Source organism: Ostrinia furnacalis, unplaced genomic scaffold (genome assembly GCF_004193835.3).
Source record: "Ostrinia furnacalis isolate ACB-3 unplaced genomic scaffold, ASM419383v2 OfSCF6535, whole genome shotgun sequence".
NCBI classification, from domain to species: Eukaryota; Metazoa; Arthropoda; class Insecta; order Lepidoptera; family Crambidae; genus Ostrinia; species Ostrinia furnacalis.
In genome coordinates, this window is record NW_021136774.1 from 278,487 (window position 1) to 339,434 (window position 60,948).

The 60,948-nt window shown below is 35.9% G+C and overlaps 7 protein-coding genes across 8 annotated transcripts; 4 read left to right on the forward strand and 3 right to left on the reverse strand.

The window, feature by feature from the left end:
- Positions 1-11,801: 11,801 nt before the first annotated feature.
- Positions 11,802-41,377, forward strand: bmm (brummer). Its single transcript, XM_028317928.1, has 20 exons — positions 11,802-12,282; positions 13,067-13,299; positions 13,700-13,888; positions 15,468-15,731; positions 16,245-16,420; positions 20,605-20,787; positions 26,499-26,631; positions 29,755-29,884; positions 30,316-30,480; positions 33,927-34,114; positions 34,423-34,599; positions 34,667-34,841; positions 35,076-35,254; positions 35,333-35,400; positions 35,484-35,573; positions 35,657-35,805; positions 36,006-36,162; positions 36,307-36,553; positions 36,634-36,768; positions 41,151-41,377. The coding sequence occupies exons 1-20, from the start codon at positions 12,123-12,125 to the stop codon at positions 41,310-41,312; spliced, it is 3,360 nt and encodes a 1,119-aa protein (XP_028173729.1). The 5' UTR covers positions 11,802-12,122; the 3' UTR covers positions 41,313-41,377.
- A 982-nt stretch (positions 41,378-42,359) lies between these two features.
- Positions 42,360-43,607, reverse strand: CRIF (growth arrest and DNA damage-inducible proteins-interacting protein CRIF). Its single transcript, XM_028317925.1, has 3 exons — positions 43,209-43,607; positions 42,778-43,013; positions 42,360-42,609 (listed from the first exon to the last, which is right to left on the reverse strand). The coding sequence occupies exons 1-3, from the start codon at positions 43,516-43,518 to the stop codon at positions 42,412-42,414; spliced, it is 744 nt and encodes a 247-aa protein (XP_028173726.1). The 5' UTR covers positions 43,519-43,607; the 3' UTR covers positions 42,360-42,411.
- A 261-nt stretch (positions 43,608-43,868) lies between these two features.
- Positions 43,869-47,229, forward strand: Clc (clathrin light chain). Of its 2 annotated transcripts, XM_028317926.1 has the most exons (6): positions 43,869-44,122; positions 44,237-44,380; positions 44,930-45,041; positions 45,222-45,233; positions 46,165-46,353; positions 46,919-47,229. In XM_028317926.1, exons 1-6 carry the CDS (start codon positions 43,954-43,956, stop codon positions 46,923-46,925), a joined length of 633 nt encoding a protein of 210 aa, XP_028173727.1. In that variant the 5' UTR covers positions 43,869-43,953; the 3' UTR covers positions 46,926-47,229. The 2 variants fall into 2 exon arrangements, with proteins under 2 accessions (XP_028173727.1, XP_028173728.1); XM_028317927.1 differs by lacking the exon at positions 45,222-45,233 and having other exon boundaries at positions 43,870-44,122.
- PIG-A (phosphatidylinositol glycan anchor biosynthesis class A) lies at positions 46,781-48,792 on the reverse strand. The gene is made up of 2 exons (XM_028317924.1): positions 48,657-48,792; positions 46,781-48,549 (listed from the first exon to the last, which is right to left on the reverse strand). The coding sequence occupies exons 1-2, from the start codon at positions 48,663-48,665 to the stop codon at positions 47,251-47,253; spliced, it is 1,308 nt and encodes a 435-aa protein (XP_028173725.1). The 5' UTR covers positions 48,666-48,792; the 3' UTR covers positions 46,781-47,250.
- A 2,569-nt stretch (positions 48,793-51,361) lies between these two features.
- LOC114362489 (alkylated DNA repair protein alkB homolog 8) lies at positions 51,362-54,560 on the forward strand. Its single transcript, XM_028317921.1, has 8 exons — positions 51,362-51,512; positions 51,598-51,838; positions 51,975-52,298; positions 52,611-52,770; positions 52,856-53,123; positions 53,332-53,487; positions 53,895-54,059; positions 54,148-54,560. Exons 1-8 carry the CDS (start codon positions 51,414-51,416, stop codon positions 54,556-54,558), a joined length of 1,824 nt encoding a protein of 607 aa, XP_028173722.1. The 5' UTR covers positions 51,362-51,413; the 3' UTR covers positions 54,559-54,560.
- A 4-nt stretch (positions 54,561-54,564) lies between these two features.
- LOC114362490 (TBC1 domain family member 19) lies at positions 54,565-58,229 on the reverse strand. Its single transcript, XM_028317922.1, has 11 exons — positions 57,702-58,229; positions 57,455-57,589; positions 57,180-57,354; positions 57,005-57,092; positions 56,862-56,922; positions 56,466-56,699; positions 56,247-56,384; positions 56,006-56,168; positions 55,767-55,876; positions 55,596-55,687; positions 54,565-55,508 (listed from the first exon to the last, which is right to left on the reverse strand). Exons 1-11 carry the CDS (start codon positions 57,801-57,803, stop codon positions 55,253-55,255), a joined length of 1,554 nt encoding a protein of 517 aa, XP_028173723.1. The 5' UTR covers positions 57,804-58,229; the 3' UTR covers positions 54,565-55,252.
- A 69-nt stretch (positions 58,230-58,298) lies between these two features.
- Positions 58,299-59,602, forward strand: Yippee (yippee zinc finger protein). The gene is made up of 3 exons (XM_028317923.1): positions 58,299-58,493; positions 58,726-58,885; positions 59,080-59,602. Exons 1-3 carry the CDS (start codon positions 58,376-58,378, stop codon positions 59,165-59,167), a joined length of 366 nt encoding a protein of 121 aa, XP_028173724.1. The 5' UTR covers positions 58,299-58,375; the 3' UTR covers positions 59,168-59,602.
- The last annotated feature ends 1,346 nt before the right edge of the window (positions 59,603-60,948 follow it).

Genomic DNA, 60,948 nt, shown 5'->3' on the forward strand with positions numbered 1-60,948 from the left:
CTGTATTAGACAGCTGCATTAGCATAATGAGGTATAATTTATTCAGGAGCATACTGTGTGCATAAAATATGAGGAAAAATCAATCCAATCTTGATGAACAAAGTTCAAAGGTCCGTAATTTTACTAACACCTACGAAACCGTCGTCTTTGTAACCGTTATAACAAAGACGAAATTCTAATTAAAAGTTGCTTATGATAAGGCATGATTCATGTGTAATGTAATTTCAAAAGAAACAAATTCAAAATCAAAAATCAAAATAAAAAATATTTATTCAGTTTAGACCACAAGTGGCACTTATAACCGTCAAATATAGCAAACAATAAAAAGAACAGGTAGCCCTTATGGGGCACTTTACATGTCTCCTTATCTTTTTGGCCCTCTTTTGGGCCCAAAACTGTCACGCAACCAGATACTCATGCAAAACATTCTATTACTAAATTATTTGTTTATTAAATATATCCTTTATAATATTACTCTACAAACAATATTGTTTATCATACAAGTAGGTAATACTGTAAAGAAACACGAAAATATTATTTTAATCAGCTTATAAAATCATCCTCCAAATTCAGTGAACGAAAGCTTCGCAAAGTAACAAAAAGTATCATACCGCGCGAGTGGAGAGTTCGTCCTCAGCGACGTTAGTTTAGTTGACCCACACGGTTGGGCATTTACAAAATTTTCATAAAAGTTTGACCCAGTTTACATCGGGACTCGCATCACGTACGGATGACAAGGTTAACCGGGTTAAAAACCATTGGCGGAGGATTTTACGAAACGCCGCAGCTGTAATATTTATTTAAGCTCGTCGCCCACTCGTGCGGAACTTACTAAGCAGGAACTAGCCTAGTAGTTGGTTTACGATACACCCAACAATCTAATGGTATTATAAAATGTTGATAAGTAGGTACATATTTTAACGTGTATCCTTTGTTTTAATCAGGCTTTACCAACTAGGTCATAATTTTCCAGCTAGGTGATTTCAGTTGAGGAAAATTAGATTTACTTTTTTTTAATGTTATGACAGGCTCAAAATCAAAATCAAAATCAAAATCAAAATCAAAAATATTTATTCAGTTTAGACCACAAGTGGCACTTATGACACAGGAACTATGGGATTCAAACCCAAAAACAAATTAGCATTCGTTATGATATCCATAAAAGTTCACGCAAAACAAAATAAGAACTAATTGTGAGACAACTAACTACAGTACCTTCTAATAATTTTAAACCTAAATCGCAGTGCAAAATATTGTTTTGTTTGTTTTCCTTTGAAACTGCGACTGCGCTCTTGACAACAAGTCAAAGTCGTGTGTTTGTAAAAAGCAAAGGTTGACATTTAATAATGGAAGTTTCTAGCACACACTGCCTTTACGCCACAGACCTGCAGCCAACGCAAAGACTGGGACACATTCGACTGCAATTTTATGACGAAATTTAAGGATACCCATCACGTCACTTCTACACTTTCTATATTTTTAACCGACTTCAAAAAAGGAGGAGATATTTTTTTACTGTAGATGATAAATCATTATAGGAGAGAAGGTAGTACTTATTTGGTAGTAAAAATAATACCATTGTGACTCTGATCAACTGAAATATAGACCTATATCACGATGATCCGTCATGGATTCTGATTAAGGAACTTGTGCGATAAGCGAACCCTAAAGGCAAGCAGTCTTAATTTGGAAGAAAAATTATAAAAGTGACAATCTAATTTATTTTAATATGTTCTTTTCGGACATTCCAGCCAGCCCTGAGTTGCTCATTACGAATCGCAGTCGATTCGGCGAGCAAAAATACTAACATTATATTTAAGCACACGCGAGACTAATATTGGTATCTATTTCATCCAGCATCCAGCTGAAAAGAGCATTAATAGCGCATTACTGGCCGCTACGTGACCGCGGCGGGTCGGACTCAGCGATTATTAAATTTGCCGGTCGGACCGACGGTGTAATAGGTTGCTTAGTTATCAAATTCTTTACGCTCGTCGCGGCGCTTTGCAGCAAAATACGGGTTATTGGCACTCATGAACGCCAATTTGAACCATTTCAGTCGACGATTGCCGCTCACCCATCCATACTAATGTTAAAAATCAAAGGCAACCAATTCTGTCAGTGTAAAATTGTTTTATTGACTATCAACATCATATGAAAATGTTTTATTTGAATGGCAAACTTAAAAAATAACAATGCAAAGGCTGCTGATACGAATTATTTGTCAGTAAACAAAAGACTTAGGGACTACACAACAAACAGAAAATGGGCAGCAGCGCTCTCTGAAAAACATCAATCTTTTAAACTGCGATCTCCAACCCGCCTGCCAAGCGTGGAGATTATGGCAAATCCCTCCACCATAGTGGAGGAGGCTCATAGTCCAGCAGTGGACTGTAAAGGGCTGTTGATGATGATGATGATGAAACAAAATACACACACCAGTCTATCTTCCGGCTGAAAGCGCAATTTGTCGGATGGCGATACTGGTGACTTCTGTAAACGGTCGGATAAATTTCCATCCGAGCACTAGAAATAAATGGCTTTTTATTTATGGAAGCGCACTGACTTCCCGTTGTTTTATTGCCGATGTACTCGTATTTCACCTACATAGGCACTTTTATTATACTGTTCATGTCCTTTCGACCATACAAAAAGCGTTTTATCCCAAAACAGAAGTGCCTATCGAAATCCAATTTTGGCTAGAAGTATGAAACATCACGCGATTCGAGTAGCGACACAAAACACCACTTTTATTCCGCACCAAAACACCAAAAGCTTGTCACAAACTGCGATAATATCATAAAACTTCGAATTTTGATGTCCAATTTGCACGAATATGGGGTTTAAGACGAGGCGCTAAGTGCGTTTATCGCGCGGAGAGCCTGCGCGGTAGTGCCGTCGTATCTTGGTGCGCGAATACGATGTGACAAGGTTAAACGGATTTCGCGTCGAAATGAACCTCAATGATAGCTCGCCACGACAGTTTTATGACGCAAATTGCTCTCAAACGTGTCGGAACGGTCGATACTTCCCGCTGGTGGAGCGTCGCGAGTGAGATGTGCGCGTGATGTCGAGCTTGATCGTCGCATGCCAGCCGCAGCGTTTCGGTGACGACTGTTGTATTTCAGCATAAAAATAGTTTTCCTATTCTGAAGGAATATTTTTCCCATGCCACACGTAATCGTACTTTGGTTTTATGAAAGACGTAGCACAAGGTAAAACTCATGAAACTAGATGAACTTCTATAATATTTAGGTAGATCTTCTTCCATACGTTTTATAGATACAACTAAGCCAAAACTCTAAATACAATAATAGCAGCATCAGCGAAAATGAAACAATTATTATTTATTTCGATTAATATGTTTTAAAGCTATTTTTGTTAATACGGTGCGTACTGTATTGACGGTATTGATTACTACATTTAGGTACTTATTTTATTAATTACAGTCAAAGTAGTTTTTCTCATACCGTCTTCATTGCTATAACTTATGCATTACGACAAAATATTATGCTTCTCTACCAAAGAGAGGCCCATAATATCATAGGTACGGAGACATAATGCTTAGTTCGTTGTGTGAAAGACGATGCGTTTTCCTCGTAGGAAAAGAGGCCTAATGCGTCCTTTGTTAAGCAAGGGATGTTGGTACTTGTGTAGGTACACGAATATTGGTGTAGGATGGGCGAATGATAATGTTGTTTTAGGTTTTTTGATCCATGTCAAAAATAACCGAAGTGGTTAAATATCAGCAAAATGTGTTTTTTGAACATTGCGGCGATGGTTACTTTGACTTTTCAGTTCAATTTTTAACAATTAGATCACATTTTGTTAATATTTAACTATTGGTAACTACATTTTATAATTGGTTATTGTGACTAGGTATTTCAAAAAGCGCCTTAGTTTCTTAAGATTAAGCTTACAATCTGATAAGCATTGTTATAGTTTAAAGATAATACCTTAACAAGCAATACTCAATCGTTTCTAATTTAACACAACTCCTACTTTACTCAACTATTGTTGTGACACCATGTAATTGGCACGTGTACATAAACCTGATGCGAGCTGGCGGTCCCGTACTGCTAACAGCAGTGCATATAGTCTAACACTACAGCTCTTACTTACCACCCTCACAATTAGTTGTCTAAATAATATGCTTGCTTATTCTGCACAGTACGTAGCGTAAGGACAAAGACGGCAAAATAATACAGACAGAGTGTAGACAAAGTTATCAAACTAATTTTGCTAAGTTATTTTTACAACTCAAAATGTTTACCAACAGCCGCTCGTATTCGACACGAAGCGAATGTTCTTTCTTTATTATATTTGTCTTGAAATTCTATTTAATGCTACGTTGAAAGACGCCTTGAAGAGACCGAGCCGAATTTGAAGTTGTACAATTACTTTCGTGAAAGCAATATAGTGGTGTGACCTAACTGAGACTATCGACAGGCATTCTTGTTTTACAGTTGTTGTAACTCTACTTGAGTAACTTTATCTATCGCCTGAGTGTATTTGATCTTTTTTAATTTGCCTGTACCTACATAAGTGATTATTTTACCCCGTGGCACGTGTATGACAAAATAAAACAAAGTGAGCACTAAAACTAGTTAAAACTTCAAACGATCGAAACAATTTTTTTTATCCACAGCGAAGAAGCTCTTGGCCTGTATCTCACCTGATGGTAAGTGATGATCAGACCGAAGGTTCCACCTTCGATGGTCGACATACAAAATTATCGACCTCTTAAAGTCCTTATCCCTGAATTATTTTCTTAGCAGATAATGAGTTGGGAATGAGACGCGTGAGTTTGTTTTTACAAAATAAATGAGCATTTTGTTATTTTAACATTCTTTGAGGGCAAATTTATCTAACCGGTCGAGCAGCAGTCAAAAACAACAAGTGCGTACTTATTAAAAGTATTACAAGATTAAATCCACTTGTTACTGAAGAATAAAGAAGTTTCGGTAAGCGAAAGGTCGTGGGTTGGATTCCCACCTTCGACAACAATTCGAATTTTTCAAGTCATTCAAAAATTCTAGAAAAATTTAATAACTAAAGAAGTTATAAGTCAGGAATTGTATCAGTTGGTACCAGTCGAGTTATCGCAAACGCTGCATTCAACTAATTTGCAAGCAAATTGCGCTCTAGTCGTTGAGACAAAGTTTTTGTGCGCAGATATTGCTTTTAACTGCTCTCCTCTGAGCCGCGTCTTAGTTACTGTAATGGTTCAAGTAAGTTTTGTTTCAACGACTTAAAAACTTAGATTTTACCGTAAAAGCGCTATTTGGCAAAAAATCTTAAAAATGTTACAGTGCAACAATGAAACTCGTACTGTATTTTATTCATAAAAGAGCCTTATCTTAATTTTATGATGTCAGAAAACCAAAAATGATTTAAAAATTTTGTTTTGATTTCAAAATCTGTTGTTGTAGTTGTTTTCTGACCCAAAACTTGTTTTCCTCCTGCGCAAGAAATCACGGAGGCCGTTTCATCCCCCCCATTTAACAAATCGCCCCCTCAATCAGAGCCCGTTCGATCTATTGAATAATAAAAGTAAAGCCTATTAGGCAGATTACGCCGGCCGGCGGAATGAGGAGTCTTATTTTTAAACGAACAACACGGAAAGAAGATTTTTGCCCCGAGCTCATTTCGCTTATCTACGAGCACCTGCGTATTACCGCACAATAACTTGTTTACACAAATGCAAAGAGAGGACGAAACAAATTTTGGAAATAAGATTCTTATCATTAACAAAAGCAGGAACAAGGTGAAGAAAGAAAACGATGAGGAATTAAAATGTGAACCCACATTCACAAACAGAGGTCGGACATTATTTACCGAACGAGAACATAAACGAAATGAAACATTTAAGACTGAGCATTGAAGTTAAAAACGGCAAATGTTTTCATGCATAAGTACATTAATTATTTTGGTAAATGGTTTTTGTAGGCTTTCTCGGAAATCTAATTTTGATTAATCACTTAATATTTGAAATTACTATTTTATATTTTTTTACGAAAATTACTTGTTAATTGGTAGTATTAAATTCTTTGGAAATTTAAATAAATTAAATAAATATAATGATATTGTTCGAAATAAAAGCTTTTATGCGTTTCTGAAAATAAATAACAGAATTAACATTCAAAGCTCTTATCCCGTCTCATTAACCGATTTAAAACAATATTAACATTTTATCGGTAATTTATAAAATACATCTCCATGACACATGACATGCTCGTGTGACATGACATTTTACTCTTAAAGAAAAAATAAACCAAAGACAACCTCAAAATAGGTTTTCTTTACATCTCCCCCCCTAGGAGAGAACAATTATCTTAAGTAATTGTTCATTCATTATGCATTGGGTATAGTTTTGTAATGTGATAGAAATTTGATTCCGATTTCTGGTGGCCGGTATCTACTTCATAGATTGTATTTGATATCTTCTTTAAAATTTTGTATGGACCAATTCTCAATTCATCCATCTTCTTCCTATTCAATCGATTTCCGTTCTCTACGTAGACTCTATCTCCCTCTTCCAATTTATAGTCTTCTCTACGCTGGTCGAATATCTTCTTATTATAATTGTGAGATTTTATTGTGTTTTCCAGAGCTATCTTCCTATCTCTTTCCAGGTCTTCTTTAGTACATTTCGATTTCAATTCCATAGGCAAAATGTTCACATTATCCCCTTCCAAAAGGTATTTTGGAGCAAATCTTGTGACAGTATGTTCTGTCTCATTGTATTTTTGTCGTATTTATTTCTCCCGACAAGATGTTCCAACTGTCCAATATTATTGTAAAGATCCTCCGTACTTACTAAAGTTCCTCTATCAATTTTGTCCGCCACATAACTGGGTAAACCAAATGCTATAAGATCTATAAGTGTTCCAGTATCAATAGTTTTCCTTACTTCCAGTATCAGTTTTTCTTTTTTCAAGGCATAATCAAGCAATGAACCTGCTTGATACTTAAACGCGAAAGCATATCTAATGGGTGACCATCCTTTGTTTGCAAAAGTTTCACAAAAATTTCTCTCCCATTGTTCCCATTCTGATTCCACTGTAAATTTCATAATCATGCAGCTATACCAATCTATGCTGGAATTTTCCATAAAATTCTTCAATATTTCAATCTTTTTCCTATCCTCTTTTATTTGAAACCGTTCACATTCTTTATTAAAATTCTTAATCCACTGGTAGGGATTTAAGTTTCTGCCAGTGAACTTTTCAATGGTAAAGTCTCTTGCAATTTTCCCTAAATTCTGAGTTTCAGATTTAGTTTGTTTACTCTCAAGCAATCTTTCCAATAATTCCTCTAATGTTTTATTCGAACCGCTGGGCATAGGTTCAGTGTTATTCCTTTCCTCAGAAATTTCTTCTAAGTAAAAATCATTAAACTGTAAATTCTGTTCCTCATCCAAATATACATCTGAGATATCTTTCGTCAAGGTTATCCAAATTCTCCTTATTTGATGTCTTTTGATCAATGTTTTTTTTACCTTGACATAGTTAGACGTATTGCAGATTACTTGGTGTAGGTTTACAGGTTGGTACTCTTGGGGCATTTCAAAAACCTTTCCTTCAGGTGTACCTATTGAGGTAATGCAAATGGTGTTTGACTTTCCATCTGCCGATGGCTTCACCATAAAGTCAAATCTCAACTTCTCCATTTTTCTTGAAATAATTGCAGCGAATGTTAATTTATAATGATATTGTTCGAAATAAAAGCTTTTATGCGTTTCTGAAAATAAATAACAGAATTAACATTCAAAGCTCTTATCCCGTCTCATTAACCGATTTAAAACAATATTAACATTTTATCGGTAATTTATAAAATACATCTCCATGACACATGACATGCTCGTGTGACATGACATTTTACTCTTAAAGAAAAAATAAACCAAAGACAACCTCAAAATAGGTTTTCTTTACATAAATAAATGAATAAATAAATAATATATAAGGATAAAAGGTTAATTTTCATCCTAAACATATCTTTTGTCCAAAAACCATTTTTGGTACACAAAAAAGCCTGTGTCTGGAATGTCCTTCAGTCTAACAAACGAAAAAACTGTTCCCACGGTCCCACCCCATGGATGTAGGCGTAACGTACTCATTTGAATAATTTCCCATTTCATTACGAGCTTTGGGCCGGATTTAAATAAGAGCTCTCAGGCGCTGGTAAATTGTGCCCGTTTTCGGTCGATAAATCCCAATATTGTGTGAATTGTCCCAGCGTTCCGGGGTCTTACCGCTTAATTCTCGCCATGGACAGACGTATCTTCCGAGCGACTTGTCTTAAGCTGACGTTTGGCAGCCGGCCATGAGTGACTCAGGGGCTGCACGATCGAATTGTTAGTTGAAAATTTGTTTGCGTTAAAAAATATCGGAAATGTAGTTCAAAATGTTTAGATTATTCAGTTATTCCAAATAATCAGTACCGAACTCGTTAAGTTTAAGTAGGTACTCTTATGAATCATTAATATACTCACGCCTCTCGCTATTTATGCGACATTTCTTGTAACGTTTTCCTATTTTTGGTAAATCCCTTTTTAGACTAGTATTTTATCAAATGCAAACATTATTGTCAAAGGCTATATTGAAGCAAATAGTACCAAATAATTTTGTATATTTGTTCCCAATATGGCTAGAATGAAGGAGGAACGATCCCGAACTTCAAAGGATACGTTAAGGCGTCGCGACCATAACACAAAAAATCAGAATAACGTTATTATTGTGTTATTCTTGAGAATAAGTTTTTACCAGCCAGATTTACTTTTGCCTCTATTTAGATTATGTGGAGATATTTTGATCTTATTTCACAGTTTATTGAGCAGAACCACATTATAAAAAATAGTATTCAGGCAGAAAAAGATAACACAAAAGTGAACTACTCGTTCGTAGCTAATAATTTTCCAATTCCATACTTGTATCCATAAAATATTCCCCGCAAAATTCCACTAACCAGATGTTATGTATTCCCAGCTTACTAGCCTCGACGCGGCCAATATCTCTAAATTCAATTCCTATATCAAATTATAGAGTGTCGACGCGGTTTGCGACTGAATTGCATTGAGATCACCGTAAAACTTTCCACTTTAGGTATCCCAACCTTATTTCACAGACAGTAGAGTATATTTTAGTTTGCCGGCAAGAGTGCATAGTGTTCCGCCGCGGGCCGATATTTCTATGGCGCTTGAAGCATGGTTCCCGCGGGAAGACTGGGGAAATGGGACACCCGATATCTTTCATACAGTGCTCAGTTACAAGTAAAGGGTGTGAAGTCGATGAAGATTGATCGGTTTGTTGAGAGGATGATCAGCGTGTCTTGGGAAATTCCACTTGAAAGCTGCGATATTGAATAGGGACGAGATATTCTTTTGTTGTGATATTGAAAACGAAAAGAGTACACTGCTATTTCTACTAATTATTTGCAAAATTGTGGATTGTAGAACAACAAAGTGCTCTTTAATATGAATAACTTTGAAAAATATAATTGAAGTGTCAATAATGTCGTGATTCACAATTGGTCGAAAAAAATATTTAAATTGAAAACAAAAGGGTTGTGAAAAAATTATCTGAGATAAAAGCTCAATTATTTCGCTTGTTAATGACGACTGGATGTCAAGTAACTTTTAATTATTACTAGCGGCCGTCCGCGACTTCGTACGCGTGGATCCCGTTTTACCCCCTTCTTTAGATTTTTTCATACAAATATTTTTTCCCGCTAACTCCTGTCCTCGTGGGAATTTTGCAATATCCTGTTGTAACTAAGCTTTAAGTTTACTAAAGTACCTGCATGCCAAATTTCNCACCGGTGAAGCAATAGCAATTCTAGAAGCCATACTTTATGCGAAATCTCATTCACTAAATAATGTTTTAATTTTCTCGGACTCCCTTAGTTGTCTCCAATCAATTCTGGCTAACCCTTTCAAATCTAAAGTAAAATTTCCCACCGTTCTAAAAATAAGACAAGCCCTTTTCGATTGCCGTTTGAAAGATATCAATGTAGTATTGGCTTGGATTCCTAGTCACAGAGGAATCCCGGGTAACGAATCTGTCGACTCATGTGCTAAACATGCCATAACCTTCGGTTCACTGGAGCATTATTCTTTATTTTCTCACGATGCTGCATCTCTCTCCCAAGCCCATCTCTATAAATCGTGGAGAATACATTGGGACAACTCAAAAAGGTTGGCTGGCAAATATTACGCAGACATTCAGAAGGATATTCCCCTTAGACCATGGTTTTTTAAATATAAACACTTACCTAAAAGTACTGTCTCTATTATATGTCGGTTGCGAATTGGTCATGCGTGTACTCCGGTTCACTTAGCGAAGATGCACATAAAGGATAGTTCCTTGTGTGAATGTGGCTTAGACGAAGGTAATACTAATCATATTTTCTTCAACTGTCCAAACGTAGGTTCCTCCTTATTAGATTTCCTCCCTGAAAGCGTCCCTCGCCCTACTAATATTAAATGTTTATTAAACTCAATGAATCCCCCGCTTTTAAAACAGTTATCAAAATTTATCCAATCCCGCAAAATTCGTTTGTAGGTAATCCAAATTATTTTTCCCCTCCCAACCTTCCTCCTTCCTACCCTCTTTCTTCCATTTATTTTAATCGGTATTATGTATATATTTGTGTTGTCTCAATTTGTGATGTCTTTTTTGTTTAAGGTACTCACACAAATAATTTAGCTTAACATTTTAAACTTAAACATTTTTGAATTTTAAAAACCCTGTAAACTTTGTCAAAGCTGATTACGTGACATTGGCGAAATCGTGGTTCTCAAAACCAAGTTGTGGCCAAAATAAAAGAAGAAGAAGAAGAAGAAACTTGTCGATTTTTATTTCAGAATATCGATAGTTAAAACCAGTGTGCTTTAAATTCACACCATTGAAGCCATTAGACAGAATAATAATAATCGATAGTTAAAACATCATCCATTAGATTAGAACCAATAGGTTTATGTTGGAATAATACAAAGTTCCCTATATCATCCTTAAAATATTATTTACAATCAAATGTCTAATCCTTCCCCAATACACATTCTCTATCTATAAAATATAGTTTTTAGTAGTGCTTAGCCCATACTTCCCTGCGAGGCGCTTGCACCACATAATTAAAACACATTCAATATTTTACAAAAGCTTCCATAAACTTGGATTATATTTAATCACGAATGAGTCGCAAGTCTGACTAATGGAATGCTTTTCACTTCGCTCATTGTTTAAGGACTCAAGTATGTCTGAAATAAATGTTTTCATTTGATTTAACTATGAAGTACCAAATACTAATTTATAATTTTATTGATTTCTATAAAACGTTATCTATGATTTTATCGATAATCAACTTGCTCAACTCTACTCTAAACGTCAGAACGTACAAGTGGTACAATAATACTTTATTAAAGTATCTTAACCCCTTGCTATAAATGTTATTTTGCAACTTAAATGACTACATTTAAGTCAGATCTACACTGTACATATAATTTTAGTGGGGGCGTTTGGCAGAAAATAATAGTGCTAGCTAGCGCTAGTAATAAAAATGGCGTCCTTTTAGCAGTAAGTGCTAACACTGCTAAAAATTTATGGAAAAACGTCACTTTGAAGTTAGCAAAAACATGAACATGAAACATCGCCGAAAACATGCTAAACTTTTGGGCGGTTGCCATAGCGATCGTCATTTTGCTCACAATTTCTGATAAATTCTATTTTCGGTCAAACGCTCCCATTGTTGTCACTCACTTGTTTCGTAATCGTTTCGTTCATTGTTGTACTTTTCTCTATGATTGTTGTCGTTTGCGAACTTGTGAATCGTGCGTGCGTGTCAGGTGTCAGTTTTTCATCGGCTTGGACGAGTGCTAAACGTGTGTGGTGTTGAAATTATCGTTTAAAAATTATTTACTCGTAGATAGTCGAGCTTGAAGCTCAATTTAATTATGTGAGATTGTTGCTATCTTATCTTATCCTTATATAAATCGAACACTTCGAATCGTTAGTGAGAGTGACTATTCCGTTCGTTGCGCTTTGTTGTGTGCCGTGTTTGTTTTGGTTCCTGTGCGTGCTAGTGTTTTAATTGTTATTTAATTTGGAGTAAAATAAACGTGAAGAATGAACTTATCATTCGCTGGTTGTGGTTTCCTCGGTATCTATCACGTGGGGGTAGCTGTGTGTTTCAAGAAGTATGCCCCACACTTGCTTTTAGGGAAGATATCTGGTGCATCGTTTGGGGCACTCTCAGCATGTTGTTTACTCTGCGACTTGCCCATAGGTGAGCTAGCTAACAGTAACAAGTTATAAAATTCGTGGTTAGGAAAAATATATTTTAATTTTATACCTGCAATGTCAGTCAGCTTACCAATAAAATTGGTACTGTCAAAAGATAGCTGCATGGTTTGGAACTGTTTTTGTATTTTTAAATAGGCACATTGATAACTTTTTAGAACAAAAAGACTTGCCTTTGAAACAAGATCACAACAAGTAATTAGATAAGTTTGCCTCATTACAAATAAACAATCTAATACATGATAACACTCTGTGAATGAACTGTGGGTAATTAAAATACATAATAATATTTGTTTGTCCATTTGACCTATAATTTTGTTGTTTGCAGTAGGTACCTACAGTCAAATGTTTGTGTTATCACACATTAATTTGTTTGTTACAGTTGAATTTATGCCTAAATGTAATTTTATTTTATTTATCCGACACATTGCACTTACACAAAAGTACCTACCTATGTTAGCTATCACAAATACTGACATTTTCTTTTAGCTGTGTTCATTTGCAATCAGTCTATGACAGTGGTTCTTAACCTTTAAGTCATGAGGGACCATTTTACTTAATTTCTGTCGTGTCAGGGACCACCTCATAATCGGTCAAAACCAGTTTGACTGCAAAAATCAGTTAAAAGTGGTTTTGACCAAGGTGTGCAAGTGCACTTCGTGGACCACTTGGTATGCTTCCAGGGACCACCAGTGGTCCGCGGACCACTGGTTAAGAACCACTGGTCTATGAGGAACTGAAGGAATACTGACATTAGCAACGTATTTCAGGTGAACTCACCAGTGATGTGCTACGGGTCGTCGGTGAGGCCAGGGCAGGCTCCCTTGGCCCGTTCAGCCCATCATTCAACATCCAAAATGTCCTCCTTGAAGGCATGGAGAAGTACTTGCCCCATGACGTCCACAAAATCGTCAGCGGCAAACTCCACATATCCCTGACCAGGGTGTATGATGGACAGAATGTCATAGTATCAGAATTCCCTACAAGGGAAGACCTTATGCAAGTGAGTATATTTTTTTAACATAATATTTTGAGCTTTCTACATTATTAATGATACATACTATCTACATTATTGACTATGACATTCCTAGATTTTTTATCAGTCCTTGAAAAGTAGCAATATGTTAGAACTTTGTCACAACAGTATCACTTCTAATTATTGGTAATGTTGTACATAGTAAAAGTTTTTAATATCAAATGTGACATTTTGCAGTAGGTTACAACATAATGATGTTGCATATTTAATCACATAATGTATTCTAAACACATAGCGACGCCGAAAGCTCTTAGGCGATCGCATCTCTTGATTTACAACATACATCCCCATTTATCGTAACGTGTTTCACACGTTTGGTGATTGCGTTAAAATAAACATAACAGTAACCGCATGCTTTTCGTCCTAGGCGCTGCTAGCATCCTGCTTTGTGCCAGTATTTTCGGGGCTGCTCCCACCGCGGTTCCATGGGATCCGATACATGGATGGCGGCTTCAGCGATAACTTACCAGTCTTGGATGAAAACACGATCACAGTGAGCCCTTTCTGCGGCGAAAGCGATATCTGCCCAAGAGATTTGAGCTCACAACTATTCCATGTAAGTCGTAAGTGTTTTATTACTAAATCTAAATACCTGTACCTGTAGCATATAAACTTAAATAAATTGTCCCATATCACAATAATAACAACCTTAAACTAAGCAGTTATTGTACAAGGTGACTAGATAACAGATGAACATAAACTTATAAATAGACACACGTGTTAAACGATACATTTACTGAACGTCCATGACTCTAGCTAGATGTAAATATGCTATTCTCTCGTACTATGTTAGTATCTCCAGCAGAATTCGTTACGCGAACCCCCATAACTGTTATTTAGCATCAACAAATGGTTTCTACCTAAGTTTTAATGTAAAGGTCGGAGGAAGGGTCTTTTATTCTAAAAAAGTTGAAAGTATCAGATCAATAAAATTAAATACAATGTTCGATAAACTACTTTTCATGAGTCACCACTAATTTGTGAACATGGTGATAGGTTAGTGACCGTGAGATATCACAACAAAAGATACAGATAACGATGCAATTGTTTGCATTGATAAGCAGCAAGCTTAGGAAAGAGTTCCGTGTGAATCAATGATATATCCTGTTCGTACTTAAAATAGTGTAGAATGTACTAAAAAAAAGAAAACACTTTAAATTAGTGTGTAGTAAAATAGTACCTGTTACAACTATACAAATATGCGATGCGACCTAGTATTTACATTAAACCGGAATACCCACACACTACACACGTCTGTCAAGGAACTAGGAGTTGCATAACCCCGAATTGCAACAGCGAAGTATGTTGCAGTTGCTCGTTCAGTGCGTAAATTACTATAATGTGCCGTTATGTAACCCAAAATATCTGTGGTTGTGCCTAACACACTTTTAGGCAGACTCCACGTCGGACTAAACATAGCACTTATCAAAATTACGTAAGATGCTTGATGGACCGACTTACAGAGTCGAGCAGATTCGCTAATTTATCCAACACGTGAAACCAGATGCCATTCAAATTCTCGTGTGTTTACTTTTCAGTAGTATGTGAGTACTGTGCGCAATTATCTCCCGTTGCAATCACTTCTATTTATAAACACGGTTAATTGGGATGATTCACGATTTTTGTTCAAGAAACATGTTGATGTTTACCGCGCCGGTGATCGCGGGCGTGAACTTAACATTTATTTTTGCGTAATTAGCTTGTCCAGTTATGTTGTTACATTAGTAAACAATCATTACCGGCTCGTTTTATTTCGCGCACAATAACTTTTAACTTTTCGTCGATTATTAGGTTTTAATGATGATGACGATAGTGCGATTGTAAATTGTGAAGCTTCTAGAAGATTCAAGCACTTGTATTAGTGAAACCATTAGCTATTAAGGCCTGATTTCTCTTAAACACTTCTGTTTTATCGCAAAAACTCAGTCTTCAATTACTTAACTGTGAAATAAGATTTTCAGTTGCTTTGAAATCGAACAAATTGAGTTGGGAAACATAATAAACATAACAGTGACGTAGCGTAGATGATGCCTATTGCTACAAACAAAATCTACGAGGAATCACGTTCTGATAACTTGTAAAAAGTAATGTTTGCGTTAAATGTTTTTAAATGCCTTTATAATGTTGTTTACCAGGTAAACCTAGCGAATACCAGTATAGAACTGTCAAAGCAGAACATAAACCGTTTCGCTCGGATCCTCTTCCCTCCTAAACCGGAGACCCTCAGCAATATGTGCAAGCAGGGCTTCGACGACGCCCTACGATTCCTCCAAAGAAACAACATGATCTCCTGTACGAGGTGCCTGGCTGTCCAGTCGACATTCCAACTCCAGGACGTTTTGGATGACACGACTAACGAATTTGATCCAGACTGCGAGGAATGCAAGACACATAGACAGGTAAGGAATCTAGCTTAAATGCATAAACAAAGTCTAGGTAGTCTATGACGCTTATTGTTTCCATACGGGGAAATTCACTTGCCAATCGGGGAAGACGGCCGGCACCACTTGAAAAACCGGGGTTCTCCCGCTCACCACAGAATACCTAATAGTCACAATACTACCGCTAAAATAGAAAAGCTAATGTACCATACAAATAACACGCGTAATATGTTCCCCTTATGAAGTAATGGAAATTGGAATAGTCGCGGTTCGGGGCGATTCCCACCTGAAGCCCCAGCAAACCTTACGTCTCCCGCACTCTTTCAAGACCGCTTTACTTTCCCGCCAAAAAGCCCGAGTAGGTTTTAGCGCTATGAAAACTTTCTGACAGAAAGGGGACTACGGGGCCATTCCCGTCTGACGGAAATATAGAAGAAACCCTTGCAAACCGCTTGCTTATTCTCTTTGGCGAACCTTTACATTTCCCACCAAAAACTCCGACAAGTTGTTAATGTTATGAAAACTTTTTAGGACGCCCTAGTGGACGACTTGCCAGACACAGTGATGACGATATTCCAAAACGCGATCGACACGGCGAACAGCGGCATAGTCAACTGGGTGATGCGACAGCGAGCGATGCGGTACCTATCAGTCATGGCGCTGCCCTACAGAGTTCCCATTGACGTCATGTATGCTACCTTCACCAAGTGAGTACCTTCTTTTATTTACAGCTGCACATTATAGTAATTCTGTATATTGCCTAGTATTAGAAAAATTTAGAGTTCCCATTGACGTCATGTATGCTACCTTCACCAAGTGAGTACTACCTTTTATCTAGATCTCTACACAATGAAACTCTTAATATAAGTTGATTTGGTATGGTCTAGGGAAAATAGGGAACAATAGTCAGGGTCTTATCAACGAAGTATACTTGAAATTAAACCCTTTTTCGTTATAATGGCAAGAGAAAGTAGTTTCGGACAGGATTCGTCAGATTAGAAGAGTCAAAATAAATGTTCAAGAATTTATGTCTGTATGCTAAAGGATTCAAAACTACTGAATTATTATATTAATTTCTCCGTTAGATAGCTATAGTTACTTCAATTTTAGGCACCGTTTTATACTAAGGTTTCCTATCTGAATATGCATGTTTGTTGCTGTTATTCCAGTATCCGTTTGAAGAAGTCATTGTAATATCGTTCAGTATTCAGCATAGTAATTAAATCACTATTATGCACCTCGCCACCGGATTGCGGTGTTGCTGCTTAAAAATGAGCATTAGGTTCACTGAGGCGTGGCTAGAAAATGCAGTTTTTGTTGTTAAACAATATTGCTTGAATGCGAAAATACATCGTGAGTTCGTGACGAATTGATTGCACCCGACAGGAATTTTCCATTGCCTTATTATGAAATTGGTTTCGAACTTGAGCATTGATTCAAATATTTGTCTCGAATTTTGTCTGTCACAGAAAAACTATCGCGTGCGTCCCTGTTTCAAAAACCGGGATAAAAACTATCCTATGTCCTTTCCCGGGACTTAAACTATCTCTATGCCAAATTTCATCAAAATCGGTTCTGTGGTTTAGGCGTTAAAGAGAGACAGACAGACAGTTACTTTCGCATTTATAATATTAAGTATAGATTTGCTAAAATGACTTCACTTGGTGATTAATTTGTTGTTCGTCATTGGAACAAAGACGGTTTGAAATACAGAAGCTATCCGGTATTTATTATCTGCCCTTGAACAACTCGTATCGTAGATATCCATTACTTGCAATGACCAAAAATAGATTTACATTATTTTGTTGCTATTGTAATTTTTATTGTTAAGTATAAATCAAATACCTACTTGTTTGTATATTACATACATACTTAAGAGCAGTAATTAAAGCATTATTTCTTATTTATTTATCGCTATATGATTTTTATAGTTTTTTACTTCAATCTCTTATCGTTTGAAGTTTTAATTCGTGCAATATATTGTTATGTCTTTTATTTATTGATATATGTACTCGTATTTTTTATCGGATTTCAACACGTTTTATAGCTGGATGTTTTGTAATTAGATTTCTTATGACCTTCATAAATATCTTAATTAATGAAGGATGAAGTGCATCCCTTCTTCAACACTGATGATTCGTCTTAATTGTTTCCTTTAAATTAAATAGTTATTACTAGGTAGGTGTAATGAAAAAAATATTTAATCAAAGCAAAAGCAATGGCAATTATTCAGTTTGATTTATACTATACGAAATTAATAGGGTAACGAAAACAAATTCTTAGCAGTTAATTGCTTCTAGTTTTTATTTTTCACTGTATGTTTGTTTATTAAAGTACCTTAGAATAGTTATAAGTGTGGGCTAATTTATAGATGAAACGATCCACAAAGACGCGTCTCACCAATTTTAGGTCGAGGGATGCGCGGGGAGTTTGATCCGAGCAATCCGAGCGTCATTAATGTAGTGTGCGTGTGCACTCAGATCATTTTGCGTGTACCGATAACACTCGAAACATTAGCGGAATAATGGTGGGGCGCGTCTTCGTGGACGAAACGATCTATACAGATTACAGACATGATTAAATAGTGCAGCTTTAATTTCCAAACACTGCTTCTTGTGACTAATTTTGAACAACGCTTTTAGCTACGTTGGTGATAAAGTAGAAACGCATGCGCTGCAATACAAAGTGGTTGGGAATGTGTGCGTGCTTAGGAAGAGGTGTGCGCGCCACAACAACTTTATGACTAGGTTAGTTGGTCAATTCATGGGGGTGATGGGTTCTATGTTGGTGTGTTCCCTGGATATTTAATTGTGACTCGAAATATTGTTGATTATAACCGAATTAAAGTCTAACATCCCATGTATTCGCTGCGATATTGTAGGTAAATTACCTATCACAATATACAGCTTGTTTAACTCTCTTTGACTGCTGGTACTGGCGCTAGTATTTGAGACCACTCCAATATTGGTTCCAAAACATTGTTACAACCTGGAACGAACTCAACCTTCAGTGGTTTGGGTTTTGCGACCAAGCTGTAGGTCCTACTGGATTTGCTTGCAGTGGTGGTGGAATGTCCTCCACTCTGTTATTTTTATGGCTGTCTTACCATCGCGATTCCCATTATTTACTTAGTCAGTCTCTATAGTTTGTCTTCAGCAACTCAATGTGCGTAAAGGTAGAGAAATTCATATTTTGAACTTCTTCGATTTGGTTTTGTTTCGTTGTGGCGTCTTGAGTAGTACGATGCATGTTGTGACGTGTCTCGTCTGGGTTTGAGTACATGCTTAATTCAGTTTTAAAGAATTGTGTTGTCTCTAAGAGATGGTATTGTCAAACAGAGCAGAAATGGCAGCAGTACGCGACTCTCTGACCGCTAGGTCGCGGTCTGTTTGACAACGCACAGGTTAAGTTCTCAAAAACGCGTTTAAAGCATATAAAGCACTGAGTTGGTAAAGGTTATTAACATTAGAAGAAAGTGTATTTTTCTTTTGTAGTTGCAACCTTGCAACACAGCTCGTCGCTGTACGAGTACAATGGTCTAACGCGCGCTAGGAATAACAACTTAGTTTACAATTTCATTCCTGATTAAGAAGTAGATATTATAATATTAAATAGGTACTAATAGATACCTACTATAGTCATGAAGTTGATTACAAAATCTTTCAGTTGTTTATTTAACAATTGTTATCAATGTTGCCCCATTTTCTATCTCCCGGTCGAAACGTTACATCGTATTTTATTGGGTCAAGGCTTTGACGCAACTTTTAACGTAAATGTTAAACAATTTGTAGGTATAGGTAGCAAATGCACGTTCTTTGTTTGTTTTAGTTTCAGCTGTGTTATTGAAAACAGTACTATAATAATGTAGATTGACGTCACAACAAAACTTGGTTTACAATGTATTGTCGCGTACAAAAATATTTATCAGCATTTTGCATCTTACTTTTCTCTCAAATACGTAGATAGATTATGTTAATCAACAACAATGCAGTAGTAACACTAAAATAAGAACTTGTTCTGTTCGATAGGAAATAATTTAGATTGATACCAACTAATATCAACGTTTAATGTGTTTAGAATTTAGATAAAACACCTTACGTTGGCGACGATTTCCTGATTTTACTAGAAATCATACCCGGATTTTGATCAATAATCACGATAAAAAATACAGCAATATAGTAATAGACTAAAGCAGATACGGGATCTACTGTAGCGTAGCACAGGTATTTTCGTAAGTTTTGAAACAGACACTAGTGTTAAGCAGTGGCTGACCTCTGCCGCAGGGTTAAGTTTAATGAAAACTAAATTTAATTTATTTAAATGTTCAATCAAAGTAACTTCACTATGAAGTTTGAGTTGAGTCGATATTTTTATGGTGGTTACCACAAAATTAGATTATACAAATTGACATGTCTTACAAAAGTCTAATGTAACTTAATTGCATGTTTGAACATATTATTATTATATTTCGTTGCGTTGTTTTATCATGGTTTAAGTACGTACAATTATTTTATTTCATGTGATTACCTAATATCTTCTTCTTATTTGAAATGAAAAAACCTATGTAACTTACAAACGAAACAAAGTGTTATTCTTCTTGGCGAAAAACATAAATTCACATTACTCCTGGTCGTGTGAATATTTTTTCATAAGAAATGCGGTTTAAATGCTCGCAACATTGAATATGTCTCTACCAGTAAAATGTAATCGCCTTCGATAAGCTCATGGGGAAAACATCACGGATCGCTATATTTAACTGTTTAACTGTGTTGGTTGCCAAGAGTCCTAGCCACCATTAAAAATAATCCAACGTGATTATTCTTGTACTCCTGTAATTGTCCCTAACATCAGTCTTCGCTTCATTTTCCTTAACCAGTCCCTTTTCTTCCAGATTTGTATCATGCACACCAAAGATGAGCAAGTCTCTGTGGAAACTCAGTTGGAACGTGCTGCAACAACTGCACGGGTTCGTGTACTCAGCCCACGACAGGTCCGAAGCCGCCGCGAAGATATACTACAAGCTCACAATGGACTCCAAGAAAGAAGGCAGCGATGGCTACCAACTGGACAGGAGGTTAGTAAATAATATTTTTCTATTTCTTAACTTTTCGTTGGAAATATCGACTGTATCGGAATTAAGTCTACGAAGTTTACTGATCCTAAGAACTGATTTGGTCCTAAGTGGCGACGAGGCAAGATGTGCGAAGATGAACAGCAAAACGATTATTTCAATCAAAGCGAAGCGGTGTTTTACTCATCGGTTTACTTCTTTTTAGCTTGGGCTACTAAACTTTTCTTGACAGACTTTATAGCTACCATAATGTGACTAAATCAGACCAAATTGTATCTTGCAATCGGTTGATTAAAGTCCGCAGTACTTCAACTAAATTAGCGATATAACCAGATTATACGGATTATGGTCGTCAAGAAATAGGTAAAAAGAAATTTTGACATTGTAAAGCACTTTTAACCGAGTGATCGATTGCATTGTATTAAAGCGACGGAATTATTCCGTATCGCGTGATCGAGGTCATATTGAATAGGTACGTCACGCTGCCGCATAGTTTTGTAAATATTTTAAACCCGCAAGATTAGGGATTGCTTACATATTTCCTGCATACTTGCCAAATGTTTGTCGCCGAAAAATAGGAGCTATAGAATTGATTTTATTAAATAGGTAGTTCTTGATTGAGAAAAACGTTCAATTATTTTGATTTTTCTTTTCTTATCGCTTGGAAACTTAGTTTCCATTATTGTGCCATATATTACTTGGGATCGTAAGCAGGATCTAGTATATCTTATTGTAAGGAAAGATACGGTTATATTATCTTCAATCATAATCCTGACCGATTAAAATGCGTATAATAAATCGTATCTCGACTTGTGCCAATCAGAATATTAATTTATCAAAATTTCTTTCATATTGCATTTAAACCTTAAGCGATATAACTCAAGATAGCGATTGTATTCATCGCATCTGGATGATAGAATGAATAGATTTTATTTTTACTTTCCAGTTAGTATTTTAAATTATATTTTTTTTATTTATTGATAACCTGAATAACTCCGTTTTATAAAAAATATATTTTTTTTGTTTATGGCCAGTTATGATATAGCCTGACCAGGAACATAAAAACCCTCGCCATGTTGCGGAAATCTAATGGAACTAATTTCTTTTAATAGCAACAATAACTAAAAACTTCATTGATATGTCACCTTGCATGTCAGTCTATTGCTGTCAAAGTGTAAACAAACTTTAATTTAAATGTGCGCAATTGATTTTGTGAATGAAATTGCTAAAATCTTTTTATAGTCGTGAAAGAAAAGTGGTTCACAATGTGTTAAAGTATTTGTCGAAGAGAAATACCAAGGGTTCGGACAATATTTTCATTGAATAATGTTTCCAACAAAGGTTGTCAAATTGACTGACATGTTTATCTTATAGTACAGTCCACTATGAAAATTAGCTGTGGTTTGTTTCAACTACCTATTTAAAAGTTTTTTGTCACTTTCTAAGTGTTGAATTTTATGGAATTGGGAAAGAAGTACCGAGTTTGAAGTGTTCATGAGTAGACATTGCAGTTGAATATTCAAGTTCTGAATTTGATTATTGATGAATAATAAAATAAATCCTACTAGCTCGATTGATGGTTTCATTTAATTTATTTAAACCAGGTTACCTAATAATATGTTTTCGTTAATTTATGAAAATATTAAATTAGCCCGTAATCCTGAATCCTGATACATAAAGTTAGCCTATTAATTTAACACAGGTACGACTGTACTCAGTGTTGCACTATCAAATGCAATTGATGCGCCTCTATGCCAGGGTTTTTATGTTCCTGGTCAGGCTATACATAAAATATTTAGCAGAGCATTTAATTGCGCTTTATTCTGCTCTTTAAAATCCGCTCTGTATCAGTCGGGTCATCTATCTAGCCAGTGAGCGTTTTGTGATCGATAAATCGTTGGATTTATTTAACTTTGTTACAATAAAAATCACGTCGCGATCGGAAAACCTGTCTTGGAGAAAGGGGCTGTGCGGCTGCTTTCTCGACGAATAGCAATTATGTAAACATTGATCTGCAGTTCGAACTTAACGATAGGCGTTGTCGATTTAAATACACTTTTTTATACTTGCTCGTGCTTTTGTAATTTTTATTACAGTCGCATACCAAATACCAATAGTCTTGCAGAAGGTAGCTCGCTTTTGCAATGTGAAAGTAGATTAAGTCCAAAATGCAATAATTTTAACTAGATGACCGTCAATATAGTTTACTCAGATATATGTACATATAAATATTGTTCATAAATTAAAGGACGCACATAAATATTTATATTATATGTTTGATGTGACCTATATGAACTTCGTTTGGATTAGCTAATTGATGCGACCTATAATACTAAAAGTTGAAAATTAACACAAATTAAATAAGTAACAGAAATGTAATTAAGTCTAGTTCCAGGCACACGGCTCCTAACTAAGTAGTCGTTGGGTAAACTATTTTATCGTATTTACCGAGCAAGGACTATTAGCCTTGATACGACTTCCTGTGTTTTCTTTAGGCGCGTGATAATTACACAATAGAAACAGTTACTTATCGAAGTTTATTTATGTACCTAATTAGTACCTTCCAACTCATACTCCAGTTATAATTTAGAGGTACTATCTATAATGGAGCAACATTTTTAACAAATTTTCTTAATGGCATTCCTACAATAATTTCTTAAATGCCATTAATTTAATGATTTTGTCGATTTGTCTTTATCATAGAAAACGTGGAGCACTATCGCAATCAGTTGACAACAGAGGGTGACATTCAAAACTTATTCTTATCGTCTAACTGCGTTGACACAAAACGGAGTAACAATTCGCGGACTTGTGCACTTAATATGTAGTAATAGACACTAATATTAATCAAAATAATAGTATTTTGAGAATTAAACGTAACATTGCATTTATTGTGAATCGTTTTCTAAAAAAACTTTTATATGTCCTTCTTTGTATTAGTTAAAATGAAGATATTATTGGATACAAATTAATACTACACCCAAGTGGATGTAAACAATAAGTATAAACACAAACATGTTGAACATTACATGGACTAATTTATTATTAATCACAAAAATATTAATATAAGTAGTTGTTTATTAACTTTGTTGTATGTTTTGGTGGTCAAAAATACGTTCAAACAACATTCTCTATCCTTTGTGACAAATGTGTCACATTAATTTATTGTTCATTTATCTTTTGTGTCTGATTAATATAAGAACTGAAAATAAAGTGGACATCAACAATAATATTCTCTTGCCCGTTTTTCATTTAAAAAAATCGATACACTAATGTTACTTTGTGTACAAAATCCTCCAATAGTATGACACAATAATCAATATAATATTATTCACCCATGTTCTAATGTTCGTCATACACATGTAGCATCAAGTCCGTATCGATTAATTATAATTAATGTATCTTACTAATTTGCGGTCAATGTTTGCATTAAAACGCACAAGTAGTAGATTAGATCTATAGAACACAGTGCTAGATTATGTTAAGGAAAATAAACATTTGAATAGGTACATAACATTGGACAATTAGGTTCGATTATTTTAGGCTTAAGTATCAATATTAAATTACCTATTTCTTTAGTGCGTATGCTATCAAGGTTATATTATTTGTATGCCTTGAGAAAGATAATCTTAGAAAATCATTAATTTGGTCGTCACTGCAGTAGTAGCAGGACCCTCTCTAATCCAAACATTTATTACACATCAAGCTAATGTAAAAAAACTAAATAAGTACTAATGTCAGAGTCTAACTATAGTCTCGAGCAGCCAGAACAAATACAAACGCATCTAAATGTTAAACAAAAACATCTAATTAACAACCCTATTTATTTGTTCTATTGGTTTGTTATACAATCTTATTCTAGAATGTTCTGCGGAATAAATAAGCCAATAGATTAATTTAGCTGTGTATTGGAACGATATGCTCCTGCGCAGGGCCCGATGACTAAACACCAGCTGTTATCGGCGCTGATAAGCAACAAAGGCGTTTATCCGAGCGTCCCGTTTCACATGCACCCGCGTCTTTAACGGGAATGTGATATCAATTTGTTGAATATTGGAGCATAATTTATTGGGAGATAAACTGAATATTTTGAAAATTATAAATAACTTGAAAAAATCGAACTGCCTAAGGCGGGAATTGAACCCACGACCTTACATGAATGCCTTAGGCAGTTCGATTTTTTCAAGTTATTTATAATTTTCAAATTAGTTTGAGATGCGACTCTTAACGCTAAAAATTAAATAAACTGAATATTGTTTGGCGAATAATTTTTTTTTATGGTTATTTACTTTGGATTATTATGTTTTTGAATTTGATCCTTGATTCCAGTCGGTCAAATGGCAATTTAGAAACTTCCTAATGTTTATTTTCATTACTTGCGGTTTTATTTGTGGTTTTAAGTAAAATTTATCTATGTTAGGTTAAAGACGATATTATGACCCATTTATCAAATTAACATGCATTTTTAATCCGAGACTGTGTCAAATATAACCCAACTGTTAATTTAATATAATAATTACTTAGTATAAATGATAGATAAAGCAATTAACAAAATAATAATATAAATGTCCACTGTAGAAAAGAACACGTAAGTAATGAGCATATTGTTATATAAATTATATTCTGCGCAATAAATGTATCGCATGATAAGGTTAAACGTCAGTTTTTCGCAAATCTCGCAAATATGTTTCTGATAAATTTGTGCTAATAGGTGATGTTTTTTGTTATTTATTAGATAATTTATGATTATCTTCGGCCTTGGGGGTTAGAAAGCGCAAAACAAAGATTAAAAGCTTAGTTTTCCAGATAATATCCCGACACGTTTTTAAGTGATACGAGTATTTCAAACATTATGGAAAACAATAACATTTATGAATGAAAAACATGTTTATTGAAAAACACGTCGGTCGGCTAGCCAGATTTTCTTCCAACTGCCATGAAGAAATCATTATAAAATAATTATTATTTCATCAATATGTCTGTAATTTTTAAAATCTAGGTAAAGAAGCTGTTGTAATTTCAATGAGTTTAGTTTTCCAGTTTCAATTGTATCCCAGACAATTCTACGCAATGTTTATTAGTTTTAAGATTTGAAACTTATTCTTTTCTTATATTCTTATCAGATTAGTATAGGTTGCAATTAATTATTTCATTAGAAGTCGGCATAGATGTCGACCCGTTTCAGATAACGCGTGCGTGCGCGCAGCCGTTTGACGTCACGGGCCTTCGATAGCGCGAGACAACAATGGTTACTGACCCCTGCTGCAGGTCTCTTGGTTTAAATTGCTAATTATCTGTCAAAGATATTTCGTTAACCTTTTCGTTGAATTAACAATATTTTTGGTTGCACAATCAACGCGCATCACTACCGGGTTTCGAATGTTTTTATTCCCGCGATATCTCCATCTGCGTAGACTAAATAATTTATGGAACACATTAATCTGACCTATAAAATTTACTCGACTATCTAGAATCCCGTCGATTAGTCCAAATGTTCTGGCCTATACACCCCGCGCTGGCCAAACATGTTGGGACTTGGGAGGGTTAGCAGTGCAGTAGGGATAGTGGATATTTTGTTTATTCGCTATTTGCTATCAACACCGGTACTGCTGCTGTTGTCACTATCTCAAGACTTGTATCATCTTTTGCCTTATTTGCCGTCGGTATTACCGCTGGAACAACAGTCTCAAGACTCCCGTATTCTCTTGTTCCAGGCGAGCCAGCGAATTCCGCATCTCATACAGCGACGTCCGCTACGATGAAGGCGACACCTTCGAGCACATCCTCAGCGTGACGTCACACAACGAGGCTCTCCTCGCGTACTACTACCTCGACAGTGATAACAAGGTGCGTACTTTATTGAATTAAAGGCATTGAGTATGAGAATTAGGTCATCGAGACCAAAGTAATGGATCTAGGCCAAAAATTTGCTTGATTAAAAAGTAGAATATCCACACTAGTTCACGAATGGAAACTAGCAAACAAAGAGGAGGACTCCCAACATGCTCAATTAACAGGGACTTCAACAAGATAACTGGGGAAATCAAAAAAGCGGGATGTAACAATACAAATTATGTAAATAATGACAACGTCTACTTTATTTTTAAGCCATGATTTGCAATCTGTTGCTGTACCTTAATAAATAAATAAATTAACTTGGTTTGAAAAATCTCTCTTTAGCTTACGGAGCTTGCATATTTCTCTACATTTCTTTATGACGCCATAAGTTCGAAAGAGCCGTCTATCCAAATCGGTTAAGTGGCATTACTGGATCGTTTAAAAATTGTCTTCGATTGCGTTTAACGAAGTAGGTCGCTGTTACTTAAACCGGTTAGAAAACTTACATACAAGTCGAGTCCACAAGACGTGATCTATGGATATGCTTCTCAGACCCAGCTTAAAATGGCATATTTACAAATTGAAAAAATAGTTTCTCTGCTGATAAATCAATGGGTATTATGTCAATAATGTCAAAGCCAATAAGCAAAGGACGTCTAGATGATAGTGAGAAGCTATAAAAGTAATTACACACATTTACGCGCAGATATTATTATTAGTCCATATAAGGGAGTATTAAACAGCCATACTTGACCCCTTTTATCTTCCGCCAGTGGTCCGCCCATGACGCGAGCATCGCGCGATTGTGTACGACGGGTTATCGTATATTATATGTTTATGTTTTTTCGACTGATTTTTACGCAACGACACTTGCATAGAAAGCGTGTAACGTGAAATAAAATAGCTAAGACTAAACAAGGTGTATTGACGTCATTTTGTAACGTAATGTCATCTGGCCAAACGATCTCATTACGGGCAAATAGGTATACTTACTGGGCAATAGCGTCATGGAAGCATCAAAATGGTTTATAGGATCCTATTCACAGCAACAACGCGATATCATCTTGAATTCTTGACGTATTTGAATCGTATTACGTTATTTGCCAAATACATACATTAATTTGTTATCTTTATAGTTATTACCCCTTAGCCTCTGACATTCAGGAGTAGTAGGTTAGCTTCCTATCACCGAATTATTTTAAGAATACATCTGTAACTATTTAGTGCCAAAAAAAAAAAAAAATCAAAAATATTTATTCAGTTTAGACCACAAGTGGCACTTATGAACGTCAATAGAAAATAATAAAAAAAGAAAAAGGTAGCCCTTATGGGGCACTTTACATGTCTCCTTATCTTTTGGGCCCTACCAGCGCTTCGAGACAAACATATGGCAAGTGCTGAGAAGAAACGCCGGAACAAACTCAGTCACCACTTATTGCCAGGAATTATCTAACGGTAAGAATAGTCAAATTTAAGTACATCAAATATGTGCAGACTGAACTGACCACGCATCCTTGTCATCAATATAGTCTCGAACCTTGTAGTACCCTTTGGACATAAGGGTATTTTTTATATGTATCTTAAATTTGTTTATTGGCAATTCGACAAGGTTGTGTGGTATTTTGTTAAATATGGTAATACATTTCCCCAAGAATGAATTACCTATCTTATGCAACCTAAATGATGGAACAGCAAGTTTATTCTTATGTCTCGTGTTAAATGAGTGGACGTCACTTTTCTTAGTAAATAAATGTATATGTTTACGGACATACATAATGTTATCAAATATGTATTGCGAAGCCACAGTCAATATATTGATTTCTTTAAAAACTTCTCTAAGCGAGTCACGTGGTTTAAGACCGTATATTGCCCGAACAGCTCTTTTCTGTAAAATGAAAATTGATTCTATGTCTGCTGCTGAGCCCCACAGTAAAAGACCATAAGACATAATACTATGAAAATAACTAAAATATACAAGCCTTGCTGTTTCAACATCAGTCAAGTTTCTGATCTTTCTCACCGCAAAGGCAGCTGAACTAAGTCTTCCCGCCAAGGCAGCAATATGGGGGCCCCATTGTAATTTACAGTCTAGGGTAATACCTAGAAAGACAGTAGAGTTTATCAGTTCAATGCGTTCATTATTTACTGTAATATTAGTATTAACTTGTTTGACATTAGGCATAGTGAATTTTAAACATTTGGTTTTTTTTGCGTTTAATAGCAAATTATTAGTTGTAAACCAGTCTAATACTTTGGAAAGAGCATTATTCACGTCGTCAAATATTTCCTGACGCCTGTCAGTTTTAAAAATTAAAGAAGTGTCATCAGCAAATAATACTATCTCACAAAGGTCCTTTGAATAAAAAGGTAGATCATTTATATAAATCAGAAAGAGCAATGGTCCCAGTATTGAGCCTTGGGGCACTCCCATTTTTAGGATGCCTTCATCCAAGTACAAATCCTAGACTATAGGTACAGTTAAAGATGAGTGCAATAACTGCTATAAAGATAAGTAAAGCCCGTAAAAGTACCAAGGTTAAAAGATTAAAAACTTCATTAGCGTTGCATCACCTAAGTGTCGCTTTAGTTTTAAGATCATAAATTCATTTTAATTGCATTTATAACTTTAATTACATGTTCACGATGAGGCAGAGTGAACTTTGCGCTAGAAGGGAATTGCGAATAATTAAATATGTTTTGCAGCTGCAGTGATATGGAAATGATAGCAATCTCTTTGTTTTGAAGTTGTTTGTCGTTACATTTTGTGGAACATAAATTCGGTGACACATATGGCACACAAGTAATACAAGAACTAAAATGTATTGAGTACTAATTAAATTACGTATAATATGCGTAGAACATGAATTATTATTCTAGATTCTTGATTAATTACACTTTACATTTTCCAAAATCCTTTACCGATACAAAGCTACCCTAATATCTTAGTTCGCAATTTATATACGTGGAACTATCTTGGCTACTCAGTCAGGAGCTTATGTATGATCGGCTTACTACAGTCCACCGCTGGACATAATTTACCTACCGGTCTGCTGTTGCAATTTGTATGGGAGAGTGAACTTTTTTTACATTCTAACCATTATGCATTATAACCTGGGTATATTTTGTTAACAGATGAAAATGACAGAGATATACGACGTGACTGACGCGGACACAGAAGCGGTGCAGTCGCCCATGGAACGAGACCTCAACCACCAGTTGGAGTTCGACAACGACTGGTCCGCAGACCTTATAGCGGACAGCGGTAAGTTTGGGGCACTTTGCAGCTCTAAGTGATATAATATACAGGGTGTTTACAAAGTTTTTGAAGAATAAATCGGTAATCTGTTAGAGAAATCCCAGAGGACACCGATTTGATATCATTGACGTGATATTAAGTTTCGACCAAATTAACCCTTTCGGCAAGTTTCTAACTTTTAGGTAACAGTTAGAAAGTAAACCTTAAATAATGTAGAAAGGACAATGAAATCTAAACACTTTAAAATGGGGTAATCGTCCCTGATAAGATAGCTCGATACTTAATAAGTTTATTGCTTCCATAATAGTATAGAATAGGCATACGCTCCTGATAGAATAGGCAGCATTATGTAGACTAAAATACTGAATGTAAGAGACAAGCTGCTCAAGATTTATAGATAAGAAACGACTCGATATTCATATACCAATCCTTTTCAGACGAACTGGACATCCAAGGCTTAGACGACGACGACGACCTAGCCGACCGTAATATCTTCTCGGACCCCGAGAGCGAGTGGGCCGGTCGTCGGACCCACTCTAACACCTCCGAGAGCGACGGAGAACAACCGGAGTCCGACCAATACTCGGTAGGGCGGTCCAATTGTTACGTCACTTATTCAGAATGAGCTAATCTTAAGTTTAACAACTGATGGGATACAAGTTGTGGACGTGTTTGGTCATATAAATGTTGAATGTGTTCATTGAATTTCGACTTTACTAGTTGAGAAGATTCAAAATATTGTGGCATAATACGCCCGATTAGGTACCTGAAATCCAATGACTGAAGTGAAATTAATGATATGTGTGAAGGTGATAATTGTGACATCATTCAGGACATAATATAAATCGTTATCGCAATAGCAATTAGCAATTAATCTTGTTATTAAAACACATGCAATGTATTTTTAAACATGACAAATTGTATGAACTATATTGCAAATAAACAGACGTCATCCAGAAAATACATGCGTAATTTAATTTTAGCTACAGTGTTGCTAGTTCTTGTAGTGTTTCAAAAGTTGAAGAAGTTATACAGGGTGTACAAGAAAACGGAACTTATCTAGGCTCATACAGCAATCTTTTCTGTCGTGTAAAAAATACAGTTGTTTTTCTAACTAAAACCAAATGTTACACTCACATAACAGAATATCGAGCATAAAATGTTGAATTTGATAACTTGCTAAATAGTTTTTAAAATTATAAATTTAATTATTATATTTTTTTAATAATATTATAATCAAACAATTTGTTTTTAACTTTGCACAAAACTGGTTTCACTTAATTGCAGATCAATGAACTCAATTAGGTGACATGACGTCAAAGAGGCAAAAAGTATTGCATACATAATAGCGTGATCATTAAAGTCTATACGTCATGTCTTCCATGAACATATTTACACTACCTGGCAACACTGGTAATTCGGCAAATGTGATATGATTGAATTACTCAAATTAAGAAAATCTAAAAAACAAGAACATAATTATAGTTTAAAATAATTTATTAACAACTGTAGAGCCCACTTCAGAATCTACTTTGCTATCGCATAGTGTCATCAGTTTTAGTTTTAAGTGTGTTATGTAAGAAATGTATGCCAAAAAGTGATTATTATTATCAATGCAATTACTATCTAAGTGCACCTTTCAAAAAATAATACCTGCTACATATTATGACTTGATTACTTTTTACTTTCTACCCTATTCTCTATGGTCTTCAAAGACATTATTGTAAAATAATGTATTGTTAAAAAATACGGATATAACATTGGTACCTGATTTTTCGTCTTACCGAAATAATGCTAAATATTTTTAGAAATCTAACGAGCTATGGAAACTCTTTTCTTTCTTTCTTCTTTCCATATCTCTAAAAATAAAAAAAATATTAGCCAGTATTTCGATTTGTACTTGCACATAATATAGCGAGAGCATTGTTCATATTTTCCTTACGACAGTGTATTGGAAGGTGTGGTTTATTATGTAGCTTCTATTTATTCAAATTATTATAAATTACAATGTGCACGCACATAAGTTTTCGTCTTGCATATAATGTATCTTTTAGTCGTGCATACGATGTTGACGTCAGCAATCGCAGAAAGTATTTTTTTGAGTCGTTAAAATGCGAACATAAAGCATAGACAACACAAATTAAAATAGTCGAAACTTTTACAATGACCATTGCGAGTATTAGTTTGCATTGTTATTAACGTAAGATGACGAAAAATTATCTTGCGCGCACTTTAAGTTGTAGTTAAACTTTTTAATGTTATTTTAGGCCAGATTCAGTGTGTAACTCTAATGTGATATCACAATAAATAAATATTCTTAATAATATACAAAAAAATTAAAGTTTAGAATAATTGTTATTGTTATGAATAACAACGAGCTTATAGAGATAGCGTTGTTAAAAAGAAAAAATTGAAAAAAAAAGTGATCATTTTAGATGCATGCCTTTATGATAATGATTTATGAAATGATCAGTTCGAAATGTTAAGTTTTTATTTTTATTATTATAAAAGTGATATTTTAGAACTGTATTTTCATTAACGACTTAATATCAGATAGAGGCATTTTTACATGCATCAATATTGCTCTCTCTGTCTAATCTTGTAATACCCAAATCATTCCTTGTTAATATATCAATGTTGTTTTTTATTGTGAAGGTAGATTTACATTAGATCGTGCATGTTAAGTGATAAGTCGCTATCGATGGTTACACAGCGCCCCTAGCGGAAATATCAGATGATAAAGTAACGTGTCCACAAATAAACAATATTCTTTTCATAAAACATAATTATTATTATGTACAGTATTTCATTTTTAACATTTTATATTGTACGAGTAAAACTTTGTCATCATAAAATAGTTTTTGTTACCATAAGTTACCTGCATATTTCAAGTTACGTTAAATAATGTTTACTGAAGTATTGTTTGTTATTATAGTTGTAAAAACTCAAGACACTAATTAATAAATTGTATTTTTGGTGCAGTCTGTACACACATTATCTATATTTAATTATAATTAAGAATCATCTTAAATAAATGCAAATACTTATAACTTTTATACGGTTTTGTACTTTTTAATACCTACGTATGATGGCTGCGCTAGTTTATTTAATTTGTATTTAAAATAAATGTCACAAATATTTTTAATAAACATTCATTATTATAAAATTTTGAGGTTTCATTTTGTTTTGAACTTTTTAAATTCCCCAATATCATTTAATCGATCAAAACTTTTGCTAATATCTGACATAAAATATGCAGGAAGAGTTAAAAAGCCACCCTGTATTTTTCAGTGGTTCTAAGATCTATTCTTACTAAAGAGTTTCATATAATTTGTGAAGAAAACCTTCCTTGAATCAGACTGGCACTTCTTTGCAACAGTAAAAAATAATAACTCGCTAAGCTGTCAATGTCAGATCGGTTCCAATTTTAAACCCTGTCACTTTTTGAGCAAATATTCAACAAAATCATATTTTATTAGCAAAAAATTTTATCGCTGACACTAAGCGAACGGCCGCGTTTTTGTAAAGTATAATCACGTACGACCGGGTAGTTTTTTGATGGTTTATATATTTTTTTGAGCAAGATGGTTGGCAAGGGGGTTGAACCGAAGAGTAGCCGGATCTTCCATCAGTGCTATTTGAAGTGCTGTAAGCTTCAGAACCTGACTCCTTTGAACAACGTCATTCCCTCGGGCAACGGAAAAGTGTTAGACTTCTGCGTGGATAGAATCAGATACGTGGACTGGCCGCCTATCCTCAATGCGCTCAGCTGTGACCTGAGTTTGCATTCCGTTTCTATAAAATGCAGGCAGCAAGTAAAGACCGGTAAGTGACTTAATACTATTATTATGTACCGAAAAATTAAGCTTCTTAAGTGTTTTAAACTAACTACCAAGTATCCATTCAACATTTTCTCAAATTACTTTGTGGAAAATCACGCTCAATGCTCATTGAGCATCAAATAAAAATATCTTGCTTATCTAACGTCATAACGGCTCAAGAGAAGCTGATAAACTTAACAATCTCTTTTTTTACTCCCTCATCATAGTACTAGAGCATATCGACTGCGAGCGTTTGGCCAAGACTGTGAACAAGCGCGCGGTGATCCTAACAAACTTCATGCTGACCAATCTCTTGGAGGCGACTTCGCAGCTGCTGTCAAACACCACACTGCTAACAAGCCTACTTTTGGAAGGTCTACCGCTGAAGATACCTTACCTGAACCCGCTGTGTGAGGTAAACCGATTAAAGAAACTTTGTTTTAGCTCTAGCAGTCGACCAATACAAGTCCTCTGAAGGGTAGGCTAGCATCAGGAGACGTAACGATAAAAACGGATCACAAGTCATTCTAGCTGATGAATTTACGTTTCGGTTGCCAATTTTGAAAGAAAGAAAGATACTTTTATTACAATTCTATATCTAATGTGCAAAATGACTGTGATATTCACATCATGATGGCCTGACTGCACAACTTATCTGATAAGCAACCTCAAAAAGCGATGACTCTTTATAATAGACATCTGATACATGGCCATACTTTGCAGGCCTTACTAGCCAACAATTCTCTCCAACACTTGTACCTGCCACGATGTCTGATCGGCGACGCGGGTTGTCTGGCGGTCTGCAAAGCAGTGCGGTGTCTGCCCAATGTCCTGACGCTTGACCTCTCGGGCTGCGAGCTGACGCCACTCGGCGCGGGGTATATAGCAGATTTAATTAAGGTCAGCATTTGAAAATTATCCTTTTAAGGAGTAGATACAGAAATTAACACTAAACTTTTGTCTCCAGTATCAAAAGATCCATCGGTACAGCGAAAACTGGATCCACACGTTGCGCTACCGAATGCCAGAGTTGGATACGATGGCAGGGCTTCGGCGGATCACGCTATGCGGCAATACACAGCTGAACGATTTAGGCGCAGCGAAACTTTTCGAGGTGCTGGCTGACGATTTATGGATCAAAGGTGATTCGAGTCGAGACTCCATAGTTTTGTAATAGGTAACTCCGGACTTGTAGTAGCTGAACTAGCTGACTCCAGACTTCCAGAGTTAACTTAGCTAGCACATAAAGCTATTGAAGAAATGGGATCGCTGCTCGCATCTAGCTTTGGACAAAATTGTAAATAATAGAATAGTGCTGAAATGTTCATCAAATATTATCAGAGTTTTTGTTTAAAATAAATTCATATTTTTTCCAGCTGTGGACGTTCAAAACTGCGGCCTGACAGAGCAGAGCGCAGCCACTGCCTTGCATATGATGCAATCGAACACCACTATGGTAATACTAGACATAAGACACAACGCCGACATTTGCATGGAGTCGCTGTCCAAACTGCGAGCTGCTCTGAGGGAAAACGAGAGAGGAGCGGGAGGACAAGTTAGTGTTAACTGATTAAAATTTGCCAACTAAAAAGCGATCCCCTCCAATAAATAAATGTATTGTACTTTCTTTCAGTATTCATGGCTTGGAAACGTGAGCGGGTGTTCCATAGACGGCAGATCGGTTAAATCAGTTGCTTCCAAGTGAGTAACAAAATGAATAATTTTTTTATTAGTACCATACCATTTACTACGAAATAAATTTATACCTGAATTTATGATTTCAGAAATGGAGTAATAAAAGACCGCATCCCGACGATTGGAAAGAATATCCCAGCTAAATTCGTTACTAAAGCTAATGTAGTAAAAAAAGAAAAGTAAGTTCCTATGATTGGATAATAAAATATCTTGATTGGACTTATAGAACTGTGTATGTATAAATACAACAAAAATGTTTTAGGGAATATGCAGAAGTATTGGAAGAGCAGCTACAGGAAGAGATATCACATCGACAGCAGCTCGAAGAATTGAATCTTCAGCTTGTCGATCAAATGAAACAGCTCAAGCAACAACAGATACGATTATGGGCGAACGGCGCCACGTCTTCAGGTGAGGAATTATTAATTTTATATTTGAGGCAGTAAATATTATGACTAATTTAAGTAACTACGATAAAATCGTTGCTATCATCACTCACTAAAATCTGATATTCCGTATCATAAGTACTGATAAAGATCTTTTACCGAATCTAAATGAAGTTATAGACATACAGAAATGTTGTCATGGCATTATCTAAAGATTATCACCAGGTTCGGAGCAATCTTTCCAAGCCAGTTCCCGGTCTGGAGACCTTTCAAGCAGTTCTGGGTCGACCAGTTCTGTGCCCATTGACCAGAACACGCTATCCTACATACAACAAGCGTTCAAGGACATCTATGCATTTATCAAGAACAACCAGTGTCATGGGTAAGTTATTTAGATGATTTTGTGATTTTTACAACGGATGTTCAAGAGCAATCCAGTAAAATTATTTAGAAACATTGATTTGATATTACACTCATCATGCGACATAATTAAGATTCTCAAAATACCTCATAAAATAAATTTCAGGCAATGTCTCCACGAGACGTCAAAAGAGAAAGCGCTGGATGAACATCCAGTGGAAGAGGTGATAGCTGAAATAACGGAAATTGAAGAGTTTGAGACGAATGAGCTCCGCATCAACATTGTGCCGAAGAAGGCACAGAGTTCCCACCAGAAGTTGACGGAGAACGCTAATAAGAACAAGATGACGAAGTCCGCGCATTTGTTGGGAGATGCACAGCGTGCGGAAAGACAGAGAGACAGTGTAGAGATGGTAAATTTTACTTTCTTCTTGATATTCTACGATCGATAAATAAAGTTGCAAAGTAACAGTTTGAAAACTTCATTCCACAGAAACCAGAGATGTTCGAAAGGCACATGGGAGACACGAAAAATTCGCACGGTGAAGAGAGCACTACAGAAGAAATGATAGCAGCGCAGGTCAAACTCAAAAAGGGGAAGAACAGCAACGAACATAATAATATCACGGTAAACTTGATTTTTATGTAGGTATGAATAGTTTGATACCGTACTAACGTAGTCTTGTCTTGCTTATACCGTACTAACGTAAAATCTTATCTTGCTTAAGAGCGTTTACGTCTAGCGTGGCATGTCAAGTTTAGGTAATTTCGATGCTATTTTTATTCACACTAAAATAATTGTGACTGTGTGCGTGTTCTCACGCTCTATAGTCAAACCAAAATACTTTGATCCACCATCGTAAAAGTGTGCCAGGCTGTCAAGTGACAGCTCAAGGAAACTATAAAATCTTCAAATCTTCCAACACCGACTCCATAATTATAAATCATGGTATACATTAGTCCTAATCAATACGTAAATTCTTTATCAAATAGTAAATTGTCAAAGGTTTTTTACTATTTTGAGAATATTTTATACAGCCTATGTTCAGCAGAAAAAAAATTGAATTTTAATGGTGAGAGATTTTTTCAAATCGGTTCTATTCAAAACAAACTTTTTTAACCGGAAAATGCATAACATTTCATACCCACCAGGTACGGGGGCAGCTAGTGGGTTATGTGGGGTTCTTCCTATCAGAAAAGGTGGGTAGCCCTACATACACTAAAAACCTGACTGTTTCTGCCATGATCCATATGAGTGATAAATATGAGGGAACGCGGGACTTCGCCATTGGCTGTTGCCTGTAGCATTTGTCCTTAGCCGCTACCAGACACCTCCATGTCTAGCGACCGAGGCCTGTTAGGAATGGACAGTTGGAGACCATAAGCTGTCCTCTTGCGCCCAGGGTGTCGGCGGCGGATAACCGGAGTGTCGGCTGAGGCCTCTCGCTCCCCCTTTCCACTGCTTCTTTCTGTGAAAGAACACTTTCACAGAAAGTAAGCACACTATACCATAAGATTATTTGTCTCATCATATATTTTATACTAATGTAGATATTGTTTCCGAAAGCGAGCGGGTTCATTCCGTACCTGTACGCTTCATGCGTTCTCTAGCAAAAGCTGAAAATCAGTGTTCTGCCCTTTTGAGGGTAGTGTTTATACTGAGCTCTTTGCTTTTTGCATCGCTGCGGCACACATCACTCTGACGCAGGGAACTATTTGAAACGCTAGTCATCTTTATCTTATGTTGTTTTGTCACTTTTGTTATGTTGCAACTGTTGAAATTATTACTAACCTGTGTAACAAAATACCAGTGGTGTCACCTAGTGTGTTTCTTGACTAACTAACTTTATTTCGATATTGAATTGAATTTCAATAGCAACTATACATAATGTGTGTGTTAAAAGCATTAAAAAAAGTGTGTTACAACAAATAAACAATTTATCTATCTATCTCACGCCTCTTCCCGATTGGTAGGGAGAGGTCATTTCCAACCGCCGCTCGTTCGCTTAGGCTGGGCACTGTTGGAGCGTGTCAGTCTGCTGCGGTGACTCACGTGCCAAGACTGCAGTGTTAACTGACAACCATCTACAGGCTCTCGGCCTATACGGTGGAGGAATGGCCCGAAGCACCCATGGCCCGGTAGAACCTGGGTCGCCCTTTGTGTGAGGCGATCATGCCGTCGCACCCACTCCTCTAATACAGGCAGAACTGCCTCTATGGTGCGACGTAAAATTTGGCTGACGGCCAGGCGTACCCTTCAGCACTAGGGCTTGAATACCGGAATTCCGGAATTTCGTAACTCCGGAATTTCGGATACATTTTTACCGATATTTCAATTCCGGAACTGAAGCCAATATCGTATTCCGATATTGAAATTTTTCATAAATTATTTTAAGTTTTCAAAACGTTTAAGTATCAAAATAGGTTCTTAGATAAGGAAGTCCTTGAGATATGTAACTTTATTAGTAATAGGTAACATTAAAGAGGCAATAGGGCGAAACCAAAGCTCCAAAATGTTCGCTAGAGTCAACTCTAATGGGCAAAGCCCACTCTTCGGACACTATACCGAAGANGTAAAGTTGCAATGGGCAGGGCACATAGTACGTAGAACAGACGGCCGATGGGGCAAGGTTCTAAAGTGGAGGCCACATACGTGTACGTGTTTGTCGGTAGGCGCTTTCTTTTTTTAACCAACTCCGGAACTAGAACCGGAATTCCGGAGTTGAGTGCCCAATATCGGAAATCAGTTCCGGAGTTGAAAACTATCCGATATTGCAAGCCCTATTCAGCACTCTAGGGCCTAGATCCTCAAGCCTCTACCTTTTGGTTTCCACCTCTCGTGGTGCACGTACACGTACCTCGCAACTGGCGTCTATTCTCGGTTGTCGACACTAGCTTTGTCGCCACTGATGATAAATGGTTCACACATACTTTCATAAATTAAATAAAAAATTTCATAAATTTAATATTTATGCCAGTCACACATACTTTCCCAGTTGTAGCTACAGGTTTTCTCACAACTTATGACAAATTAGAAAAATACATCCCAATTATGCCTAGTGGGAACGTACACAAATATTGACGCAAATGTCATCGTGCATGACATACGTAAAGTAAAAGTCAAGTAAGACCAGATGAACAAAAATATTATTAATTTTATTAATAATTCGTACGCGTGGACCTCGTTTTACTCCTTAGTTCGTAAAATCTGTTGTTTGATATCATGTTGATAGATGGCGTTTCACGGCTTCCCCCGCATGAATATTTACGAACGTCAAAAACAGTAGTTTGTCCAGCGCTGTAGATTTTAACCAATGACGATAGATTGCGCTTTTTAGACACATCTTATTTATTTATTGAAATTTGTTTGTCACATATCGTCATAAATTATAGCCTATAATTATGTTAATTTGGTTTATAAATAATAATACTGTAAAGTTTCAACAAAATCCGTTCAGTAGTTTTTGAGTGAAAGAGTAACAAACATCCAGACATCCAAACTTTCGCATTTATAATATTAGTAGGATTGTTATACGTCGCCACTAATGACAATATTTTTTTTCCCATTTATCCTCAGTAGGGACATAGTCAGTGTCCACAACCGGGAATAGACGGACTGCGGATACTATGCGGTATCCACGAATTACCTCAGCCTGTGCCTCAGTGATATCATGCGTTGCGCTTTTTTGAACAGTAGGATGCTCCACGACTACACAGCACTGTGCCATACTCGAAATATGTTGTGTATGTTCCCCCTACAACTAGGTGGGACCCTGCTGGCAGAGCATTCCTATTAACTATTCTGTAACCACCTATTTATGGCAAATAAATTATTAGTATTATTCCTCTTTATAATATTAGTAGGTATACATACATAACTTGCTGTTCCAAATTTTCGTCATTCGTTTTCGTTTCATCGCTAAAAATAACTTAATTTTATTTTTCATTACGTCTGAAATAGAATTTGTAGTAAAAATAGACTGTAATGAAAAATAACAATAAAATATTTTAATTACCACGTGATCGCAAAATCTACCACCAAGATTTTGCGGATACACTATAAAAGTCCAGCTACCTGTCAAAGATCAACGTACGCGTGACACATGTCAGCAGAGCACCGAGCGACGTGACCTCACTCTGGAACGCCTCGAGGCGGACTGAATTTGAACGATTCGTGCGCGGCGATTTATAGTAGTTTTCAAATACTCATAGAAAAAAAATTACAATGAATTATTTTAAATTTCAAAGTAAATATTTTAGATAAGATATTCTTCTATTATATTAAGCTATTTTTGTGTTGAATAAAGGAAGAATATTGGTGAAAAAATCACTTTGATTTTTGGGTATTTCACGTTCTTTTAATTTGTGATTTCTTATTGTAAAATGCTTAAATCTAAAAATTTTCTCAGATAACTATTTGCCCAAGGATCTATGCTATAGGATATAAATGTTTGTTAAATCGTTTTCACAGTATTTTTATAAAAATTTCAGCTTGTAAACTGACGCTAAAGTGGAAATTTACAAAACCTGTGTGGACTTATCTTGATAGAATTCTTAAATACTAAACTAATCGCAATATTTTCTCAATTAACTATTTAGACGACGAAATTGCCTAACTATTTATGCCTATAACATATTTGTAGTATTACTGGTTAATGATTGTAACGAGTTGAAAAAGTACTGTTTTTGCGCCACACGGCGTAAACGCTCTTAACGAATCTTTTGTTTTTATAAAATTGTTTAATTAAAAATTCCAATGGATCACGCTATAGTATCAAGTAACCGCGTGGCGTGAATTGTTATGGTGCGTCCACACTGGGCGAATATGCTTGAGTGAGCAAGATGTCGAGTTTGCCTCGCGAGCATATTCACCGAGTGTGGATGCACCATTAGAGCATAGCAATGATGTTCGTGGGAAGCGCAGGATCGATGTGGAAATCTTTTGAAAGAGGCCTTTATCCATTGAACTTTACATTGCCTTTTTTTAAACGAAACCTATTTTCTCCGCAGAACGGCAGTATATACGCGTCAAACAAGGGCAGCTCGTGTAGCAGCGTGGTAAGCGACTCGTCCGACACGCTAGTCTCGCCGCGAACGCAGCGCGCCGCGCCCGCGCCCGCGCCCAACCCTCGCGAGGCGCTCTACTCCTCCACAGACGAGGACAGCGACTGACTTTTGTACAACGTTTACTTTTAACACACGTTTATGTATGGAGAATTAAATGATGCGTTTGTAGATGACCGGTTTTTATTTCAACTGACATGTCACTGAATCCTTTTACACGCACACTAGGCCTGTTTTGTTCCCTAGATTTCAGTAGTTCATTATGGGCTATTTTTATCTCCCATTTCCATGGAAGTAATTGTTCCATATTTGTTTATTATAGAAACCAACAGCTATACATTGAAAATGTTGGCTAAAAATGACAGGTTTCCCTTGTTATAAAAGTACATTGTGACAAATAACTATAGTCTTTTTCACCTAAGATGATCCGTATGACGTTTCGAGTTTGAAAGATTTAGAGATGTCACATAACTAAACCATAGCGATTTATCAATCGATTTTTTTCGAAGAGTTAGTAAAACCTACTTTTAGAGAAATATTTTGTATAGGTGTTATTTAACAAAAAACATGTTTTTTTTTAATTACAAATATTATTGTAACAATTTTTTATTGATAATATTCAAATTTCATGGTTTTTGTTCAAAAAACGATTCCTAAAAAGTACTGGTTCTGTTTCTTTAAATTAAAAACTATTAATTTATTTACAATGCGTTTATTAAAGTCAGTAATCGAAAAATATAGTTGATTTTTGTGATCTTTTTAATAACTAAGTATTCACTGCAATCGATTAATGAACCGCGGAAATAATCGATTTTATTATACAAGAAATACCCCAGCACTAAATCTATTCCGTTTCACACATTGCGTACATTAAAATATTTTTACATCGTATTTAATTAAAATATAATCAATAGACTCAGATTTTACTATATATTTCAAGACAAGTAGTTAATTTTTTTTTATTATATTGCTAATAAAATACAAATATTTTTTCAAAAATATTCTGCATATGTAGTATGCGTAATATGGATAACCTTGAAGTGTCATACGGATCATCTTACGTGAAAAAGACTATACACCACCACCTTAGCTAACTACCTATCATTGTTTCTAATCATGCACTGCTTATCATTATAATAATAAAATCAAATCACATTTTACATTAAACTATTTATTCTACATATTACACAAATTAAATATTTATTACCTATTTTTCTAATTCTGCGTTTTTCTGCTGCAACTTGGCGATCATCTGCTTTTCCTTGGCCTCTTTCCGGGCCATTTTCTCCAGTTTCTTTTGTTCCTTCTCTCGTTTCGCTAACATCTCCTGGAACCTCTCATCGCGGGGGTCTAGTGTGAAACCGAAGTGCCTTCTGACCTCATCAACGAGGCGCTCTTTCTTTACCTGTAAGAATAATAGGTATGATTAATAAATATATTTTAAACTAATCATGATTATCCCACTTTTATCAAAGTTATTGATATTTTGGGGTCACACAGTCAATGTTATTTTTGGGTAAAAAGTGAAGGATTTTAGAACAAAACATAGTCAATGCAGGAGTAAACATTATACCTTGGCAGCCTGTGCATCAGCCATTTTCTTGGCCAGCTTATCTTGGAGGTCTTTCTTCCACGCTGCAACCTTCGTGATCTTGGCAGCTAATTCTTTCTCCCTCTTATCTATGACCTCCTGCTCCGCACGTCTCTTTTCTGCTGCTGCGTCCATCATCTCTTTGATAGTGAATGGGAAAGTAACAGACTCATACTCCAGTTTTTCTTGAATATCTTTCTTTGAAGGCCAGCACAGACCTGAGAATTTTATATTGAGAAATGAAGAAATTAAGGATGAACAAAGATAAAAAGATAGGTGCAGACAACAGCACATCAATCTAAATATTGGGAGTTTCTTATGTTATTGTAATAAGTGTTATTATATTCAAATAGGTAATAGTTTATATACAAGGATGTGTGATGTGCTGTTGACTGTACAAGATATATACTTACTTGGATTGACTCCACTCAAGCTACCATACTTTCCATAAAGTTTCCTATGATACTTTACGGTCAAGTGGGCAAGATGTTTCGGTTCATCGTAGGGCCGGCGGTCATTTATTTGATTGAAATGTGCCGCAGATAAACGGGAAACATTGCGTTTCTTTTCGATTTCAGCTTCCCTCGCCAAAGCCTCGTCGCTATCGTCTATCAGCACTTGCTCATTCTGTTCTATCGACTCAGGTAAGTTGGTAGTAGTAGCAAAACGAATAAAGCTGTTTAGTAAGTTTGGTCGAAACCTATTTCTAAGGCATAAGTTCATTTTGAAGCCTAATTATTTGTATTTTGCACTCAGAAATATTTTGAATTGTTTACAAAATTTTTGAGGTTATTTTTTTGACTTTGACATAATAGACAAAGATTTAAACTTTTCGCGGATATGGCCAACGGATGTTGATGTTGATCCCATGGCATGGGGAGCTAAGAATAATCCACACTTATGAAATCATAAAAATACTTTAAGATTCTCTGCCAATATTTATACTATGTGATAAAAATCATTGAAAATCCCAAAAATATGATTTTATTAGTAATAATTCTTCGTCTTCTTTTGTTAATGGCGATGAACTCGTGTGTTTTCGCCATAAATGACAGGCAACGAATTTGACAGCGTTCATCATCTTCTAGCTTTGTCTTTGGTTAATTGATTCGACTGACGTTCAATTTAATTATTTTCTTACTCAAAAAATAATAAAAAATGGACGATTTTGGCGATAATTTCGTTCAGCCTGAAGTAGATCCAGCGGCGGAATTCCTGGCTCGTGAACAAAACCAGTTGGCAGGGCTCGAAGACGAACTAGAGACTAGTGCTCCGCCCCCCGTTCTCTCGTCGAACAACTCGAATGGTTTAGTGGACGATTTTGTTGGTACGTTTCCTTGTCTTCCCATCAAACAATCCTATTAATATAGTTAATAATGGGTATAACTTTTAAGAATGTGTAAATGAATACATTCTAATTGGATTTTAATTTCTTTGCCAGAGGTACCCAGTGCAGCCAGTTTCGAGGCCAATGGTCTGTTGGACGATGAACCAGCCACAGTATCCGTGTTCAAACAAGAGAGAGAGGAGCCCGAGAAGATAAGAATATGGAGGGAAGAGCAAAAGTTGCGTCTGGAAGAGAAAGGTATGACTCATCACTTATCTGCTTGAACTCAATCATTCATCATCATCATTTCAGCCATAGGACGTCCACTGCTGAACATAGGCCTCCCCCAATGGCTTCCACAATGCACAGTTGGTAGCGGCCTGCACCCTCAATCTCAATCAGCGTTGCCAGTTTTTTTTTTTTTGCCAAGTTGGGACTTTGGTACTTTTTGAGTGAAAATAGCGGGATTCTTCCATCAGAAGCGGGACATAGTAAAAAAACGTATTATAATCAAAGGTTTTCAAATATTTATCTTTTTATTTGACTTAAAATTACGTTTACGTGACAATAGATAGCAAAAGTAGCCATACAAAATGTATTTTAACAAAAAAAAATATTTTTAATCAGATTTAGTACGTACGCCACGTACGGTCGAGTTCTCTCAGAAAAGCGGGACTGAGCCTGTCCCGCGCGGGACATTTAAATTTGATTTAAAAATCGGGACGTCCCGCCAAAATCGGGATGTCTGGCAACGCTGATCTCAATCAACCATTGTTTAGTAAATAATCATTAAATTTTTATCTTTAGATGCTGAAGAGGAAAAGAAGAAAGAGGAAATGCTGAAAGTAGCCAAGAAAGAGCTGGAAGACTGGTACAAGACTCATAATGAACAGATAGCCAAAACCAAAGCTGCTAACAGGTAGTGTATTTTTTTTAGATTCTAGTTATCATAGAGTGCTTCTATTTACGTAGAGATATTTTAATATCTTTGTCAGTATTTTCTACTTGCCTATTAATTAATTTTAATAATAATTTAGCTTTTGCTTGCATGTTTTAATTATACACTAATGGATTTCTCTTTTCTCTGTCATGCTCTCAGGGAGTCTGCTAAGTGAGTAAAACTAAGGAAAAATTCTAAAAACTAACAATAATATTTTTTACTGGTGCAGGAATAAATTGTGTCAGTTTCACATTGGTTGGTGTCAGATTGAAATCAATCAAAAGCAAAAGGTGTTTGTTTTTCATCAAAGTTCAGTGGAGAGTTAGCTTTATAATATTACTTAACCCTTTAATTGGAAAAACAAGCTCAACATTTTCATGTTCTTAACTCAAGATTAGGTTCGAAATATGGTGGCAACTTTAGATAAGTTTCATTGAAAAGCATCATCCATAATAACAAATCAAGTATGACTCCCTAGTTGTGCAACTTAGCACATTACAGGTATTGCAATCACTGAATTTCAACATTTTCAACATACATTGTTAATTTTTGCAGCAGTATTGGTTACTGATGAATTATGAGCCCAGTAATAATGTACACAGACTGTCATATTAGCCATCATCATGTTGAGACTATTAACTCCCTTGGCATTAATAAAATGGGTTGATGTCCACAAGTTTTCCATCCCATACATAAAAGAAAAATTGTTATTTGCACAATATTCCATCATCAAAGATCTTGACAATATTTGACATCCATATTCACAAACATTAGACGATTATCACACTGCACCGCGCCCCGCCGCGGTCCGCGTGATTTCATATAAAAAATCCCGCGCGCAGACGCGTTGTCAGTGTGTTGTGCCGCGCGTGTTTTCTATACAAACTGAGGTACTTGCATACAATGATTAAATCTGTCGTTCCGCGTACCGCGGCGGAGCGCGGCGCAGTGTGATAATCGCCTTACTTTGAGGCCTCAAAGTGCGCGTGGACATACAGGGTGACACATGAACCAATCACAGAGCTCTATTCAATCATTTGTGAATAGGGGCGTAAAAACCATACATTCTGGTGAAAGTTACTAACATACCTACACAATCTAGGAACGCGGAGAAAGCATTAGCTCGCGGCTCTGAGGGCGACGTGGAAGATGGTAACGAGTGGACCCGCGTGGCGGATCTCTGCGACTTCGGCCCGAGGCGCGGCCGCGATGTCGCCCGCCTGCGCTCCATCGTGCTGCAGCTTAAGCAGTCTGGCGTGCGACCGAAGCACCCGCCACGCACCACCAAAGTGTAAGAAATAATACACTCGGCATCAAAGAAATCGGACCTCCCGCGACAATGACTAAAGATTTTCTTCTGACACAATTATGGTGCCCCACCAATATTGGTGTTATGTGTTGAAAGCCCAATAAATAAACTATACCAGAAAATAGCTTGCCGCGGGGTGTGCGATTTATTTGACACAGTGTATATTTTTTAATTTAATTGCATTATTGGTAAATAATTATGGTTTTAAAATGTATAAATTAAAAACTTTATTGTACACCACAAACAAAAAAACAATAAATAAATAAATACACAAAAGAGTACAATTTAAATAAATTAGTTAAATTAATCGATTTGAGTAGTGGGTGTTACTGAATTTTCACTACTTTCATGTTTCAATAAACAGAAAAGTAAGATTCAGATGAGTCTTCTTGTCTTGTTATGTGTCTCAAAACTAATTAAATAACTGAATTACTCGGTGGGGAACATAATGTCTTGGGCATTTATTTAATAATAAAATGATAATGTACCTATTCTATTTAAAAAATGTAATTATTCTATACAGTAAAAAATAATTTTTCAATTTCAGGGCCTGAATCACAACCTCCAGAACATCAAATTTAATAAATGCAGATTATTGAAAACACTTATTCAGATAATTATCTACTTAACAATGAGAAACCAACATCGCAATATAAAAATATAATATTATTATGGAGCAATTGTTAAAGCTTGTGTATCTATCACTGGAATGTCATCCAATTCTCATGTAAACTGTTATTTATTAACTATTATATTATAAAATGTTAAATAAGTGCTACTAACTATTTGTGCAAAACTAGTTAGAGGTGTATTTTTTATTTTGATCATAGTATTATAATAAATCATTCCAAAACTTAACTTTTTAAATTTCTATTATTCCTATAACTTCAAATCCCTTGCTATATCAATATGCTTTCTTTTATGTATTCTTTCTGTTAGTTTTAATAATAAATACATAAGACTTATGACTAAAAGGAATGGCCAAACACCACCGTTGAGGTAGCACCGCAACTGCTGGCCTAAAGTTTTGTTCTTGTTCAATAATATCCTATCGTAAACTATTTCTGTTCTCCTAGATATATCCAGCCAGTTGTACATTTTTCTTACTTTTCTATTGCACTCATAGGGACATAATATTTTCCCACACTTGATGTCGTGCATAGCATTTTCAATTCCAGTGACTAGACTGCTGAGATTTGGTTCAGTCAGATAGATCATGTTTTCTGGCAACACCTCAGGTATCCCACCAACTTTAGTTGATACAACTTTGAGTCCGCAAGAAGCTGCTTCTACAATTGCCATGCAATAAGCTTCTGTTAGAGAAGTGTTTAGGAAAATGTCTCCTTTGACCAAAACATTCCTGACTTCGGAGTGTGGTAGACTTCCTAACAGTGTTACACAATGCTGGAACCCTTTCTCCCTAATCTCTTGTAGCAGCCACATCTTAGGGCCATCTCCTCCCACTATAAACCTCAAGTTAGGATATCTGGGACACATATCTGCTATCACAGCAGCCATTAGATCTACTCCTTTCCTATACACAAGCCTAGAAACAATCACTATTGTTATAAAATTTGGGTCTCTTTTGCTTGGATCAGGAGTAAATGTGTAAGCATCAACAGCATTAGGTATGACAGACACTTTATGGGCTTTCACTTTGGCTCGCAGCACAGTGTTCTCTTTGCCAGTGTGAGAGACACAAATGCAATGGTCACAATCACTCAAACAGATTTGAAGAAACTTATTAGTCAACACTGCGGACATATCTGCAAATCCGAATAGACTGTGATCGGTAAATACTGTTTTTAATCCCATCAATTTTCCGATTATACATATTTCATGACCCATTGTGCTAAAAGCAGAGTGTGCATGAACTATTTCAACACACTCTCTTATTAAAACATATCTAACTAGTGGTATGTTACATATCAGAGTAGGCAGGGCACACTGGTTATACATCACAGTTATTGGCAAGTAATAGACCTTCAAACCAGCAGTTAAATACCGAACACCCACTCTTTTTCCGTAAGAATGCGTCACAACAATAACTTTATGGCCTCTTTTGATAAGGCATTGAGATAAGTTAAAAATGTGCTCCTCAACACCACCAGTGTTTGGGAAGAAGAAATCAGAGGCCATGCAGATAACATGTCGTTTTTTCTTCCTTTTTGTCTGTTCCTGAAAAATAATCAAAGTTTAGCCCTGTTTATTTAAGTTGCAGTAACTACAAGTAAAAAAGTTAATAGTACTTAGGAGCACTGAGGCAATAGACAAAAATTACATACACCCTGCATATTGCTCTTCCAATTGTTTCGTGCCAATAGTTAAATATGTTACGAACAGTAATTATTTACATTTTCAAGCAAATCAAATAAAATGTATCAGCAACAAAGCGAATAACCTGAAAAACTGACTTTGACACACAGATGCTTTGACAGTTCAGACTTCAGCCCCCCTAGACAAAACGCACTTTTTGATCGAATCGAAAATCGAATCCGTCAAATTCCATACAAAAAAGGGGCTTTTCGACCACTTTTCGACTGGTTTGCGATTATAATGGCACTTTGTCTAGACCCACAGAACATATTACTTTTCTCTATGCTTCAGAACTAAGTCAGAAAGTGACCAAGTGCATTTATAGGGGCTGCCATGAGGGGCTGTTAACTTTTTCAAAATCGTTGAACCATTTTCATATTAGAAAAAAACACTATCATGTTCATGAGTGCTTTGATTTCATTGTCGAGTTGTACGATTTAATTTAAGTCGTGTAACGATTTCCCAACGTCACGCAACCGATTGGGTCTTGAGTTCTTATTCGGTGGCTCTTGATTCTTGAATTGAATTAACTCCTCTTTCTGGTGCAGTCGGGTAATACAATTGCTTTTTGCAAATAATTGTTTTTTTATAACCCGATTTAACCAAATGAATGTCTAAAAACAATTACAATAAATGCTACAACTTTTAATAAGTTTTAGCACGGAACAGCCTCTAAAAATGCAGTCATCTGTCAAATTTAAATACTTATTTAAAATACGCCTTAAACCAACGACATAACGTCCTAAATTGTATGTACACATACAATTTTAGTTGTGAGTGTTATGTGATCATATGTGATATTTTTAGGGTTCCGTAGCCAAAATGGCAAAAACGGAACCCTTATAGTTTCGTCATGTCCGTCTGTCCGTCTGTCCGTCTGTCCGTCTGTCCGTCTGTCCGTCTGTCCGTCTGTCCGTCTGTCACAGCCGATTTACTCGGAAACTATAAGTACTACAGTGATGAAATTTGATGGGAATATGTGTTGTATGAACCGCTACAAAATTATGACACTAAATAGTAAAAAAAAGAATTGGGGGTGGGGCCCCCCATACATGTAACTGAGGGATGAAAATTTTTTTTTCGATGTACATACCCGTGTGGGGTATCAATGGAAAGGTCTTTTAAAATGATATAAAGTTTTCTAAAAAACATTTTTCTTAAAGTGAACGGTTTTTGAGATATCAGCTCTCAAAGTCGTAAAAAGTATGTCCCCCCCCCTCTATTTTTATAACTACGGGGTATAAAATTCTAAAAAAAATAGAGGTGATGCATGCTAATTAACTCTTTCAACGATTTTTGGTTTGATCAAAGTATCTCTTATAGTTTTTGAGATAGGTTGATTTAACTGTAATTTTGGTTAAGTTATTGTGCTTACACTGAAAACGATGGCTGAACCTTATAAGATAGATCAAAAAATATACTACAGTATTGTACACCTTTTAAAATCCGCGATGATATAAAATCTTTATAATGTAGGTACTTTTTACGAGAAATATTAGCTTATTCAAGCAATACGCCATTAATCCTTATCCAGTAATGTACCTTAAATACATTGTGCATTTGATAAAGTTTAATATTACAAATGTGATTGTTGAGTAATAATAGGTTAAACATATCCATCGAACCAATATTTTTAAAACGCGTTAATCCTATAGATTATTATTACATCGATTCAAGAAGATCGGTCGCTCGCTGCGCTGCAGCGCGTGAGTTGCGGGGCGTGGTCTCGCGCGGGAGCGGGGATAAGATAGCTAACCGCGTCGACCCGAACGGGCAGACACGTGAGGGCAGACGTCGTTGTCACTTGTGCGCGCTAAGAGAATTTCATCGTTCCCATTTACTTCTTTCGCAAGTCGAATTTGGCGTTGAGACTTTTTAATATTGAATTGTACCTATTATAAAAAATAAGTAAGTAGGTATACTGGTTTAATAGGTGCTATTAAACCGGTCACGTACTAATAAATCCCCCAATAATATAAATTCCTTTGTTTTTGGTGCAAATTTTAGTGTTTCGTAGCAGGTTTTTAAAATTTCTAAAGCTTATTGTATATCATCTAACAATGGATACTTTAGATAATACGTTTTCCTACATTCTGAATTATAATAACTATATCGAAGATGATGTGGTTCGCGCATTTCATGAAAAGTTACTTCGGTGCACATCATTTAGACCGCGTGAGCTAGAATTATTTCAACACCCTGAACTGATTGAACCTGTACCTAAAAATGAGACGCACCTTCAAGTAATTTATGACGGTGACGTGGGATTAGTGGGGCACTGGAGTTGTATTTATTACATTAATGGAATACTGCGTGTGTACGATAGTCTTGTTGGTGTTCTAGGAAAATCGCAAAAAATATATGTAAAAGCCTTGTTTCCGTATCTATCGGAGTCATGTATTCAGTTTCCAAGTGTTCAGCGACAACCGAATACTATTGATTGTGGTTTGTTTGCCATTGCTTTTGCCACCTCTTTAGCTCGGAATATTTATAAATACATATATAAAATTAATATTCATACATAAAAGTACAAGGCAAAATATCGGGAGAGTTTAGGCTCCATTCACCAGGTGTATAAATTGACATAATAAGTTTATTATATTTGCTGCTACGGAACCCTTTGTGCGCGAGCCCGACTCGCACTTGGCCGGTTTTTTAGGTTAGAAATTGATAAAAAAAAGTCTTGATTGAAGTTCTGCGTGAAAAAAATCAAAGTAAATAAAATAATGGACGAAGATAAAAAGAAAACTGAAAGAAAAATAAAAAGATTTGCTGCTCGTTTCAAGAGTTCTAGACAAATAAATTGCACAGAAAACCCTGGACCCGTAAGTTTCCGCAATGTTTATTTACATTTTTACATTGTGGTACAGTGTGGCTTTAATTATATCGGTAAATATTGTACAATTTCAGCATATAATATTGTGTAATGCTGGCCAAGCAACAGGGTTGGAGAAAAGTGCAATAACAAGCTTGATAGCTAACTTAAAAAGTGATATTGAACTCCCAAAGTTCATAGCAGAGAAAGGAGAGACGCATTCATTTCTCGCCTTCAACTCTATTGAGAGTGCAGTATTATTCCACAACACGTACAATGGCAAAGCGAAAATAGATACTAATGGGACACCACTGTATATGAGTTATGTTGAGAATGGTAAGTAACATTTTTTTACTCCATATGTTAGCAGTACAGACAGCAAAATTTATGGTAAATACTGCCCAGTATTATTATATAAAATAAACTTTTTATCTTAATAAACATTAATTGTTACCAATATGTCCAATTTCAGTTCCTGATACCGAGATAATCTGTTCTCATGAAAATCCAAAAGGTTTGATCTTATTAAATGACTTTATAACAATAGAAGAGGAGAAAACATTCTTGAAAATATTTGATTGGGACGAGAACATTGATTCAAGTACCCTAAAGAACCGGCAAGTAAAGCATTATGGCTACGAATTTAGATATGGGACCAATGATGTCGATTTAAGCTCTCCATTAATTGAGAAGATTCCGGAAGAATGTGACGTGTTGTGGAGGAGACTGAGGAAACATGGAATTGATGTGGGCATCCCCAATCAACTGACGGTCAACAAGTATGCACCTGGTCATGGTACTTATTAAATATTTACATCATTATCAAGATTTTTAGGAATTTTAGTGGCTCAGAAGGACAGAGATAGGTGTTAGTTCGTTTGTTACAGCCAAATGACGTCCACTGCTGGACAAAGGCCTCCCTCAAGGCTTTCCATAACGACCGGTCCTGCACTGCCTGCATCCAGATTCGTCTCTAGGATATGGGAGATAGGTGTTAAGGTGTATAATGATGATATTACAATATTAATCAAATAGGGCCTTATTTCTCTTGCTAACAATGCAGCACAATATTTTTCTAGTATTACATTATTTTCATTTACTCTTTCAGGGATACCATCACATGTAGATAAACACAGTCCATTTTGCGATACAATTTTGTCACTGTCCCTTGGCTCGTCAGTAGTTATGGACTGGAAACACCCTACAGGCAAATATGTGCCAGTTTTAGTTGATAGGAGATCTATGCTAGTGATGCAAGATGAAGCTAGGTATGCATGTCGGATATAATCACGATTTTATTGAAAATTTTTGCTTTGGGTTTACTGAAAGATGAATTATAAAATTTAACTTCAGGTATGATTGGCAACATGGCATCCAATCCAGAACATGGGATCCTGTCATTGAGAACCGTACAGTAACTTCTGATGATACGCAAAAAGTGGTTAAAGTCATCACAAACGACACGCGAGCGCGCCAAACGAGGATATCGCTGACTTTCCGGTGGACTAGGAGTGGCCCTTGTGAATGTAAATATAAGACGTTGTGTGATAGTGTAGAGAAAGGGTCTGAAAATATTGAGGATGAGGTGGCCTCAAATCTAGAAGAGTTGCATGTCCATCAGGTAAGAACTCTTCAATCCCTCTATCACTTAGGCACTTGTCATCTAATACTTAGGCACTTGTCAAATGTATTTCTTGCTAGTTACAAATAAAATAAAAGCCTTGTAAACTTACACTTACGTAAAGACTTTTACTAACAACTTTTCTTATTAACTTATTGTATTGTAAGATAAACGACAAATTAAAGTTACGATCGCTAAATATTTGTAGGTATACGAACAAATAGCGGGCCACTTCAGTACTACGCGACACAAGCCGTGGCCTAAAGTGGTAGAGTTTATGGCGCGCGTGCCACCGGGCGCTATCGTGCTTGATCTGGGAGCAGGAAATGGGAAAAATATACTGAAGAGAGACGACATTTTGCAAGTAAGTTTACTGTTTGAGCTAAATATAAAAACTGCCACGTTATTGTGCTGAGGATGTAGGTAAGCATCAATTTATAAAAATAATATATGCTTATTATTGATTGATTATGATAACATAATTAATGCAAATTAAATATTGCATGTATGGTGATAAAGCATTTGAGAAAGTTGACAGATTATTGAGTGTAACCTAGGTAAACTTAATCATAAGTAGTTGAGGAATAAATACGTGTTTTTGAAAGTACTATACAATATCGTTCATTATAAACTAAATTTCACTAGATTTCATGAGTCTTACATCAAATTAAATAAAGGACTTCATCAGGGAGCAGTCTTAAGACCAGTGTCGTTTTTTGGTTGTAAGTTTATAACAGTAATCATTATAAAGTTGAATGTTTATTTCATCAGATAGCCGGCGAGCGCAGCTGTGGCCTTCTATCAGAATGCAAGACGCACATACAAAGTATCGCTGGTGCAGATTGCGTGCGGCTGGATTTGTTGAACACGAATTTAGCTGATGCGTGTGCTGACGTTATCATCTGCATTGCTGTGATACACCATTTCAGCAGTAAGGTCGGTATATTGATAGTTAGACGATCTCACGTGATAAGTAAATAACCATTTTTTTCTGATGTCATTTAAAATGTGAATCAAATTTTAGGCCAGAAGATTGCAAGCCATTTCGACAATATGCCGTCTGCTTCGGCCTGAAGGACGGGCGTTGATCACTGTCTGGGCAAAGGACCAGACTAAATCAAACTATCTGTGCAAGAATAAAAGCCATGAGCCCACGGAAGAACAACGAATGACCGTCGGAGGGGTGAACCTCCCGGTCCACGAAAACAGAACCCAGTTCAAACATAACGATTTGTTAGTCCCGTGGAAGCTTCGACAAATTAAAGAAAACAAACTATCAAATCAACCCGAAAACACCCTTTTACGGTATTATCATGTCTTCGAAGAAGGTGAGCTTGATAATCTTTGTAAAGAATTTCCATTGGAAGTAGAAAAAAGTTTCTATGAAGAGGGAAATTGGTGTGTGGTATGTAAAAAAATAAACGTTTCAACGTAACATATTTGTACTTTATTTTTCACTAATTAAAAAAATACAACTCTACAAAAAAAAGGCTATAAAAACACTATACAAAACAATATGGATAACAATAAACTGTTATGGTCTGCGCATGCGCGATGGGGATAACTGAAATAATTTTATGAAATTATGTTTAAATTGTAGACTTTATCGCATACAAAAATACTACTCGTACACTACATAATATTGAGTAGGTAATCTAAATATTTTTGTTGATTATTTATGTTATTTTTGCCTCCGCTATTTTCTATATTCCATTTTTTTCTGTGTCTCTTTTTACACTCACATAGTTAATATTTTAATATAGCAACTAACGCAAAGTAATGGAACTTTAAAAAGTTATAGATATTTTATTAAATAGCATACTATAGGTAAACATTTATCATGGTCCTTCGAGTCGGATGCTTACGAACAAAAATTTGGTTCAACATAACAATGAAAGCGAAATAAACATGGAAAAACATTAACAATAAATTCATATTCATTCATGAAAAAAACGATCACTCTAACAAAAAACATTAAGGATACAAATCCTTCCTTGATTAAAAATCCAGCTCAATGCTATTAGCCGAGCCTATTCTAACGTCGACGTTTTATTTCGAGACTCTTAGTTTAAAACCAATTAAGTAGTTGAAACGATTATTTTCATATGGGCTACGCCTGCGCCAAGCATCTACCCTTTCATCAACGCCAGTTGCAGAAGTGGTATCACTGAAACCGTGGACAAGTCTGCTAGTACCGCGTCGACATTTTGCAATGTGTTCACTTGGAATATATTCTCTTTCCTGAAGCTCAGTATAGACAGGGCTAAAAGAGGCAGGATCTCAAGGCAGTCGTATCCCAGTATGGCGTCCCATAGAAGGAGGAGTTGGTCAGGCGGCAGGTGCCCACTGAAAGCCCTCATCAACCACTTGAAGACCACTCTGATTCTGTAAGAATTAAAGGGTGAGTTTTAATAATGTTCTGTAGAAGATATTTCAAAAATAAGTATGACGTCATCGACATAGATAACTTACGGATTAATGTTTATATTTCTGAAGTGTATCCACAGGAGAGGCTCGTTCGCTTCTAGTAACCTTTCGTACAGTAAACAAAGAGAAACTATACCCTGAAATTGGAAATATTTGGTGAACAATCAATTTTCAATCTATTTTATCGACTTGAGTAGGTATTTAGGTATTCTTTACCTGTGGATGCGTCGAAATATAGTGCAATCTATGCCAATATCGTATGTAAAAAGCTCGAAACGTGTAGTATAGCTGCACCGGGTCGTCGTACAGGTAACAAAAAGGTGTTGCTGAAAAAAATGTTGCAATTAATAAACCAATAAAATAGACAAGAGAAGTTGCAGACCTGTCGAGTTAGAGACTAAAAACTGGAGGGAAATAATCACGTCATGATCATGAAATAAAAAGAAAATTCATACCATACATGGTGAATCCATGGAAAGGGATGATCCCGCTCGGAGGAAAAACAGTGACGCTTTCCGCGGACGTCTGCTTGCCCTTGATAGTGACTGTAAGAGGGTTGCCAATGCTGCCCTTGAGATGCTGCATGACTTCGCAATCGCGCGAAAAACATAACATCACCTGTTGAACCACAGTCAATTTATATTCGGCATCGTAATATGAACCTACAGGATTTCAATCATTTTTCTTTTGATTTACCTGGTACAAAAGGTCTTCAAATACAAAATACTGGTCATCGTTAGATGCAGTCAGCTGCACGTCCTTGAATATTAACTTGTCTATCATAAGATCAACGTCCAACACACTCTTCTTCAGTTGCGCAAAATATGCTATTTGCTAAAACGAAAGAAATCGTCAAGATAGAGTTACGCTTTCTTATACTATTTCCAATTGATATTGAAGCAAACGGTCCTTTACCTGTGACTTCACCTCAGCTCCCAGCACTTGTGACCAAAGCTTTGCCCGTAAGCATTGTGGGCTGCCTTTCTTCAAGTACTCCTGGATGACAGGCGCGTAGCCCAACGCGGCCACTCTATCCCCCAAGCCGATACGTTCGGTCTCCAGCGTCGCAAACCCAGGCACGGAACTCGGCATGTTAGGGTTCACTCCGAGGAGAGGCTCCCCGTTAAACCACTCTAAATAGACCTTGCGCTAGTTGTGTAATGGTTAATGGTTAGATTACTTGGTGGTGGGTTTATAGATTATTGGTCCTTAGAGGCAGATACCGCACAGCACTTGTATGATTTATGCTACTATCCGGCTCGAAGGACCAATGTGTTGATGTGCTCTAAAGAATACCTAAATCGCCCTTACCAATTGATCTAATGTTTTCACTTGCAGTGGTAAATGTGCAAACTCCCATTTTGGCTCATCACTGAAATGTTTCAAATAACGTTTTTAGATTTTGCAATTTCTGATATTTTTTTATGGAGTAACTCCAAGTATGACGTACTTACTCTCTTGTAAATGGCACATAGCCGGATAACGTTAGTAAAACTTCTAAAAAGTCTTTCGGAGCATACACTGGCCTGTATTTTGTTAAATCTGTAATAAAACGTTTTAATTTCTAAGTAGTTGTGGGATCCTTTTCAGGTGAGCAGTTAATAAACATAGTTCTATTTACTTATTTACCTAAATTGTAGGTACTTAGTTCGTTCCACTTTTCTGCGAGCTCCTCCTGCTCACTCTGGGATCGTATCTTCGCTAACGATGTCTCCAGGTCGGAGCACATCGAGTTCAGAGATTTATGTATCCTCTTCTCCCATTGTGCACTCGCTTTCAAAAGAGAAGTTAATGGATCTAGCTTCTAAAATAAGTGATGGTAAATTAGAAGATTTATTCAAGAGTTTTTAGACGTGGCTCTTCCCAAATTTCAAAAAATGTAGAAAAAAATGTTTAGGACTTACATTTTGCTTACTTTGTGTTCTCACCCAATGAAATACTGTGTTTCTAAGCTTGGTATCTAAACCTTTTTCTTTCATGGCTTGCTGTAGCGTCTGCTTAAAGTCCTCTTTCTTTACGTTTGGCGAAGAGACTAGTTTCTGTGTAAAATGTTTCGTATTATTGAACCAGCGTTTATGTAAGCACGCACCTTTCTTTGGGATAGTTTATAGCATAATCAAGTCAGGTAACAAATAGCCTGGTAGTACTTGCCTGAACATCGCTGTAGAATGATTTGTATATGGATAGGTTTTTAATTTCTTCGGCTAATTTAAGAGCTGTGTGGTGTATGGCTTCTTCTTTTATTGCATCCATGTCTATTAGGTAACAAATAATAATCTAATATAATTTTGTAAAATAAAGTAACAGACATGAGTGTGTTTACTTTTTTTGAGAAATCATACTTCAAAATTGAAAGAAATTGTGTTACTTTGGTAACCGATAAACAATATTATTAGTTGCATAACAAGGTCAAACAAGGCTGGGTCTTTCGTTAGATCTTGATCTCATAATATCATAAAACTTAGTTCTAATTATTTTGATAAAATTAAGTCAATTCATCGGTAAGCCATTTGTGGGTAGGGTAGGTAACCAATTACCTTTGGCAAATAATAAATTTCCAATCATTTAAATTTTACAAAAAAAAATACAATTGCGGATGTGACCTTGTTCCTTTTAATTGTTATTTACGTTTTTATTGAAAATTTCCTACATTTTATATAAGAAATGTCATATATCATTTCACCATAGCAGTAAAGATGTCAAAAAAATAAATGGAATGGAACAGGGAACAGCAATATTAAACGTCAGCCATCTGTCAGTTTCATCAGCTGTTGTTCGTGTCCGTGTTGTGGTTTCGTGTTTTGGAAACAAAGGAATTGTTGAAAATGGGCAAAATTTTCCTTGATCATATTGGTGGAACTCGTTTGTTTTCCTGTGCATCGTGTGATGTTAATCTAACCAATCGTTCTGAACTAATTAGCACACGATTTACGGGAGCTACAGGTACTTTTGTTGTGTATATTTATTGCGTAGTGTCGTAAGACCTCCCCAGCCCCACTACAACTTGCGTCTTTATTTCGTTCTAACTTCTACGAGACCGTTCAGGCTAAAGTTCGCGAAACTTCTTTAAGATTCAGATTAGTTCAATCTCGTGGCAAAAATATTACTTTCTCTTTACCTTATTCCTGGATCGCTTTGTTGTATGACTCGTAAATCGTAATTTTATTGTTTCCAGGTCGTGCTTTCTTATTCCACAAAGTAGTGAACCTGATCTACTCCGAGGTACAGGACCGAGTGATGCTGACTGGTCGGCATATGGTCCGCGATGTGTCCTGTAAAAATTGCGCTACTAAGCTCGGCTGGGTCTATGAGTTTGCTACTGAAGAAAATCAAAGGTAAAGAAATTAAACTGAAAAAGAAAATGTTACCTACATAATAATGAAGCAGCAATAATTCAAAATTGATATGATGTGATAGTACATATTTGTAATGAAGAGTAATTCCTTTCCCTTATAATAAGTTACTCTTGTAAAACAAATATCTATAAAATATGCTTAATGTGTTAATTAAAAACCTTTTAATTTTGCAGATACAAAGAAGGAAGAGTCATCTTGGAGAGAGCACTTGTGACGGAAACCGATGGCATTGAAGAGATCCAGGTCAATAACGATGATTAATATTTATTAGCGATAGTTTTCACTAATTATTATATTTAATAGTAGTTGTTATGTTAATTTTAATCAATGTGTGAGTGTTAGATACTAGTACTATATCCCAGAAGTTACCTACAACTGTTAGTGATCTGAGAATTTCTGTTTTGTATCGTTTCATAGGACCCATCCAAAGTCTAACTCAACTTATTTCTGTTTAAAGATGTAATAATAACAAATAGTATTTACTTAGAACTACTGGGATATTATCTTTTATTAATCAATCTTTTTATTGTTGATAACTTAAACTTTTATGAACCTACTTATTAAAAATTATTTTGTAACTTTAGTACTAGATCCTTATTTACAAAGATACTATAATGTCAAGCTGTGGTGGGCTTTTGTCAAAGCTTGATTTGTATTACTGTGATAACTTGGTCATTTATTGTAAAGCAATATTTTGGTATTGAAAAACAATTTCACTGCCCTTCAAATGTTATTCCAAATTATCTGCTTTATTGATAAATAAATAAAATCTTTTAAACTACTCTTTTCGTTTCTTTTGTCACTACCCCTCCTTTTTTATACAGGGTGTTTACTCCCGTTTCAGCCACATAGTCTGAGTTCATACATTCAGTGTAGGCGCGGAGAGTATTGAGTTAGGAGTAGGAGGAGCACACTGATATCGAAAAAGAAACCCCGCCATTAATAACCAAGACGAATGCATCTAAAAACATTGAGTTATAATGTATACGTAGTAATATTACTTCAATGTCTAAAAATGATAGTTTAAGACTTAAGTGAACTATAAGTTGCTTAATATGTGAACTGTAATTAATTAATACTGCAGTTTAAATAGGTATCACATTTTATTCATTATTATATAATAACACAACATATATCTTTAGCAGATAACATAAATTTCTTCTCTCTAATATTCATGCAATTACTTAAGCTCAGCTTTACAAATTGGAATAAAGTTTAAATAAAATGCCAACAAAGTAAAACATTTCAGGTGGTTCTCAAACAGTGGTGACTTCTAAAAAAAATTAGTAAACTTATATTAGTTTTTAGCGTTACCGTGGTAACGTAATTAATACAGGGTGTTGGGTAAATCGTTATTAAGCCGACACTAACATAAATGCATATTAGTAATAGTGAAGTGAGATATTTGATATCATTTCATTTATCATTAATTCTGATTTTACAAAGAAGTATGTATGCATTTAAGTTACATAGGCTAGTTTCGGCTTGATATATCATTTACCTAGCACCTGTATTTCCAGCCTACTAAATAGGCAAGGACCTTGATACACAATTTTCAAAAGAAACTTGGGAGGACGATTTTGATAAATACACTACATTTTTTTAATCACTGAAGCATAGACTGAAGTTTTTGTTAAGTTTAAATTACTAAAAAATTGTGGTGTCTGGCGTCTGTACAAAATTAATGCAACTGCTTTATTACCATTTTTACAAGTAACATTACATTATAGACACTATTATTGCAGAGTGAATTGTGGGCATTGTGGCTAAAGCTGTATCGTTCCGGAATTTACCCGGTAATATTCCCAAATTTCCCGAAATGTCCACATTTAGGAGTATTATTGGGGAATTCCACCGAACTAGCGATTGTTCCCGGAATGGATCACCTTTAATTTTATTGTGGATTATGGACCTTCATTTGGAGTTTCAATTTATATGAAACAATCACGGAATGAGGGCTATCGTTTTTATACTTAACAGTTGGCACCCCTGGCGATTCACAGAACCCTTACTCTACAGTGGCGCCATCTTGATGAGTGCAA

Bases quoted from the DNA above. Each gene is read 5' to 3' on its own strand.
- bmm (XM_028317928.1), top strand. From the start codon at position 12,123: ATGAACTTATCATTCGCTGGTTGTGGTTTCCTCGGTATCTATCACGTG. The intron at 16,421-20,604 runs GTGAGTACCTTC...CTTTTCTTCCAG, and splicing joins ATGTATGCTACCTTCACCAA to ATTTGTATCATGCACACCAA. The intron at 36,769-41,150 runs GTAAACTTGATT...TTTTCTCCGCAG, and splicing joins ACGAACATAATAATATCACG to AACGGCAGTATATACGCGTC.
- CRIF (XM_028317925.1), bottom strand. From the start codon at position 43,518: ATGAACTTATGCCTTAGAAATAGGTTTCGACCAAACTTACTAAACAGC. The intron at 43,014-43,208 runs GTAAGTATATAT...TAAAATTCTCAG, and splicing joins CTTGAGTGGAGTCAATCCAA to GTCTGTGCTGGCCTTCAAAG. The intron at 42,610-42,777 runs GTATAATGTTTA...TTATTCTTACAG, and splicing joins CTGATGCACAGGCTGCCAAG to GTAAAGAAAGAGCGCCTCGT.
- Clc (XM_028317926.1), top strand. From the start codon at position 43,954: ATGGACGATTTTGGCGATAATTTCGTTCAGCCTGAAGTAGATCCAGCG. The intron at 44,123-44,236 runs GTACGTTTCCTT...TTTCTTTGCCAG, and splicing joins TTTAGTGGACGATTTTGTTG to AGGTACCCAGTGCAGCCAGT. The intron at 44,381-44,929 runs GTATGACTCATC...TTTTATCTTTAG, and splicing joins GTTGCGTCTGGAAGAGAAAG to ATGCTGAAGAGGAAAAGAAG.
- LOC114362489 (XM_028317921.1), top strand. From the start codon at position 51,414: ATGGACGAAGATAAAAAGAAAACTGAAAGAAAAATAAAAAGATTTGCT. The intron at 52,299-52,610 runs GTACTTATTAAA...TTACTCTTTCAG, and splicing joins CAAGTATGCACCTGGTCATG to GGATACCATCACATGTAGAT. The intron at 52,771-52,855 runs GTATGCATGTCG...ATTTAACTTCAG, and splicing joins GTGATGCAAGATGAAGCTAG to GTATGATTGGCAACATGGCA.
- LOC114362490 (XM_028317922.1), bottom strand. From the start codon at position 57,803: ATGGATGCAATAAAAGAAGAAGCCATACACCACACAGCTCTTAAATTA. The intron at 56,923-57,004 runs GTAAGTACGTCA...GAAACATTTCAG, and splicing joins TATGTGCCATTTACAAGAGA to TGATGAGCCAAAATGGGAGT. The intron at 55,688-55,766 runs GTAAAGAATACC...TTCCAATTTCAG, and splicing joins ATATTTCGACGCATCCACAG to GGTATAGTTTCTCTTTGTTT.
- Yippee (XM_028317923.1), top strand. From the start codon at position 58,376: ATGGGCAAAATTTTCCTTGATCATATTGGTGGAACTCGTTTGTTTTCC. The intron at 58,494-58,725 runs GTACTTTTGTTG...TATTGTTTCCAG, and splicing joins ACGATTTACGGGAGCTACAG to GTCGTGCTTTCTTATTCCAC. The intron at 58,886-59,079 runs GTAAAGAAATTA...TTAATTTTGCAG, and splicing joins GCTACTGAAGAAAATCAAAG to ATACAAAGAAGGAAGAGTCA.